The sequence below is a fragment of the Gobius niger genome (assembly GCF_951799975.1).
Source record: "Gobius niger genome assembly, chromosome: 20".
Lineage (NCBI taxonomy): Eukaryota > Metazoa > Chordata > Actinopteri > Gobiiformes > Gobiidae > Gobius > Gobius niger.
The window spans coordinates 9,450,886-9,515,427 of NC_136871.1; the positions used below are offsets into that span (position 1 = coordinate 9,450,886).

Here is a 64,542-nt window from a genome sequence, read left to right on the forward strand (position 1 = left end):
AGACTGAAAAGATGGTTATAGTTATATCCGCGATGCATTGAATGAAGATTATGGATAAAATGAGGCCTGCACACAAGCGGTAGGAAGAGGAAGTGATGCAGCGATGGCACAGTTTGAAACCGTAAGGAAGGAAATTGAGAAAGAGTACAGAGAGTTACGGCTTTAGACATGATGTTTCAGAATTATAGCAGATTGTATTTAACAGTGACAGAGGACACGGCCAGACTGAAAACACACCTCTTCTCCCTGGTCTTCAATACTAGCTGGCTGAGTGTATCTTGGTCTGTCATCTTTTTATTTCATTTCTATGTGACGAATTGTTATTGTGAAGCACTTTGTCCAGCTGAAGTTGTTTTTAAATGTGCTATACAAATAAAATTGAATTAAATTGACGGACAGAGGACAGATGAGTCATCCTGTTTGAATTTACTTATCGATTTACAAATAAATTGGGTTTGAAAATTCAATAGGGAGGCAGTCATCTTGAGTGGTTTGCATTGGGAGTATGTTAAAAACGCAACTATACCGTTGTGAAAGTCAAAACATAACAAAACCTATTGTGTTAAATATTACAAACCAGCTTTGAATGAAATGGGGAGGTATAACCATTCGGAACAACAAAGGAACAAGTTTAAAATGGCACTCAAGGGGAAGCCTCAAAGGTACTCCCGAGAAGTGAGCCGCGCACCATGGAATCTGATGTTATCTGTGGGGATTACGCTCCCTATCAGGACAATGATGGTAAACACAGTTGTGATCCAGTGTCAGAGAGCACAGCTTAGCTCCATGGCAGGTCGGGATTATACACAATGAAGAGTATTAAAGGCTTATGTGTCACTTTCATTTAGATGTAATGAATGAAAGATCCTCTGCTGCAGCTCCTGACTCCACTTACTGGAAAATAACGGACCACCAACTTCACTTCAGTTGTTTTGCATATTCTAACAAATGTAAAGCACATAAAGAAATGCATTCTTCGCAATCTTTGGTGCAAAAAGTATTACTTAACAATGAGTAGAAAGCATTAGCAAATATATACGTACACAAAAGAGGACAACCTGAAGTCAGTTGGACCAGGCTCAGCTCCTCACTTGCATGACTGAAGAGAGAACACGGATCTCTGAGATATGACCCTGTCTTTCCTCTTCTCTAGAAGGGAAATTACACTTTCACAGTCTATGAGAAGAGTTGTTGCCCAGTCTGATTTCCAAACAGTGATGTGGCTTCCAGGAGAAAGATATAATACAGTAGATCAGTTCCCAAAGGTGGTTCAGTTCTCCCCAAGGGAGCTCTGTGCTGTGGGTCTCAAGATGATTTCAACATAAATAAAGAGAAAAAGATTGACCATTTATCTGATTTAATTCTTTGTTGAAAGCAGCATAGATTTGTGACTTGAGATCAAATAACAAATGAAACAACTCAACCAGTTTTTAAATGGGTTTAATAAGGAGTACTTAAATTCAATATTAGTATGATCAATGTCATAATATAAGTTAAATTGTACATACAAAAATAAACAAATTAGACATTAGTAGACAATGACATGTCGTGCCTAAAGTAAGTTTGTTTGTCCCAAATGTTCTTCATTATTTTCTAAAGTAGCTGTGGACAGAGCATTCAAAGGTTTATTTTAATCATCTGTATTTGTTTATCACTAACACAAACGGCTTTGTCTTGACATGCAGAGGAAATAAAAGCTGTTTTGGTGACTCACATTAGCACTATGCTGTAAAACCATTATGGAAACATTGTTTCAAGTCAAGTGTCATAAATGCATGTATTTTTGATTCAGTATGTTAGAACAGAAATCCTACCTTCCTCTAACAATAACTGATAATCATGTGCGATAAAAAGTCTAATGTCAACTGTCAGAAAGAACAATCAGGTGTTAAAACTGGTATTAAAGGCGGTGCGGCACAGCTCCAACCCTCTGCTGCCCCCTGCCTGCAGATCTTGTAATTAATGAGGTGATTAATTGCTCGATCGATCTGTGGATCCATTAAAAGCACCCATGTGCAGATTGGAGTCCTAGACCCAGTGTAATTATATCCACACCTACAGGGATCCATGCAGAAGAGCGTCAAATGTTTTTCACAATGAAGTATAGAAACCTATGCTTTATTTGTGTGTTTGTTTAATTTACATTTGGATTATGGAGAAATCAACAAGTTAAAGATCCCAATTCAGGCAATAATCTATCACTACCACACTATATGTACATCAAAGCAATGGCTACAGAGTTGGGAGTTGTGACTGGAAATAGAGTTGAATAGAGTTTTGGCATTTATAAAAGTATAGTCATAATAATAGGTTACTGCAAAAACAACTTGCATTTTTATCTCTGGACAAAAAAAGTACACTTTCAAGTTTAAAAGCACTGCCTACCTACCTGCTATCACCTAAAGTTTCAGATCAGATTTTTTTTCTTGAAGGATAATAGAGATGCACGTCAACCAGATGCTGTTTAGAATATTTGCCATAAGGCTTAAATCCCAAATGTGCTGGAAGCTCAGCAGAGAAAAACAAGGCTGTGACAGTGACAGTACGTCATATGTTCTGTTTTGTTTGTTCTTGCAGCTCTTTGAATAAAAAGTTTATTTGTCATTTTAAAATGATATGAGACAGACTTCTATTCGGTGGTTTTACAAGCCTTTCTGTGGACAGTGACCTCATGCTGAATCAAGTCTGCCCTGAGAAACTAGCCACAAAAAAAACTTGAGATTGAAAAGGACAAGGTTGGGCAAACTCATCAGGACGGGGTGAGGGCAGGCTAATTTTTGCGCCTGATTCTCATTCTGTGTTCAGAGAGAAAGAGGGGCACTGTAATGGCATCGGGACTATAGAGGGGAGGCTCTGTGATTACCCCTACAGCCACACCACTGTCACTGATCCGATCACAGTGGGACACTGACCGCTACGGTGGGCCCCGAAGCTGGTTACACAATGGAGCAGGTGAATGCATAAGCTAGCTAATCATATAGATACACATTTTTATATGACAACATAATGAGCCAGAGAAGACAACATTATACTATATAATACAAAGGGAAGGGAATCTGACATTTAAAAGAAACTCTTCTTGTTTTTTGCTGCTCTTATTGAGCAATATATTAAAGACATTAAACAATCTCTGCACAAGAGAATGTATCAGCATCACATTTTTCCAGGGTTAGCTGTATTTACTTAATTAAAGTCATTTCATGACATTGAGGTCAAAATTATAGCTACCTGGCGACGGTGGTGCAGTTGGTAGAGCGGGTTGTCTCGTGATCAGAAGGTTGCGGATTCGAATCCCAGCCCCACAAATGCACACTGTCGTTGTGTCCTTGAGCAAGACACTTCACCCACCTTGCCTCCAGAGTCTGCGTACATTGGTGTATGAATGAGAGAGTGAATGGGTGACTGGTTCCTTACTGTAAAGCTCTTTGGCCTGATAGAAAAGTAGAAAAGCACTATAAAAGTTTAGTCCATTTACCATTAGATAGAGAATATGGTTTGAGAAAGGGGTAAGAAGCAGCATGAGCTTTCTTAATGCAATGAAGACGACTCTCTGTTTCACCCCAGCCCATGATGAAACTGTAAACAAGAAGAAGGGGCTGTTATGTCACTCCTGTGGTCATAGCTTGAATGGACCTCTTGTGTGACTGACCAGTCTTACATTTGACTAAAAGTGCGAGAAGAAGCTTCTGAAATGTCCTCAACTCAATCAAGCCGGTCCATTCATCTGTATTTGAAAAGCTCTGCATTGACGGATTGTTCCTGGAAGACTGATTACCACAAACTAGAAGGTTTACAGTTTGGTGACAGGTCGTTGGTGCAGGTTGGCAGCCATGTTTTAGTCAGCTCCATGCACAAGAGTTAATGAATGTACTGCTTCCACTTCGAGAAGCCTGCAAATCACAACGCATTTCCAAGCCATTAGTTGTTATGTCTGTAAAGGGTTAGCAATCCCATCTCTTCACAATAAGAAGGTCACCGGTTCAATGCCCAGACCGTGTGTGGAGCATGTTCTGCGTATTGAGAGACAGGTCAGATATAGAGACCAACTTTTCATACTTTGTACAAATAAAAGTCTAAACACAAAAGGGAAAATAATCTATTTGAGATTAAAATACATTTTTCTTGTGTTGTTGAATACACAAGCTTTGTACTGACCCATATGTGGAGATTTTGGTGTCAATCTGCGCCAAAAATGGTCATTTACTGCTCACTGGGAGGTAAATGATCTTTGACTATATGAGGTACATTACTGAATTGGCAGTAAGCCCAGTGTATCCCCTTATTGTCTGCACCGTGACTGCTCGAGTCGCTCAGATCGTTTTACTTTATTATCGTCATCTTTGTGCCTTCTCTGTGACATAGCCATTTCTCACCACGACACTTGCTTCTGACTAATTCATTTCCCCCAAACAGAATTTATCTTCCATTATTCCACACAAATGGGAACACAATCCTATTTTCTCCCAATAAAAGAGGGGGAAGAGGGGGAAGAGGCTTTAGAGGCGAGGGGCTGTCTAATCTCTGCCTGACAGCGGCCCGATGATCACCTCTGCATGTAAACTGTAATGGGAGTCATTCACACTGTCACCTGGGCGGAAATATTATATCTGCTCCTGCTTTTAATCCACACACAATTCATGGGACTTTAGTGTCATCTTCCACAGTAGAATTGTGTTTATGATGATTACATAGCCCTTGACTACAGTATTAGGAACAGAGGGTTCGCACACTAACCCACAGGTGGATGGGTAGGTTTCTCCACATTCTCCTCCACTGTCTGTATGAGAGTGAACGGTTCTATGGTACTCTGCCCTCGCACTAGGCAGGTAGACAACCATCATTCAACAATAACCACACCAATGTTCCTCTTTGATGGGGCTTTATTGACTGGATAACACAGAGTGTGCATGAGCATTACATGTAACATGGATAACAGCATTAAAGCAGTACTAAGTAACGTGTTTACATTAATACATCCTTTTCGTAGTCCCTGTGGGAGTAATTCAAGAGTTAATGGGATGATGGGGGGTCTTTCATCTCGCCCTGGTGTCTCTGGCCAGAAAACCATGTTTGCAACTTGACTGCCACCGGGCCGGAGCCCCAATACACACTAATAGAATCACGAAGAAGAAGCTAACAGGCTAACGGGCAAAGCTAACTGCGTCACTTTAAACAGTATTTACAGCCAAGTTTGAGTGAAAAAAAATATTTCCATTGTATAATTGGATGTACAATATCACTCTCCCTTCGCCTTTTCTGTCAGCGTAGTATTTATTCTCCAAGACAATTAATGAGTTAAACATCGTAACTTGCTACGACACCTGCAGTTGTGCTTATGGCCTCTAGGGGCAAGAGTTAGGACTGCTTTAAACTACTAAAATAGTGTGACCCAAATCACTTGCTAGGACTAAATACACAAATAAACATCACTGAAAAAGTAAACAAGCTAATGTTAGCCGCAAGCTAGCAACTAATTAGCGTCTATGGTATCGCCCGATGAAACGTCTTTTTTGGAGATTACTTGTCTAAACAACACAGAATACTCTAGTAAATATATACTTGTTAAATAAATCTTTTTTATTACAAACTTACAGGCTGTGCTGGCTTAAGCTAGGCAGGTACAGTCTCTTCTCTCGTGAGACAGGAAGTGGCAAACGGCGGCACTTCCAGTACGTACAAATAAAAACAACATTTAAGACTTGCTGAATCACTTGATAGACTTTTGAGCAAATTGAATACACCAGACTAAACATGAGGTGTAGCTTTGTTATGTTTGTCATCTCTGAACAAAAAATATCCAGTAGTTTCACTTCCTGGTTTTCACACTATAAGCCTACCTTTTTGCTCCCCTTTGCTGCACAGCTGTTTCAAATATTCTATGTGACTTGTGTGGCTGTAGTGAATCTATGGCGAGTGCTTTTACTCACCATAGAGAGCATTTTCTGGATACCTAGGTCCTCAGAAGGAGCTTTTTGGGAACAGGTGAAGCTGTTTGGGAGCTGCAAAAAGCTCCAGGTATGTTTTAGATGAGAAGTGTAACATGATTAAAAGCTCTAAAAAAAATAGATTTTGCATAATACACCCCTTTAATTGCTTTGTTTTTTTGTTGTGAGTAGAGAGGTGCTCGGACAATGACCAAAGACGTCTGATGCTCTGGGCCCAGTTCCTTTACCAGCCCATTTATTTCCAACATACAAACCCACATACACACAGTGACTTCATGGCACATGTGTAGTTGTTGTGTGTGGGTGGAGACACATTTTTCACATGGAGCGCCCCTGGTCGTTTCTCCACTTTCTTTCACTCTCCTCTCAGCCAGCCATCCGTCTTCCAGTGGCCTGTCCTTTTTGTCTCTCATGGTCCAAACCTCCAGAGGGCCAGCTGCTGATGTATGATGTCTTGTCAACACGTGTGTCCCGCGGCTGTCCATTCAAGAGGTCCTTACCAAACTCACCTTAGCACCACGGTAAATACATAAACTCACCTTTGTACCACGGTAAATACATAAACTCACCTTTGTACCACGGGAAATACATGAAAATGTTAAAATTCAGTATTTTCCTCCCCCTACATGTTCCAGCCATGTCCTAATGTGTAGAATGAGCCCACACCTGTTCACCACAACTGCCTCTAAAATCCTGCACTGTCACTCAAAAAGGTGTTTATTTGGGTTTGAAGTGCCGTCATGCACGAGCTTAACATAGAAGGTGCAGTTACACGTGTGACCAGAGGTGGCAGTAGTGAGTATAAAATGGCAAACTAGCCCCCATCTAGCCCATTTAAGCAAAGACTGATATATCGAGACTTTTCTTGACAGTATTTATGCCATGCTATCTTTCCCAGGAGATACTGTACTACCACATGGGCTTGAACCGGCAACCCCAACAGTTAAAGGGGCAAGATGCAAGTTCGCCCTTTTATACTCACTACTGCCACCTCAGGTCATACGTGTAACTGCAGCTTCTATATTAAGCTCGTGCGTGACGGCACTTCAGACCCGAATTAACACCTGTTTGAGTGCAGGATTTTAGAGGCAGTTGTGGTGAACAGGTCTGGGCTCATTCTACACATTAGGACATTGCTGGAACATGTAGAGGGAGGAAAATACTTCATTTTAATATTTTTAAACTCTGTATAGTCCCTTTAAAGATGAATTATACAACTTTTTATGTGGAAAAAAGTTGATATCTGTGCGTATTTGACCTTGTAGTGACCCAGCGGCTGTATGAGTGGTCAGCATGGCGCCTTTACTATCCATCACAGTGGTCTTTTGGACGCTCTAGGATCAATTGTTTAAGGCGAGACACGGCAGGTGAAAGTAGTGATTTTTCACGCAGTGGTCGAAGTGGAGATTTTTATCTATTTTCCTCCCTTTACATCTTAGTTTTCATGTCAGATATAAAAATGACAAAACTCACCCCGCATGATGTTTATTTTATGATGTTTTGTCTGCGAGGTGGGGGCAACCCGGAAGTAGCTGCTGCGCCGCGTAGAAAGGCCGTTTTTCAAGCTGGTATTCATTCATAAATATTGACAGATTTTACATCCACGTGTGCTGCGAAGGGTCCCCGTGATGACGCTTTCACCCAAATATGGTATTTTTCCTCCTACGAGATGCTGGTGCGGAAATGCAGAAGAACGGGCCGCGCACTCGCAACAAAACTTCAGGGCTGGTTTTCTCTGAATGAGAGAAGCCGCACTCGGGCAGCGGGTGAGCCCTTATAGAAGCTCCCACAGACTCCAAACTTTGCAGTGTGAGACCTAACAATATTTTGAAGGTTTTTTATGAGGGATTTTTTAATATCTAATTCCTAGCCTGATTTATTCAGCTTTGAAACCAAAAAAACAGGCGAAATTTGAGTTTTTACAGATTTTTTCACTGATGATTGGTTTATTGAAAAACTAAACAAAATATCCAAAATCCCCTCTGAAAAAATCTTAGTTACTAATATGTCAATAAAATAAAACCATAAAATGTAATCTGGCTCAATTCATTATTTGATTTCGTTGCCCAAAATATAGGCAGTTTTGGCCATTTTAATTCTCAAAATGCCTTATTGCCTATGCCTTATAAATGCAATACATTTTTTTCCTCATATTTATGTCTGTAATGTTCAGCAAAAGTTTCAAATTGATATCTCTACATTTTTTTCCCCCTATTCACCTGCAGTGTCTCACCTTAAAAGGGTTTCACTGCTGACGGACCCGCTCAACAGAAAACCTACAAAACAAGTCATCCTGGAGCATTGTAGAGGCCACCATGAAGGCGCCATACTGACCATATACAGCTGTTGGGTCACTACAAGGTCAAATATGCACACAAAAAAGCTACATAATGCACCTTTAAAGACTAACAGATGTGGAGCTGTAGTGCCCAGGACCCATCCTTTGATCCTTAACCAGGTTCAGGATAGCTGTTCCTATCTTTGAGGGTCGGTGGGATGAGAGCTCGTCATTGTCTCCTACGAAGCCCCAAAACCACAACAACATTATTCACTTTCGCCATCTTGCTTGTTCATTGTTATTTCACTTTAACTTGAGATTGTGGTCCTTGTGAGGGAAAGCCCATACACTCCCAAAGCTAGTATTTTTGCTTAAGGGAGAGAACTTGCCAGTCAGGGATAGATATTTCCATTACAGATTACGTTGACAGTGACCCGATATGATTTAGCGACGCTGCAGATCCTCAGGTGGGCCACAGGGTCACAGAGGGGAAGGCTGCTGCTGTATATCCTCACATGAGGTGATCGGGGTGGATGCTCCAGATGGGATGATCCTGTAGGAGGATGGAGGTTACTGTTGTTTGATGATGCATTCACTGACCTTGGACTGTCAGTTTTAAGGAGCTCTGCAATCATCTCTGAACGTGCAGGTCATCAACTCACCTGACAGTTACTATGGTGATTCATGTGTTTATTTCAGGTTGACATGAGCTAGCATGAAGGAGTCAATCAAGTGTGTGCAAAAAAGATGATGACAAGTTAGGATTTAAGTTCAGGGTTTAACCTCTTAACCCCCACCGCATTTTCTCCAGTTCAGCTTTACCCGAATCTCAAAGCTCACACCTTACAGGCCAGAGTAATGCTTCATATGAAAACGTTTCCCTTGCATTTTTGTCACTTTGTTGCCACTTTTCTGTCACTCTTTAGAGGCTTTTTTGTTGCTTTTTTTGTAATGACATTGTTGACACTTTTTGGTCACTTTTTTCATCACATTTTTGTCACCGTTTCATGCTTTTTTGTCACTTTGCTGTCTCATTTTTGTCGCTATTATGTCAGTAGCTTTTTCAAGAAGCTTTTAGATTTGGGTAAAGCCAAACTGGAGAAAATGGTTCAGGTGGGGGTTAAGAGGTTAACAGAAAGGGCACCATGCACTTTAATATGGAGGTTGATGTCTCGATTGCTGTTTCTGGAGTATATTGTTTATTGCTTTATTAGGATCCCTATTAGCTGCCCGTTTAATGGCAGCTAGTCTTCCTAGGGTCCTTCAATACTGCAGTTGTGTTATTGGGCAAGACACTGCCTGTGTGAATGAATGCAAATGAGTGTGACTTCCATTAGTGCTGTAGATCAGTGCTTCCCAACCAGGGGTACAGGAACCTGGGGGCACTAGAAACTGAGTAGAATTTCAATATTACTTTCAAATAAAAGTCGTTTTTTTCAGTAAATGATTTGACTTTTAGAGTATTCTATATTTTGAAAAAAACACTCTTGCTGAAAAATCTATTAATGGCTCACTTTGTTAAAATGTTAGCAGGATCTTCGAGATAGGGGGTACTCGGAGTATAAATGACTGCATCGAGGGGTACATGGGACAAAAGTTGACTGGTGAGTCACGGAACCAATTTTCAATGGGCCGAGAGCATTTCTCAGAAAACATTTTTAATGTTTGTGTACAGAAAAAGTATAGAATCACTTGGCTCTATTAAAATGACTGTTATTGGGTTTATTTTAATCATGATTTCAGTCGTTTTGGCTCATTTGATGCTTGTTCGTATTTCTTTGGAGTGCGATTGGGATTCCCGGCACATTCCCTTTATTGGTTGTTTTCAGGTTCTATTTTCAGGGTCCATGATCTCCCTGTACGACACCAATAATGTCCTCAAAAACTAAATAATTTTACCTGCCCCCCACCTTTATATAATATTATAGCCCTTTAGCACATTTTAGAATGTAAAATACTGGAGTTATGATTCACATAAAAGGCAAAATGGACTCTTACCAGTAGTGACCCTACAGCTAATGAAGTACTATCGGTCTTTTGACTACTATTCTTTTATTTTTAAGTTGGTCAATGGATACTCGTGGTGAAGAGGGAGCTGAGTCGGGGGCAAAGCTCTTGATTTACCGATCGATCTACGTGCACTCTCACCTATGGTCATGAGATTTGGGTAATGACCGAAAGGACAAGATCGCGAATACAAGCGGCCGAAATGAGTTTCCTTCGCAGGGTGGCTGGGCGCACCCTTCGAGATCGGGTGAGGAGCTCGGTTACCCGGGAGGAGCTCGGAGTAGAGTCGCTGCTCCTTCACGTCGAAAGGAGCCAGCTGAGGTGGCTAGGGCATCTGTTCCGGATGCCTCCTGGTCGCCTCCCACGGGAGGTGTTCCAGGCATGTCCTAGTGGGACAAGGCCTCGAGGAAGACCCAGGACACGGTGGTGGGACTATGTCTCGCCTGGGGGTCCCCCCAGAACAGCTGGAGGAGGTGTGTGTGGATCGGGAGGTCTGGGCATCGCTGCTGAGACTGCTGCCCCCGCGACCCGGCCCCGGATAAAGCGGAAGAAAATGGATGGATGGATGGATGGTCAATGGATAATGTTTGCTAGCACCCTCTAGCGTGGCGGATTTCCGGACTATGCTGTATATCTTGAGATCTGGAGATGGAGAGACGTTCCTTGATGGAAGTGCTTCAACAAAATACATACTGTATCCTCCATAATTCAAAAATTTTAATATTTATGTCATTAATATTACATCTTTCCCTCTAGGTTCCCATTATTTTCAATTACAGCCTTTGTGTGCGCTGTGGTGGTGAAGGTCGCTGTGTATCTGTACACATTACTGATTACTTCAGCTCCGGCCCACAATCCCAACAACACAAACATACATGTAAGGAGCAATCTCAGCATCTGTGCGCCTCACTCTGGAATCAAAGAAATCCTCAGAAAGCGTTTTAATTATGACTCATCTCTGGTTGAGTGTTAGAAAAACAAAACACTTTGGCAACACAAGGCGCCGGTGTCATTACAGGGAGCTGAACAAAAGGCTAAAAGCACAATAGAAGTTGGGACAATGCTGCATGGTCTAAATGAGATGTTTGCGAGATGATAACAAGTGCATCATTTTGATACCTTTTTTTTTCAACTGACGGATTTTGTAATTTTCATTTCGCAATCAATCCTACTTTTTCTAAAGCAATATTTCATTATAACAGCGTACGTGCAACTTTAATTCTTGGATTGAAGAGAAAGTATTCGATATTTTTTGTCCTCTGCATTTGTCCCAACCTACGATGCCGCTGCGTCAAACCGTAAGGAGCAGTGGGCGACAACAGTGCCGCTCCCAGGGACCCATCTCCAGATGTGCAGCCAGGCTGAGGGTCAGCATCACCTGGCTGGGGGATTCAACTATTGTACATGTTTTTAGTTGTAGGGGAAACCGGAGCACTCGGAGGAAGAAAGGCCCCGTCCAGGTGGGAATCGAACCCGGGCAAATGTTATTGTATTGAAATTATTTAATCCAATACTGGTCAAAAGTTTGGACACACTTTTTCATTTGTTGTTTTGTCTGTTTTTCAAGACTATTTACATTGTAGATTCTAACTGAAGGCGTTCATTTATGAATAAACACATAGGGAATCATGTTTTAAACAAAAAAAAAAGGTTAAATAAATTCTTCTAAATAGCCGCCTTTTGCTTTGCTTTTGCGAACTTTAAACATTTTCTCAATGGGCTTCACAATGTGATTACCAGAAATGGCTTCCTGTTGACGACTTTGTGAAGCTCATTGAGAAAAGACCTCTTGGTGATGAATTGGTGAATTTAAAATATAAAACATATTTTGAGTTATTTCACCCTTTTTTGTTTCCTAATTCCGTGTGATCTTGGAATGTGATAGTTTCATGCCTTCGATGACAATTACACAACGTAAATAGTGTTGAAACTTAAAGGAATTGGCCACCGTTTTTACATACTGAGATAATTATGTTCTTACCTGAGCTTAGACGAGTTGATGCGTACCTGTCTGGTCTCTCAGTCACGCAAAATGACCAAAGATGTTCTTAGCATTTGGCCTCTCCCAATGTATTCATATAGCTCTAACCAAGAGTGAAGTTAGAAGAGACCACGGGCACAAAGACCAGACAGGTACGTATCAACTCGTCTAAGCTCAGGTAAGAACATATTTCAGTATGGAAAAACGGTGGCCTGTTCCTTTAAGAAAAGCTAATAACATTTTGACCCGTTCTGTAGATCTTAACCTGTTATCTGCCATCTTAGAGTTAAGGTCTATATGCCTGTGTGACCTCATCTGAAAAGCCAAGACATTCTAGTTTCTAAAAGCATGTGTAAACTTAAATCACCTTTGCCAACAGCACTACACAAAACACAAATTAGAGGTTGTGTGGCATTAGGATGAACACAGTTCTTCTTCACAAAAAGGGGGTTTACGTCACAAACACAATATGAGAGTGAGTAATTTTACAGTCGCTAAAATGCTTGAACAAAGCGTTAATGGTGCTCAGGAAGCCCTGAGTGATCGTGCATTGTGTGGAGACACTGACAGGCAACAGTAAAAATAGTAATTTACAGGCTGGAGTACAGGAAAAAGGCAAAACAGAGAACATGGACATATTACATTTGTGTGCAATGGCAGAGTGGTTAGCTTCTTTGCGTCGACACAAGTTTAATGTGCAGCTCACAACAGGTGAAGCCGAACAAACATGTAAATTTTTAAACATGATAAGAGCAGTCAATCTGTAAACAAACCATCACCTCATCACCTGACTGTATTTACCATAGGTGGTACCAAATTTGTTTACGTCATTACCTTACATCCTCTAATTTGGTAAATTCTCCAAAAGACGTCGCTCTCTGTTGGTAATGTTGATAACTAGGGCCGGGACGATACATCCAGGAGGCGGTGCAGCGTTTCAGAGGATCAAAGGAGCACTGAAGGCAGCCAGCCAGGTTTCCTCCAGGTGCTGCAGCTTCCCCTACCTCCAAAAACATGCAGGTCGGGTTGGCTCATAATGAAGCACAAGGACTTTTACACACTATACAGTAAATAATTATGATAAGTTATATTTTTACCTTGAAATGTGTAAAAAGTCATGTGTCCAAAATTATATTATATTCAATAATTTGATAGAGATGTGCGGTGTTGGAAACTAGACCTTTCAACCTTTCAAAGGGCCCCTCCCTGGTCCTTCTACGCCTCCAGGGAGCCGTGTAACATCATGGTGAAAAATCGCAAAACTACTTCAGAAGTAAAGGTTCCTCCTCCAATATAACTGTTGTGCATACGTTTATTATATAACAATGATAATTCAATGAAAATAAAACAAACGAATGAAAAAGTCTTTTTCACATCAAAAGTATCCATACCCACTAAATAGAAAAATAGAATGCTCTTTGGGTCAAGAAAATTCAGAAAAAGGCTTTGTGCATGTACGCAAGAGAAACACACTGAAATATGAATGAAAATTATTAAATCATTATTATTGATATTTATTTATTTATTTATTTATTTGAGTTCAATCTTGTCTAGGGCGTCAAATTGGCTAGGTCTGGCCCTGCTTATAATTTGTCCCAGCCCTAGTGTTATCATTAGAAACAGCTGGAAGCATAAATGCAGTGATGGTGACTAAAAACTTAAATCGGTCGTGAATGGACCCGGTTAAATTTGGTTGTAAAGGGACATTTCAGGATTTTTGACAAAGCGGGCCTCATTTCCTAATTATCCAGAGTGTTGTTGATTTCTTTTTTCATATTTGAAGAGTTTTGTGTTGCTAGGCTAGTGCTAGGCTAGCGCATGTCTATGGTAACTAGTAGCCTGCATTAAAAACCTCAAAATCATGGGGTCGTCCTCCAAACGTTGCCATATCTGATTTGTAGAAAGTTCCTTTGTGAATTCCAGGTGTAGTAATGCCGGCCACAGGTAAACAAACTACTGTAGATCCGGTAACCGAGCAGATCACTCCGCCGCTGCGTAGCTCACAACCAGGAACTGATGCTACTCAAATATGAGTTCTTATAAATGCAAAATGGTTATAACTAAAAGCAAATATTCAGTCAACACTGACATTTATATAGGTAGTCTGGTGTTATAAGTGATTTGCCTCAGGTGCACTGTGCTCGGGTCAGACTGTTTTTAATGCAGGCTACTAGTTACCATAGACATGCACTAGCCTAGCAACACTAAACTCTTCAGATACAAGGACTGCATGAATAAAATATATATATATATATATATCTACAGAAATCAACAACACTCTAACTAGGAAATGAGGCCCTAAAGGAAATATTGCTCATTGTTTGTGGTTTTGACATGGTGTATGGACTTTATTTAAAAAAATCGCCCCTAATATGCTTCGTGCTGTGTGAGATGTGTCTGTGGAGTGACAGAGCCTGGTTCAAGCAGTAAAACAGATGAATGGTGCAGTATTCCCTGTGAGTGTTAATGAGGGCGTGCAGCTTCTTTAACACTCCGGCACAATGAAAAAAGACAGTCACTGTGAAAATGAACTGTTGTTATTCAAGTCAAAGTGAGCATTATAAACACAACACAAGTTAACTCAAACTGTGGTAATGCTGTCTGCGCTGAGCTGACGGCTGGCACCAATCTGTCATTTAAGAGCAGTGATTTACATGGCGCTCGATGCAATAAATAAACAATAGTGACAATGTCAATCTCATCAAAATGTCTGTCAAGATTGTGATAAAATAAACAAAACTACAAAGCAAATATCTGCAGTAAAAATACATCAGATTTCAGAGTCAGAAGAATTTAAAGACCTCAAACCTGATTGTTTTCATAACGCATTTCAGACAAGTTTATATTTTATGTTTTAATTAAATATATAGCGTCTTTTCACAAATTCATAATTCTCTTATGGGGGTTTCATTCCACTAGCTTTAAAAATATCAGGTACAGGGCCTTATAAAGTTGAGTCTTTTGGATTGGAAAGACATACAGTATTCCCATACTATAAGTCGCTCCGGAGTATAATTATGGCTATATCCACACGAAGACGAAACGCTTATATTTTCAGAAACTTTCTTTGTAAGTCTGAAGCCAGCTTAGTAAATGTGTGCGTCCACATGGGTCGACTCGGGTCTGTGAAAACGGCGCAATTCATCTTCCAGGCCTGTGTGAGGCGCTGTGACGCTAACACAGATAATAGAACAAGATGTTTACGCATGCGCAGTAAACTTATGTGGAATGTAAACAGTGAAAATGAAACTGATTCAAGGATTTACGATCTACAGAAGAGACAAGGAGGAGAGTTTATTCTTCAGACGTAACGGGACTAAAGCAGAAAAACCTGTCAGTGACTTTTACTGTCAGTCCAAAAACACAGACTGACTCGGCCGTGTTTTTCTACTTGTCACCTGTGGCTTGTGGACTGCAGTGGAGCAAAGAGGAGCGGAGTAAAACCAGCATAGATCCAGGGGTAACACTTATTATTAGGTCAGTAGATTATGGATAACAGACACCACTCTGATCTCTGACGCTGTGATGTCATTGTTTTAGTAAAAGTTGCAGAGACGTCGTAAACGGCGTTTTGAGATCTTTCCACTCCGGGACCTAGTTTGGAAAATGCTCGTTTTCAGACCCCCAAAACGCCGGGCTCGTATGGACGATACTGGATTGATAAAATATCTTTGCGTTTGGTCCTCAGCTTGTCATAGACGCACAAGCCAAAAAGTCCCTAATGAAGAAAAAAACAACAGGCTGAATAGGTGTATATACCATACACCTATTCAGCCTGTTGTTTTTTTCTTTTCTTGCTAACGTCACATAAACAGTTCAGATAACTATAGCATAAAGAACATACCAAACTCTCCATCTCACTCCAAATCATTAAATCCAACAACCTTGGCATCTCATTTGCAAAGTCGTACCTCTAGCTGTGGCCATCGAGCTTTTAGCCCGTGATTATCTCTGTTTGTTTTCTTCTTTAAGAGTAACCTCCGCTTCTCACTCACTCCAACCTTTCTTTTTGCTGCTCGGTTAGCCTGCAGTGCCCTCTAGCGGCATCTGATATTATATACGGTATTTGAATTAAAAAATCACATATTAGTCGCTCCGGAGTATAAGATGCACCCCCTGCTAAAATAAGAAAAAAGTGCGACTTATAGTCCGGTACAGTACAGTACTTTACTTTCTATGTTTTCTAAATCTGCTAACATTAGAGATGTGACTATGCAAATAACTGCACACACATCCCCTCCCTAACCACGCCCCAAATCCCTCTGCGTCTGTGTTCACCAACTTTTTTAACTCCCCCACCCCCGCCCTCCAGTCGACAGGCGGGCGCCCCTCCCCTACCCAACAAAAAATTCCAGCGCCTGCCCAGGTGTACTGTGTGTTTCCCATGTCTTGATGTTTTTATTTATGTGCTTTGCCTTAACTTAACCTGATTGTAATTTCGCATATTTTCTTTTGTAAGGCGCATTGAGTTGCCTTGTGTACGAAATGCGCGGTATAAATAAACTTGCCTTGCCTTGCCATGTGCCGATCGTGTCGAGGCTTCGAAGCGTGTGCCGAGTAATCTAGAGGAGTGTCTATTGAAGCGCGTATCGATGCGTGTGTTGATCACGTGTGTGGCGGCGTTCGAAGCCTCGGGAAGCGGCCGTACCACGTGACTGATTCAGGAAATGATTCGCAGGTTTGAAGCGCGATTTAAAACAAAAGCGACAATGACATTTTGTGTATTTGGGTTGGACATAAACAAAGTAACACAAGCACATTCTCCATCACAACTCTATAAATTCGCAAATTTAGTCTTTCAGCCCCACCATTTATTGCAAGCACTCAGCATGTTATACATTCGGACCTGACTCGTCTTTTCAAACTTGCTTTTAATACTTAGAGCACACTGAATTGTGTCCAGGTTGTAAACATTTGGTGTTTTTTTTTTTTTATTGTTTTTATCTTTCTGTGAAGCACTTTGCTCCTCCTAGTGTTGTTGTAAAGTACTATATAAATAAACTTTTACTGATTGATTGATACATTTCTTGTCCACATGACGGCGAAGTGGAGCAAATAAAGCACCTTGATGCTTCGAACCATGTGTGATGCCATTGGCTGTGAGGCTTCAATGCTTCATGGGGCTTCATCTTGCCATCACGAGCTAACATCCTTTAGTTAGTGCTTCTTGTCAGGAGCAGTTGGTGACTCGAAAGATCATTAACAACTGATATCCCAGTATTAAACAGTATCAACAGTATTAAACTTTCATCACCTAATAAAAAGTAATGTTTTTTTTTTTTATTCAGAGTAAATACAACATTATTTTTTCATCCTATTCCTAAGACACGTTGAACCTACACGGTGATGGTTTTGCATTACCACAAAGACCCGCTCACAGGGCGCTCTTTTCCCCCTCGCCAAAACACACGTCTCATTAATTTCTGCATTATGAAAGACCCACGACCAAAGTTCTTGTGAGTGACCCCTGCTCATTCATTACCGTGGTGTAATATTTGCATCCTCTTGTAGAGATGGTGCCATGAAAAATTAATAAAATAAAACAGAAAGATTTTAATATTTAAGCGTTGGGAGAGAAAAGCGTGTTTGAGATGGAAAGATAAATATATGAAATGACGCTCTTCTGTACATTAAAAGAACTAAAGCTTATATTAAGCCATTGAAGTGGACATGTGGATAGTCTAAATATATCTGTTTTTGAGTAATACTGTACAAAATCATTTCACAATAGTCAGAAGAAAGAAGAAAAAAATCGGAGTAAATGTTCTGGTTATTTTGTTGCATTACAAATCTGAAAACCAATAGAGTTTTTTTTTTCATTTCCTTTTCACTTTTCCTTTTCTCGAAAACAAATATTTACCAACCACTGTGTCAGAGAGAGCAATAAATGTGGTGGAAAAGAAGTCATCACTACATGACTACATGACTAGAATCCTCCTACATGATTGGAGGAAATTAAATGTGATGAGTAGTAACAAACAATTGAAGAAAAGTGACCTTTAACTGGGTTGGCCTTTGCCGGTGATCACCAATGGGCAGCCCAGGGCCAACAAATCAAACCCCTCCACAAAACAAGACAACGCAACAAAACCGCCTGCTCATCTGACCACGTGTGCACAGGCGAGTACATTCAAAGATAACATCAGTATTATAGTTGGATTGGTGAGGGAAGCACATGACACAAAGAGTCAGCAGGTCTTCTTCATCTGTCAACACATGTCCGTCACATCCACACAGTGAGAAGAACAGCAGACAGTTTATGTGTGGATGTATTATGTGCAACACACTCCATTGCCACCGAAACAAGTGAAGCAGAGTGTGTCCTATCCAGCTGCTCAGAGAATGTCTTGATACAAGTTCTTCAATCACACCTGTGAACAGTTTTATTACTGTTCAATAAGGAAAATACTACAAAGACACACTTTCTCTACCGGTTTGTCAACATTATAAACCAGGTGTGTCAGAACCTTTCCATGGCGGCCGCATATTGGTTTGTTTTCAGGTTCTACAATGTGATGATGTCACAGCACCAAGTGGGGGGCCGTTTTTCCTATTAACTGCATTACACTTTTACAAGTCGTATCTAAAAGGAAAATTGAAATACAAAAATGATCCTTAATGTCAGTCACTGGGTCCATGATCTCTCTGTTCAAGACAAAACATTTCACAAAATAATGTTACCTCTATATAATATTATGGCCATTAGAATGATGTGATGTCACCTGACCCAGCAACTGAAGCGCACACAGGGTGAAGGGCCACAGTTCGGCGATTAGTGCTGAGAAACCTTTGACCAGCAGAGATTTAAGTTGTGCCCCACACCTTTATCCATCCATCCATTCATCCATTTTCTTCTGCTTTATCCGGGGCCGGGTCGCAGAGGCAGCAGTAGCAGAGATGCCCAGACTTCCCGATCCAAGCACACCTCCTCCAGCTGTTCTGGGGGGGCCCCGACGCGACACCAGGCCAGCTCGGAGACATAGTCCCACCAGCGTGTCCTGGGCCTTCCATGAGGCCTCCTCCCACACACACCTCCCGAGTGAGGCGTCCAGGAGGCATCCTTTCGAAGAGAAGGAGCAGCGACTCTACTCCGAGCTCCTCCCCGGTAACTGAGCTCCTCACCCGATCTGGAAGGGTGCGCCCAGCCACCCTGCGAAGGAAACTCATTTCGGCCGAGATCTCATGACCGTAGGTGAGGGTGGGAACGTAGATCGATCGGTAAATCGAGAGCTTTGCCCCGAGAGCTCAGCTCCCTCTTCACCACAACAGTCCGATACAGTGACCGCATCACTGCTGACGCCGCACCGATCCGTTTATCGATCTCACACTCCACCCGTCCCTCACTCGTGAAGAAGACCACGAGATACTCGAACTCCTCCACACCTTTATTTATGCTTAAGACCTTCATACCAGCTCTGTCTCACAATAACATGCTAGTGGTTAGAATTATTAAACTTCAATCAAAAGGACCATGTCTGGTGATGTGTGTTGATTCAGCAAGAATCCTGAGGGCCTCCAGAAGGCCGCATTTGGTCCCTGGGCCTCCCTTTGGACACCCTTGATATAAACATTAAAAATTGCAATAAAATGTCTCACATTTTTTAGCCGCACATACCAAAGATAAAGAACAGAAGCTTTGCCCTGTTGTAATAGTTGTAAAAGTGAACGATTCCTCTTTTGATCCAAGTTTTGAAGTCTGGTTTGTTCTGACACAGAGCTTGCGAAAGTAATTTAGCAGTTCTTGCTCAAACTGATAAAAACTACTAATGTAGCATGACTCATGCAGCATAGTTGCTACAGATTTTCTGGTACTGGTATGAAATACTTAAGAAACAAAAGTTAACATTGAATAAATACTTGGCTGGAGTAGAGCTGCTATTCCCAAAGTCCGAAAATCTCTTGGTGCGTCCTATTAAAAATACATTTAATAACCTTTATTTTTTAACAGAAAAAATTACATTAAAAACAACATTTAGCAGTGACTGTAGCTTACATACTGGTTTTAAGTAGTATAATGTATCAAATAAATGTACATTTACTTAAAATCTATTTCTTTTTTCAATGTAGATGTTTTGTAGAGAAGTTTTGGGGGGGGGGGGGGCTCTAGTGCCTCTGAGGACCCCACTTTGGGAACCATCGCAGTAGAGTTTAAGCCCTAAAGCTGGATTTACAGCGTGAGGGCCCTCAGCGTGGGGTCCTGACTCCCCGGGGGGCTGTGGAGGTGCAGCAGAGGAGTCCTGAAATCATTTGGTTTATTTGATGGATTTAACATTTCATCTAATTTGCAGTTTTGATTATAGATAAAACACATCACTCTGCAGAAGGAGACGCATAATTCCAGATAATGAATAAAGGTCTCCAGCTCATCTTGCTCTCACCTTCATCTAAAAAAAAAAAAAAACCTGATATAGAGAAAGAGTTTTAATAAAATAAATGATGTTCACACAATGCATTGTTACTAACGAAAACAAAATTGCAATGGACAAGTTCATTAAGTCCCTTCTGAGTTATTTCTTGGCTTTGGTCTTAAACTGTGCATTGATTCCAGTGTCTTCTTGCAATTGCCCGTGCAGTATTTACCATTTTTCTGGCTTGAGCTTAGTGCATTTCGCTTTTGTTTATTGATCGCAACCTATCAAATATTTTTCCATGTGACTACTGTTCGTGCCTTTCCTCAACCCGCTCTGCGACGCCTGGATGGTGTGGCCTTGTGTGGGGAAGATGGTTAGGCACATGATAGACAAAGAAATGAGTGATGGGCAGGTATAGATGGCTAGATGAATTGCCAGATAGGTGAACACAGATGGGTGCTCTGATGGCCAGATTATGTGGAAGACGCACAAATGGGATAGGTGGTGTGGAGAGAGAGAGATTGATAGGTCCTTTCCGGAGTGGGCCACCTGCATCCCCGGCATTTCGCAGCGGACTGGAGTGCGCCTAGTCATCTGTAATAGAGGTAATGGAGGCCAAAATAAACTCGCAAACAGCTCTATTCCTGTCGCCCTCTCGTCACATGGCATGAACAATTCCCATCATGCCTCGCTCTCCATTTTGACATGTTTTTGAGGGATGCGGCTGAGTGGAAACAACGCGACAACAGACAGGATGTCACTGTGAGTGCCCGTGTATTTTTGTTCCATTGCCCACGTCAAAATCCCTGTGTTGCATATGTCTAAAACGAAGCGTTTAGTCACCGACGACAACACTGGGTGATACTTGTGTCTGTGATAAAGTACAATTGCTCTTATGGTGCACAGGCCAGAGATGCTTATGTAAGTTTTTTGTTGTCTGTTATTTTTGGTTGTGAAAGGGGGGAAGAGTGGGGAGAGACATTTAGTAAATTGTCAGGCTGGACTCAAACCTAAGACTTTGTACAACTTGCCTTCGTAGAGGGACTGTTATTATTATTATTCTTTATTTATACAGGTGGTCTTTTGAGACTCAATGTCTCATTTGCAAGAGAGACATGTTTAAACATACAAGGTAAAAAACAGTTAACAATAAGACAACAGTGGAACGATTAGAATATAACACAATACTAAGAAAATGTGTAAAACTTAAAAACAAGAGCAGACACATGGAGGATACTCCTTTACAGGGGATTTAAACTGATCAAAGGTCACGAGATGATCCACATAAAAGGTTTTCTGTGCCTCATTCCAGACTTTCGGTGCGAAGTAGCAAAAGGCCTTCTTTCCCCATTCTGAGACCTCAGCTGGTAAGCATTTGACCTGACATTTATAAGATTAAACAAATAAGCCAAACATGACGATTGAAAGTTTGGGTGGATTCTTTTTGGTCAGACCTGCTTTTTTCCCTCCTCGTATGACTAGATGACTAAATAATGTGTGTGAAAGAATGCTAGTTTTGTGTATGTTTTTACTCTCTGCAAATTAATGTCTTCACAACAACGATAAATTGTCTACCGACCTGCAGCCTTACCTGCAAGGCACATAAAGCATGGGAGTCTTCAGGGGCAGTGTCGGGGAACAACACAGTCTTAAATTCTTATGTTTAAAATGACTGATAAAAACTGTACATACAGTGGTATGCAAAAGCGTTGGAAATCTTTTTTATAATATAACCCAGGTTTTTACTTCTCAATGACTTTATCCCGGACCTGTCTGGTGTGTTCTTGGACTTTTTGATGCTTCTGCTCCACAATAGTCTCTTAACAGACCTCTGAGACCATCACAGAGCAGCTGTATTTGAACTGACATTGACATTAGATTACACACAGATAGAGTCTACTTAGTCACAGGGTCAACATGTGATCAGAAATCATCAGGCAACTCCTGAAGGCAACTGGTTTCACTAAAAGGAAAGGAAAGGAAAGGAAAGGAAAGGAAAGGAAAGGAAAGGAAAGGAAAGGAAAGGAAAGGAAAGGAAAGGAAAGGAAAGGAAAGGAAAGGAAAGGAAAGGAAAGGAAAGGAAAGGAAAGGAAAGGAAAGGGAAAGGAAAGGAAAGGAAAGGAAAGGAAAGGAAAGGAAAGGAAAGGAAAAATCGAAATCATGTATAAATTTTATTTCACTTCATGATTGTGTGTCACTTAGTGTGTGTCTTTCACATAGAATCTCAATTAAATATATTTATGCTTATGGTCCACAGTATGGCAAAATGTGGAAAAGTTAAAGTGGTGCCCATACTTGTACATTCCACTGTAAATATTGCAAAATCATTAATAAAAAAACAAAATAAGCGAAAGCCACTCTTTTTTGCTACATTGTTTCACAAGGAGCAATGAGAATATGCTTTAACTGTGATCAGTAGGGGGCAGCACCTGAGTCAGACGTAACCAACAGTTATTCAAATTCCTGGTCAAATTCACAAAGGTTAGCGCGAGATGGTCTGCTCCGGAGGGTGGTCTGCTGTGAAAACGTGAGATATCATGACACAGATTAAGGTTAAATGAAGTATTTTCCTCCCAATACATGTTCCAGCAAAATACTAATGTGTAGAATGAGCTCAGACCTGCACTGTCACTGCAAAAGGTTTTCCTTTGGGTCCGAAGTGCCGTCATGCACGAGCACAATATAAAACTGCAGTTACGTGCAAGACCTGAGGTGGCAGTAGTGAGTATAAAAATGACCAACTTGCATCTAGTCCCTTTAAGGTTAGGATTTTTATATTTTTAGACAAACCAACTCCTAGATCTACACAAAATCACAGCAGACCGTCCCTCCCGAGCAGACGATCTCGCACTAACCTTTGTGAATTTGACCAGGGCTTGTTTGTTGAATAACTGTTGGCTACATTTCAGTCGATCGAGCACTAACCATTCAGTAATGAAAGCTGCAGTGATTTCAACAGTGGACGAGCATTTCTCACAAGAAATGTTTTAAAATCTGGTTTGCACTCACAATTTAGATGATTATTTTGACATTTTCAAGAAAAAACATAATGCCGCAGGAAGTTAAGAGACGTGACTCCAATATAAATTGATAGAACAGAAATGTATGGTAATTGTGCATTTTAAAAAGTGAGACTGGGTTGAGACAAGAGGAGCCCCTAAACAGATTCTACAGACGATAATAGATTGCACATGTTCACCCTACAAGCTATAGGCCTGCTATAGTCTATTCATCATAAAATTAGCTTTTTGACTTGTCAAAAACAGTGGGATCGAGGAAGCGGATTTGAAAAGAGCAGCCAGTCATTTACACCTGCTGGTGTGACTGAGTCAGGCACAAATCAGCCTGAGCTAAGCTTAGCCTGGCATGTTGCTAACTCGCTAATGACTCACAGCTTAAGGTGAAATGTGGATTCATGTTACGTCCATTAGTCTCTCCACACAGTCTCCACCGTCCGTAACAACTCTTGTTACATGTTACATGAGTGCCTGTTTGCTCAAGCCCGGTGTCACACAGATGTGTATGTAGCCAAAGCGTGTGTCAGAGTAGGGATTATAGTGCAGTAATATCAAAAGAAAATGTTTTATTTGTTTATTGTCATGATGATGGATCCGTAATTGACAGAGAGCTTGTCTGCAGTGCCAGTAAACTTGTTCGGACAAACACCCCTCTGACCTGTGATATCAGACACCTCAGTTTCTGTTCCGTAATCTTTCATAAACTCAAAGTGCGGTTTGCTTGAGGAAAAGCTACATCTATAATTGCGCTCCTACGCTCCATAAATCTTGTAGGTACGATGCTAAATCTCTCTCAGCGGAATACAAGCCAGCTATTCTCAATTGTCTGCTTTCTCAGACAATTAATGCATTATTGACTTCCCATTGATTCATGCGCCTCACAATAGTGCGTGCTGTAGGAGGGAGGGAGGGCTGAGCTGCACATGTCATTCGTGACAGTGCTCGGGGCCGACCATTAGCAGGCGCAAAGCATCGTCATTTCATCAGCGTTCACGGCAAGGCCTCACCCCTCTCTTTTATTCATGTCGGCTGTCTTTGGACTTTTGTTTTCGCTCTGTCTCTCATTTCCATTCAGTTTTCATCACTCTTCTTTGCGTCGACTTTTCCTCCCTTCTTCACAATGCTGTTGAATCCATTAATTTGTCTAAGGAACATGAACCTGGTATCAATATTTTCTACAGCAGTGGTATGTACACGGAGTGCGTTTTGTAATCGTAATTTCAGCAAATCTCTATGTAAACTAAGTTGAACCCTTCTTCCAACTTTATCAATCAGAATCAGAATAGTTTTTTTTTTTGCCATTGTTTGAGAACAGGTTCACAAACTAGAAACTTTTCTCGGTGCAGAAGTGCAACATAAAACATATAACACAGAATTTACATAAAAATAAGATATAACACTTTAAACTATAAGGCTGTAGGGGCATGCATAAAGAATATTAAAATAAATAAGATGAAAAACAAAAAGTAAAATATGGTAAGATGACAACAATCTGACATTGAACAACAGCGGGATTGTATTTACAGATGTGTAGGTGTATAAAGTGATATAAAGTGATAAAGCGATAGCAGCGGATCTAAGAGTGGACACACCACACAGATTACATCCATGAGTCTGTAACTAAGCTATTGTGTTTTTATTCATGAGTCTAATGGCGGTGAGGAATAAACTGTTCAAGTGGCGGGAGGTCTGTGTGGACCGTAGCCTCCTGCCTGAGGGGAGAGGGGTGAACAGTCTGTGTCCAGGGTGAGAAGGATCAGCTGTGAATCGACCCACATGCCTCCGAGTCCTTGAGAGATGGGAGTTCACAGCCACTCACTGTCTGTAGCGCCGGGGAACCACACGGTGATGGAGGAGGAGAGGATGGACTCGATGATGGCCGTGAAGAACTGCACCAGCGTCTTGGTCGGCAGCTTAAGTTTCCTCACCTGCTGCAGGAAGAACATCCTCTGCTGGGCCTTCCTGATGAGGGAGCTGATGGTTCGCTTCCATTTGGGGTCCTGGGTGATGGTGGTGCCCAGGAAACAAAAGGAGTACACAATGGAGATGGGGGTGGGAGAGTCTGTCAGGGCGAGGGGGGACGGTGGTGGGGTCTTTCCTGAAGTCCACGGTCATCTCCACTGTCTTCTGGGCGTTCAGCTCCAGGTTGTTGCACCAGGACACCAGCCGGTCCACCTCCCTCCTGTAGGCGGACTCATCACCGACTGAGATGAGCCGGATGAGGGTGGTGTCATCTGCAAACTTGATCAGTTTTACGGAGTAGTGACGGGAGGTGCAGCAGTTCATTTACAGGAAGAAGAGCCAGGGGGAAAGCACACAGCCCTGAGGAGTTTATCTTTTTTCAAATGTCTTTTGCTCATGTCGTCCATTGTCATTGTGTCGTTTTTTTTGTTTGTGGCGTGTATAAGTTTGTCTTTTTACAATAAAGAACTCTGTATTGGGGCAATCAAAGGTGCAGAAAATATGGATAATACTCAAACAATACCCAGAGCTCAAATGATCATGTTCATCGCCCAAATCATGCATTTTAATGGTACAAAAAGGCACCAGGAAGTACTGCCTCAGTTTGCCAATGCAAGAGGGGAGACGGGTGGAGCAGGTATGTGTTAGCATGGATAATCGAGAGCACTGCAAAAAGTAATTAACTAGATCAGTATAAACATCTCAATTTGAGCACAATCATCCAAATTTTAGCTGTTTTGACAAGTTAAGAAGTTCTTGGGCATTTGTCCCAGATTATTTCACTTGTTCTGAGATGTTTCTGACTCGTTTTTCGATACATTTCGTCCTTATTTCAGGTCATTTTCTTTGCCAATGGGGTAAGAAAATTGGTCTTATCTCATTGGCAAGTTTACTTTCTTATTTCAAGCCTATTTCAAGTGAGATTTACCCTGGTCTGAAATGTCCTCAAACAAGCAAAGTAAACTTGGTCCGATCAGGAAAAGTGTCTAAATGAGTGAAAACCGCTCAAAACAAGATATATTCCCTCAATTCAAGTAATTTAAGCCAATGCTTGATGTTCACTTTTTGCAGAGCTAGAGCGCTTAAGCTACCACCCTTGGGCGAATTAGGACAGTAGGAACAAGGGGAAACAGCGTGTTAAAAAAAAACATGTCTGTTGCTCATAAGCTAATGTATGTATCTCAAAAAAGCCCAACCTTGGGACACCAAATTGTCACGGTCCTGGTTGAAACCGTAATTAAGCATATGGATGTTTTAGCCACCGCTGTCTGACCTCATACCCTCTCTCGTTTGGAGGAGGAGCACAGAGCAGTCTGCACATAACTGTACGCTCCCTTATCGTCCCACAGCAGCTCTGACAGGGGTGGCCCTCCTCTCACACACTTTGTCTCTGGGGCACCGCACATTATGAAACAATTACTCCCCTTAATTGACAGCTAATTAATCTAAAGTCAATCTGGCCTTGGTCGGCTAACCTTGAGATTGGGGGCTGCAGAAGACATGGCCATCAGATTAGGAAGTGATAGAGGGCACGAGTGAGTTAAATTGTGGCTATCATATCTGAAATAATATGTGTGGTTTTTTTTTTATTATTATGCATTATGATTTTAATAGCATAAGATATTGTTGATGATAAGTTTTTCTGTCAAGGCTGAGGTCACCAAAGACCGGCTCAGGGTCTGGTAGAGGGAAGCCTGGCAAGAGACACTTTCTTTTTCATGGAGGAGCACCTGGTACTCTGCTCATAGCAAATCAGTTCCTCGGTCCCATCAAATCAATTGCAGTTGAAGTATTTTTTTATATTTAAAAGGAAAAACAGGTCGTCATCATCATAAGTTCTTGTGTTGTGCAAAATGAATGTGGTTCAATAAATGTCAAATGAAAAGATTGAGTAGTGAGATGTATTCCTGATTTTATGACTGTGTTCTGTAATACTCTCAAATGTGTTCCTCAAAATGAGTTTCTGGATATGTATTCTAAATACACGTTTTCTGTTACTCCCCAACACAGAATATGTCCAAGTATTTAGTAAAAACAGAGTGGCTCAGCTTGTCTATGCTGTTCACAAAGCTGTCTTTCCCTCCAGGTCTGAAATGCACCTGTTTTTTGTACGTTTTTTTCAAAAGATATTGACAGGTGTTTATTGATACTGCATCACATCTTGGCCAATCAAATGTACCACTCCCTGCCTCTATTTTTCTACAAATATTACACATTTAATCTCAGAGCAGAACAAACATGTAAAAGCCTGTGTCCCCGTTCTTCTTTTTCTGAACCCAATAAGCCTTTTAAGAAGACAATAAGCTTTTTTGATTGCTCATTTATTCCTTACTAATATAATTTGCTTTATTAGTTTACTTTCAGATGTAGTGGCGTTTTGTTTGTTTGTTAAATTGATTTATTGGCCAACTTTGTCGTATAATTGCCCAGGGATTACAAAAGCCAAAGGTAGCTCTACATTTGCATTTGCAGCCAATTGGACGGGCTGAACAGTTTTCTGAATTCAGTTTTGACAAACGGCCCAACTGGATCTACACACATCGTGGATCATGTGTTGAGAGTTATCAAAACTCATTAACATAATAGTCTATTTGTATTCAAAACAGCGTGTACTGTCAAGTGCACTGACAAGGCCAATCGCTCACTTAGCTCCGCTGTTATAAGCTCCATTTATAAAAGTTCTCTCCTTGGAAATAACAACTGTATAAAGACCAGTGATGTGACCTTCATGACCGAATCTTTTGGCTTTGTTTTAAGCAATTCTACACAAATGTGCACTCAACAAACACGGCGATCATGACCAGAGGGAAAGGCAGGTTACAAGGAAACCGTGGTGCGTCTGGAACAGGCTCGAACAGGGCAGGACCACTTTCTACAACCATTAAAGGGGGGGTGTTATGCAAAATCTATTTTTTTTTCAAGCTCTACATCATGTTTTTATGTCATTCCCTCATTAAAAACATGCCTGAAGTGTTGCCTTGGCACATTCACGTATTTTTGAGTAATCTGTAAAAACTCTGATGGCAGCCATTTTAGGGATAGGTTTGCCTGAGTCCTCCTAGGAACGCCCCCACCTCCTGGAGACGCCTCCGAGCTTTCGTCACCAGCCGAGTAACCAAGACAGCATGTGGAGGGGGCGTGTCGGAAAGGGTCAGAGGTTCTTAAAGAGACAGAGGCCTATTTCAAGACATTCGCTACAGCCATTTTGAGAGAGCAATTTTATACAAAGCAGTTATTCTAATTTACTGCATTTACAGACCAACAGAAGGTTTGGTTTTCATTGTAGTGTGCTATAGACTGGTGCTGTGTGATTGAAAAAATAATAATACCCCCTCTTTAAAGGGGCTACATGCAGGTTAGCCATTTTATACTCACTACTGCCACCTCAGGTCATACGTGTAACTATTAATAGTTACACGTATGATACGTAATGATACGAGGAGCACAACGTCCGCGCAGTAACTCCTAAAGGTTATTGACGGAAGTGAGCGGGGGAAGTCTTTAGGAGTTTTGCTCCTCGTATCATTACGCCTCACAATATAGTCCCCCTTTTTATCTGCTTATAAAATCGACATGTTACATTTCTGTGTAAATATACTTTGCATGAAAACACTTCACGTAACTTTATTTAAATAGGGAACACGTGGAAGAGCTTGGTAGCTTCTATCGTGAGCTTTTTTGGAGCTATATGACATGTGGGAGAGGCTGCGTATGTGCTCCGTTTGCGTGACAGAGCGTACGGACAAAGACCAGACGGGTATATGTTAACTCGTCAAAGGTTAGGCAAGAACATATCTCAGTATGTAAAAACGGTGGCCTATTCCTTTAACACCTTTTTGAGTGACAGTGCAAAACATTTCACAAAGACAGTTCTGAAAACAACAAACCAGTGCCTTTATTTGGTCGAAACCCGTCGGTTTACTGATGTCCCAGTCATATTAAAATATTTTTATTCAAGTCAGAGTGCCTTGGACCGCTTTCTTCTTTAAACATTGAATTTGTGTACCTGGATCCTGGAAGAGCACCTGCGTAAAAGTGAATGTTCCAAAGACAAGCTCTCCGCTTATTTCTCTCTTAATCAGTGCCTTTATTTGTTTTAAAGGATAATTACTCTGACCACTACATTTGGCGTTGTCGGCAGGATTAATTGAACATCTACAAAACAGGTTATTTACACATAGGAGCAGTGTTTCTAATCCAGTTGCAGTTTCGTTGATTCAAGCATTGATCTTGAGGGCGACCATCAAAGCTCAGAACAAATCAAACCCCAAAGAGAAGCCCATCTCCACTCTTTCTATACCCTGCCCACTTCTTTTACAAATGCCGGCACCGCTTCTGTATCAAAGTGTACGGCAGACGCTGGATAAATCTGTCTCCACTTTGTGTTGCTTTGACAAGACGGAGCAGCAGCGTCACGGCCGACTGGATTTGTGTGATTAAAGAGACGACAAGCAAAACCATCTGCTTGTCACACACATCTGTCATCACCCAGCGCTCGCCACCAGCCCCACATCCTTCACAAACAAACGCCCCAGCCAACGCCGCGGCTCCCAGCTCCGCTAAGTGAGTGAAGAGGAGGGAGTGTAGTGAACAAAAGAAAAAAAGTGTTGGGGACTAATGGTTATTCTGTTTGTTTAAAGCGAAACCAAACTCTAAACTTTGTTTCGGCTGATCAACTGTGTACATGGAGTTGGAAGAGTGTTTTCTGCTGTTCCCAAGACAAAATTGTACAGGAGTTCTGGAGCTGTCACTGGGTTTGTTTTACTGTTGAGGACTTTTCTTCTCTCACCTCAAGACAACTCGACAGCAACTAATGATGTTTTTACTCGCAGGCTGAGTATATACTATCTCGGGATGGGCTTGGTGTCACAAGTTGTTATTTAATCCCATTCTCAATTCGGCCAAATGTTATTATTGTATGGTATCAGAAACAATAAATGTTAAAGGACCAGGCCAATGTTTTTCCATACTGAGAAAGGTTCTTACCTGAGCATCGAAGAGTTGGTGGTCACTTCTAACTTCACCCCGTTTGGAGTTATAGGAATATACTTGGAGAGGCCAAATGCTAACAACATCTTTGGTCTTCATGCGTGACTGAGGGCACACAGTTCTTCCATACTGAGATAAGTTCTTACCTGAGCTTAGACGAGTGGGTGTGTACCTGTCTGGTCTTAGTGCGTGCCCGTGGAAGAGCGTGGTAGCTTCTAACTTCACCCCTGTTCGGAGCTATAGGAATATATTGGGAGAGGCCTTCTTTGGTCGTTTTGCGTGACTGAGGGCACGCACAAAGACCAGACGGGTACGCATCAACTCTTCCAAGCTCAGGCAAGAACATATCTCAGTGTGTAAAACCGGTGCCCTGCTCCTTTAACACTGATATTGATGTTGAGGTCTTAAAGAGGGGGTATTATGCTTTTTTCAATCACATAGCACCAGTCTGTATCACACTACAATGATGACGAAACCTTCTGTTGGTCTGTAAATGCAGTAAATTAGAATAACTGCCTTGTATAAAATTGCTCTCTCAAAATGGCTGTAGCGAATGTCTTGAAATAGGCCTCTGTCTCTTTAAGAACCTCTGACCCTTTCCGACACGCCCCCTCCACACGCTGTCTGTGGCATCAGTGGGGAGGGGGTTCTGCTGAGGAGCAGTGGTTGGTTACTCGGCTGGTGACGAAAGCTCGGAGGCGTCTCCAGGAGGTGGGGGCGTTCCTAGGAGGACTCAGGCAAACCTATCCCTAAAATGGCCGCCATCAGAGTTTTTACAGATTATTCAAAAATACGTGATCATGCCAAGGCAACACTTCAGGCATGTTTTTAATGAGGGAATGACATAATAACATGATGTAAAGCTTGAAAAAGTCAATTTTGCATAATACCCCCCCTTTAACTTGGGGTGGAGAAAAGGCCACTGTAGACAAGCTGAATCTAAGGCCCCTTAACAATTCTGTAAAAGGTTCTCGCTCTTCACAATGGCTTTCACAACTCTCTCAAACCATCTCTTCGGCTTATTCTGACATCACTATCATCCAGGGAGTGGTTGGTGCTAGAAGTGGCTGAAGTGACCTGATTTCAATCTTATTGCCCCAATGCGACCTGCATGTGACCTTTTCAGGACAGTCTGAACAACACAGATCCGATGTTTTAAAATGTGACCAGGCCACTTGGCAGCACAGTATAGGTCGCGTTCACAATTTAGAATGTGATGATAACATCAGGTGGAGGGCTGGGGCCAACGGAATTCAGTTTTTGTAAGAAATCTCCCAAAACGATCATCATCAGTATTTGATTGTGATTGGATTCACAAACCTGACATATTATTTTTTATGTCTGAAAGTCCTTTCTGTTGGCCAGCGTCACACTTATGTTTCCAAGTTCGCCTTCCAGAGAAAAGGAAAGGAAAACAGCACATGCACAAGTGAATAAAGTTCATGTGAGTGAAGCCGCTCACCTCCCTCTCCACTGCAGGACTCCACAGCAGCACGTCTGTCTCTCCTCCCTCTTCAAATGATTCGGTTATTGATGTATTGGCTCCATTAGCTTCCCACAACTTTAACATAGCCAGATCAATCCGCTGTGTTTCAATCCATGTTTACTTCCTCAGACAGCAGTGTGCGCTTTGCCGCCTACTGCGCATGACACATGACACATGACACGTGACACATTCAAGCCGCCCTTGCAAATGCTTTTTTGATTTTTAAGGGGAGACACTACAGGCAGAACTCAATTTTTTCAGTTTTTAGGTTTTGGGCCATATTGGTCTCTGAACATACAAGCTTTCACCCGGAAACAGAAAACATACCTAATCTTCACAACAAAATGTTTAAATATTGCGCTGATTCAGTGTTCCCCCATAGACTTATATGGGAGAAAGCAATTTCAAGGGCCTTTTTCTCAAAACACATTTTTCTGTCATTGTGGCGACACTATGTCCACGTCAGTAGGACCTAAAGACTTCAAATTTTCCAGCCTTGGACTGAACAATATTTGAAAGATTTTTTCAGAGGGATTTTTTATTATCTAATCCCTAAGCCCCATTTACTGAGTTTTGAATGTCAAAAAATAAGGCGAAAATTTATTTTTTTACACATTTTTACACTAAAAAACAGCTTATTTTTAAACTAAACAAGAAATCCAAAATCCCCTCTGAAAACGTCTCGGCAACTCATTCATCAATAAAATGAAACAATAAATTTGAATGTAGCTCTATCCATTATTCAGATTTCGTCGGCGAAAAGATGGGAAATTTGGGGCATTTTTAGGCACAAAACACCTTGTTCTTATATGAAAAGATAAAATGACAGAAAACTTGCAATGTATTTTTTTCTTACATTTATGCCAGTGATCGACAGCAACAGTTTCAAATTGATGTCTGTAAATATACATTTTTTCCCTATTCACCTGCAGTGTCTCGCCTTAATTGAGCATTAATACCCGCAGTCTGAACACAAAAAGTCCATTGATGCAAAGTGTCATTGAAAACAATAAATAAAAAGGCATATGGAAGATACATCTAAACCAACAGCATGCTGATTGTTTTTGACGCTCAGTCTGGAACATTTAGGGTCGCTGGATCTGTTTAGACTTGACAAACCCTCTATATGTCGCTGAAATCCATTTTGACACCCATTTGCTGTGTTACATGCATCAAACACTCAGGTTCACTCCTCTCGCCTTCAATCTGAGTGTGTTATCTCCCCTTCTTTGAACCATTCTTCTTGTGCCCTTATACCTCCTTTCTTCCTCCTCTCGACACTGTCCTGTGACGCTCGGATAAAACACAGTCAGCACAGGGGCCTTTGGGAGTTTGTGGGAAAAGCAGCGCTCATCTTTCATCGTCGCCGCACCCCCTCCCTCCCTCCTCCCTCACCCCCCCCCCCCCCTCCACCCCTCTGGTCTCCTCCTGCTCTCTCCCCCAGCTACTTTCTCTCCATCTCCTCCTGCGTTCCCTCCCACCGACTATCTCCGGGATTATCGATTTAGCGTAGGCCGTGATTGAGTCTCGCTGGGTGTAATGCGGGCCCTAAGGTGTCTTCTGAATGGAGAGCATCATGAGTTATGGACTAACTAAAGTCAGTTCTCCACAACACCTGAATCACAGATGGACACGCCATGCACTTACTCAGGCGCTCACTCGCCCAGAGACAAAGGCCTTCTGCGGCGGCTCCTGTTCAGTTTAGTCTCAAACTGTGGCGCATGTGGCTCTGGTGGGAGCTGAGCTTCTTCAGGTCGGACTCAGGGTCGTCTGCAATTTCAGACATTGTTTATTTTAAGTATATAATTTCATTTATCTTTTAATAATTAAGTTAGGTATTCTTCTTATTTAAAAAATGTTCGAGAGGATAGATGAGAAATGGGCAGCAGACTGGATGTCTTATACAGGAGATGTTTATTTACCATTGGTGCGGGACTCGGAGACAGGAACTCGAGACATTGTGCTAGTCCATTCAAGTCTATCTGTGCTTCCACATAAATGGGATAAATACCCTCTCAGAGCGTCATACTGATACGCAAACATTCAGTGGCGGAGAGTGGGCGCCTGAGCACCACAGTCAAGGCTATGACAGAGATGGTACGACTTTACAGCTTGACCCCGTAAAAGCGATTTAATGTTATATCCTCTAACAATAGGTTTAGATATTATTATTATTGTTATTCTTTATTTATACTTTATTTATACAGGTGGTCTCTTGAGACTCAATGTCTCATTTGCAAGAGAGACCTGTTAAAACATACAAGGTAACAGTTAACAATAAGACAACAGTGGAACGATTAGACTATAACATAATACTAAGAAAATGTGTAAAACTTAAAAACAAGATGGAGGATACTCCTTTACAAGGGATTTAAACTGATTTCTGTGCCTCATTCCAGACATTTGGTGCGAAGTAGCAAAGGCCTTCTTTCCCCATTCTGTCTTCACACGGTGAGACTCGAGAGTCAAAATGTCCTGAGACCTCAGCTGGTAAGCATTTGACCTGACATTTATAAGATTAAACAAATAATCAGGAAGGACACCAAGAAGAGCTTTATAAATAAACAGCAGACAGTGCTGCTCCCTCCTTGCTTCTAAAGATTGCCAACCCACTTTAGCATAAAGATCACAGTGGTGGGTCCTATAACCGTCTCCAGTGATGAATCTAATGGCTGAATGGAAAACTGCATTCAGAGGCTTCAACACAGATGCAGTGGAATGCATATATATGACATCACCGTAATCCAAAATTGAAAGTAACGTGGCCTGGATTAACAGTCTCTTGTTAGGAGGGATAGAGGGGTACAGGGATACATATGATTTCATTGATCTTTTACTTTCTTCAATTCAATTCAATTCTAGACATTTTTAGACCCAATTTAGTCCTGGTTTGATCATGATCTAGGCCAGTATTTGGAGGTTCCATATTTTATGAGGTGGTACATGTGCAGTGTTGGGGTAACGTATTACAAAAGTAATGACTTACAAAAATATATTACTTTTTTCAGTAACTAAGGATTATAACATATTGCTTACACAAAATATTGGAATATATTAGTCATTACAAGTAAAGGAATTCGAGTTACAAGTGCAGGTAAATGTATGAACAAAAAAAGCCAAACTCCCCCAAATAGGGCTGTGCAATTAATCGAAATTCAATTACAATTTCGATTACTACACTACACACGATTACAATCTTTTTAACTTTTTATTTTTTTTTCTTTGCAAAGCAGACTCGCGTTTCACGTGCCATGGCTCATGCTTTTGCCTGACATAAAAACAAACAGCGCTGTGTGATGATGTCATCAGGCCGCACCGCTCAGTTTACTTGCGCAGGTGTGAGGGGTGGCCAGCAGGGGGCAGGTGTGAAACAGAGACCTCTCCTTAATCGAGGATGGAGAATGGGGAAAAGAGAAGGAAAAGGAAGTCTTTGACTGCAGTTTTGCTCAATGGCATTATTACTGTTTTCGGCTGCCAAAGGTAATTCAAAAGTAACTCAGCTACATTTTTGAAACAGTTATGTGTAACACAAATATATTTATTTTTTGTGTGTGGAAATCAGCTGATTTGTTCTTTTATCGTCTAATGCAAACCTTTTTGTCGCTCTTTTGTAACTTTTTTGTTGTATTATTGTTGCTTTTTCATCGCTTTTTTGCGTCGCTATTAAACCGTGTTTTTGTGGGGGTTTTGTCACATTTTTGTTGTGTTTTCATCCTTGTTTTCGTTACTATTTTGCCGCTTTTTTGAAAGAAGCTTATAGATTTGAGTTTAGCCAAACAAGAGAAAATGTGCTTGGTTCAGGTGGAGGTTTGGCACCACCGCTCTATAATAAGTTTTTATAATATTTTTTAATGATCCAAATTTCTATAAAGAGACGTGACTGCCAATGTGGCCTGTCCGTGGCTTTCAGTCACATGACACATTTTACCATAAAAAAACCTGAATATTTCCCTTTCACAGCATTGACAAGCCTGAAGTTTGACTCTTGAACTTGGACCTGTCACATAATCAAACTTAGACACTGAACAAACTTCTACAGCAATGGAAACATTAGTATTTACATCAAACCACACCTTTCACCTGAACAAAACTCCACAGCACTGTTAAGTAAACCACATACATTATTGATCACGGGTGGCAGCTGGTGTAGCGGCACTATTGTTTAGCATTGGTATTTCTGGTTGTTGTTTCCAAATGTATGCATGCTTCCTATCCATGCATTAACCCCACCCATTACACTCAGCATCCGATCTGCCCCAAAAGCTACACACTCATTGTAATTCGTGAATCCTATTAGGTTTGGCCCCAGAGTCGGCCTCTGCTTAGCAAATAAATAATGGTAATGATGATGATCCCTCATCTTGTCACCCGGGCGCTCCCCTGGGGGCCTCAGTGCAGGTGCACACAGCCTCTCCTGGCCTAATTGGTTCCAAGCCTGCAGTCTTCTCTGCAGCCCTGTCTCCTGCCTCCCCTCCCATACACATCTGAGCCCCGGGAACCAGGCACTAAACTTTCTGTGTGCCAACCACATCTTTCACTTCTCTGCCAGCACATGACTCCACACACAGAGCCTTTACACTGTGTTTTACTCCAAACCCGGGTGTTCAGGGGTGGTAATGTAAAACCCAGTAATGCGTAGGGAGTTTGTAGATTCAATTCAACTGCACTTGATTCCCCCAGTTGATTTGAGTTTGCAAAAGTAATCAGGTTCCAGAGTGTAAGGTTAGGATATATTAAACCCCATGGGGAAATTTGCTCTGACCCATCCTTCCATGCAGCTGGGCAACCTGACACAGGGAGCAGTGGGTAGCCTCGATGCAGCGCCCGGGAACCCATCTCCAGACTGACCTATGGGTTCATGATTACCTACAGCAGGGGTAGGTAGTTCTCTTGGCGGAGGGCCGATTTTCTTTATTGTAAATAGACAGAGGGCCGAAGCCGCTGATTATTAGCCCAAAGTAAAGCACAACGCTGGAAAAATGACCATCTTAAATGAGCTAAATGACTTAAATTGCTTGAATAAAAGTTCTTCTGTGTTGAATTTCAGTCGGTTTGTACTAATCCAAGATACAAATGCTATAGCGCCAATGGAACAAGAATAAAACCCACTTGAAATCAGAAATCATTGAAATCAGGCAAATAATTGTTTTTCTCTTGAAATGACGCAAAATTATCTGAATTAAGAGAATAACTGCTACTAGAGGTTTTTATCTCATCTAAGGCCAGACCAAATCTACTTAAACCTTAGATTTAATCTCTTAATTCAAGTAGATTCATGTAATTTCTTCCTTAAAACGACTATTCTTTTTCCAGTGCACTTCCTTCAAATGCCAGTGTTGTACATAATATATGACCTAACTGGGTGTATTGACAGTATTTCTTCCTTTTCTTCTCTCATTGAATGCTAATATTGTTAAAAGTACTCTTTGATTTGTGTGATAATGTTTCTCAAAATCATTTTGAGGGCCAGAGGTGCTGTGCTGAAGGGCCGGATTTGGCCCTCGGGCCTGACGTTGCCTACCCATGACCTACAGGATTAGCCTGTTGTGCATATTTTAGATTGATGGGAGAAATCGTAGAAGAAAACACAATGGGACACGAGGGAAATGATCCAGCTCCGCACCAAAAGGTTCACATGAGTCCTACAATCGAACTCAGAACGTTCTTGTTGTGAGCAAAAAGTGTTAACCCCTCAGCCACCGTGCTACTGTTGTAACCAAGAAGATTTAGTCCATACATTTGCCCCAACGGCAGCTTCATTTGCACTGCTGCCCTTTGGCAAAACATACAGTAGATCTTACAATGCAAAGACGACGATGTTTTGGTGGTGAGTGACACTCCGGTGCGTACTAGCGAAACCTTCAGATCTCAGAGCCTCAATCATCCCGCTCACTCACAGTCTTAAATATGACACTTGTAATGAGAAGAATGGAGTAACAAATGCAAGTAGTTTTCAGTCCTTGAGCTTGCATAACCTTTGCATAACTGCGCTTCCTTGGAGTAGTTTTGTCACTATACGTTTTACTTACGTGGGCAATATCTAATCGATCTGCCATTATCTACAGAGACCTTTACTTAAGGTGAATCATGCACCTTTTATGTGAAAAAAAAGAATTAAGAAAATGAAGCGGGATATTGTACCGTAACAGACCGCTTCCAGAAAACACACTGTGGCTTTGTTTACGGTTGTATTCGGAAGGTGCTGTTATGAGGCCGAGGTGAGAACACTCGTGCTCCGGCAGCGCATCCCAACACTGTTCACACACTCTTTGAAACACATGATGATGAGCTAATGATAAGCATTTTTCCCCATTGAGCCCATCCTACTTTGTATCTAGATAAAGTGTTCTATGTCAATTGTTGTCATCCTACAATATTTGACTTTTTATTTTTCATCTTATTTATTTTAATATTCTTTATGAATGCCCCTATAGCCTTGTAGTTTAAAGTTTTATAGCTTATTTTATCTAAAAAATAAAAAAAAATCATCCCATCAACACTTGTATTGCCCCCAGAGGAACTACTACGAAAAGGATTAATTAAGGTAAACAAGTTACTTAGTTCTTCTTTAAGGTGACCAGCCTCTGCCACACACCAGGATCTATCGTTTGGAAGGTTTTCACTGCTGACACTCTCACCAGAAAAGCTATAAAACAATTGATCCTGGAGCGTAATCGAAAGTAAAGGCGCTCCGCTGGTCACGACAAGGTCAAATGCACACAAATATCAATGTTATTATTTTTTGCATAAAAGGTTACATAATGCACCTTTAAATATTAGGTTCTAGTACTGTATATTTTTTTTTCCATTTACTTGAGCCATTGTTCGGGTCACACATTTTTACTTCTGCGAGAGTTTAATATTTAAAGTATTGTTACTCTTACTTAAAGGGACTAGATGCAAGTTGCTTATTTTATACTCACTACTGCCACCTCAGGTCTTATGCGTAACTACAGGTTCTATTTTAAACTCGTGCATGACGGCACTACAGACCCGATTTAACACCTTTTTGAGCGAGGATTTTAGAGGCAGTTGTGGTGAACAGGTCTGGGCTCATTCTACACATTAGGACATGGCTGGAACATGTAGGCCAGTGGTTCTCAACCTGGGGGTCGGGACTCCCAAGGGGGTCGCGAGACAAATTTGGGGGGTCGCCAGATCATGTAGATAAAAACCATACATTTTTATTATTATAATTTTATTGTAGCATGTATGTGCTATTTTACTAGAGTGCCATTATTTGTTCTAAATTTGAATTATATAGGCTAATGTTCCTGTTTGTCCCACAGTGCAATTCGGACGGGGGTCACGATCCCGATCAACTTTTATAATGGGGGTCGCGGCTCCAAAAGGTTCAGAACCACTGATGTAGTGGGATGAAAATACTTAGTTTTAACATTTTTAAACTTCGTATACTCCCTTTAAGGGGAGACACTACAGGCAAAACTCAAATTTTCAGTTTTCAGGTTTTGGGTCTAATTGGTCTCTGAACATATAAGCTTTCACCCGGAAACAGAAAACATACCTAATCTTCACAATAACATATTTAAATATTGCGCTGATTCAATGTTCCCCCATAGACTTATATGGGACAATGCAATTTCAAGGGCCTTTTTCTCAAAACACATTTTTCTGTCATTGTGGCGACACTATGTCCACGTCAGTCGGACCTAAAGACTTCACATTTTCCAGCCTTGGACTGAACAATATTTGGAAGATTTTTTCAGAGGGATTTTTCATTATCTTATCCCAGCCCCATTTATTGAATTTATTGTTTTGAATGTCAAAAAATAAGGCGAAAATTAAATTTTTACAAATGTTTCCACTAAAAAACTGCTTATTTTAAAACTAAACAAGATATCCAAAATCCCCTGTGAAAAAGTCTCGGTAACTCATTCATCAATAAAATGAAACCATAAATTTGAATGTAGCTCTATCCATTATTCAGATTTCGTCGCCGAAAAGATGAGAAATTTGGGGCATTTTTAGGCATAAAACACCTTGTTCTTATATGAAAAGATAAAATAACAGAAAACTTGCAATGTATTTTTTTCTCACATTTATGCCAGTGATCTACAGCAACAGTTTCAAATTGATATCTGTAAACGTATTTTTTTTTCCCTATTCACCTGCAGTGTCTCGCCTTAACTTCTCTACTCACCTTTGTAATGAGTCGCAGCGGCTCAGGACTAACCCAACATCTGATCTAAAGCACTTACTTACAATATAAATAAAAGACAAACCAACAAAAGATTTAGAGAACCAGACCATCAAAAACAATTTATTACAAACAGAATCAGTGTATTGTTCCTTAATGACTGAAGAATTAAAAAGTATCCTTTAATAACGTAGCAGGAAGCGGCCTGTCATCTCCATTAAATCTGAGGCTCCACCTCTGGCCTGCGCTCGGCCTATCTCCATCCATCAGCGCAGCTCATTACAGTTCCACTTTAAAACGCACACTGTTTTGTAACTCGCAAGATTGCCAAGTCATTTCGAATGTACCAGTAATGGAGATTAATATTCTCTCAAATCAGCCGGGATAATTGAATTTTGGTGCCTGAATGAAAAATGGAGGGAATAAAAGGGGCGTTTTATTAAAAGAAAGATGTAGACGCTTTAATCTATTGCCTCGCAGCCTCTGTCAGAAAACCTGTGATTTGATACTATTATTCATGAGGGAGAAAAAAAACAACAATGACAACGCTGGATCAAAAGAGTAAAATGCTTTCCAAAAATATCTCGTTTTTGGGGCGAGAATGTTATTTTGCTCCAAGCGATGGCTGGAAAAGCTGCATTAACTCTTGTACTTCTTTTTTTTCCCCTTTTTTTTTTTTCAATATAAAACATTTGCACAAAAATCGATAGTGGCTTTCTGCAAGGCAAAGAGGATCTCTAATACCATTTTATGTTATCATTTTCTCCTCGCACGTGCAACATCTCTGCACGTCTGGAGAGCATGGATTTTCTCTTCGACAGGATGCTAAATGCGATTGTGAAAGAGGCAGGTCAATGATGTGTGTTTTTGTTTTTTGTTTTTTAAGGTGGGGGAGAGGGGGACGCAAATTGTATTTATACTTTGTAAGCCAATACTGAATTTGATTAGCACTTGTAGCAAACAGAATCTCATTTTACCTTATGCGTGGAGTCAAATATTTCTAAACAAAAAAAATAACACAATGACTGCGTTTAATACTGATCATCTTTTTGGACATGACTGAAAAATGTGAGTTGGTGAGAGTCTAGTGAGAATAAGAGTGCCATCTTTAATCTCTGGTTGAATGGGGCCCTCTGTTGGTTAAAAAGTGCCATTACACAAGGCATCCAATATGAGCACCATGGCCTTCTTTATACTGTTAGAATTAGTGAAGTATAGATCCTTTAATTGTTTGTTGACATTCGGGGCTTAGCTGGAGGCAGGAAGTTAGATTCCTATCTATTTCCATTGGAGCTGTTGTCATGGTAACGATAAACAAATGTTTAACTGTTTTTGGAAATATCAAATAAACCTTATTATATTGTCTCAAATGTCGTTCTGTTGGTCTTGTACCTTAAGCCACAACAGGACCACATTATTTAGTTGTAGTTTTACACATACAATCGCTAGTTTTAGTTTAATCTTATTTCTCTTGATCACTTCCTGCCTCCAGATGATGTCACTGATGATGTCAGCAGTTAAAGGGTCTATACAGTAGACCAGTGGTTCTCAACCACTGAAGACTAAATTAACACATCAAAAAGGAAACTGACAAGCTTTCTCTGGGATTTTTACAGTTTGTCATGTCAACAGAGTCTCAGTCTTAGTCACTGTTTGAAGCTGCTCAAGACGATAGCATGCTACCAGCTAGCATTTAGTTTCAACCATTGACCAACTACCAATGGCTTGAACACAATAAACAAATGTGTGGCTCACATCTATGAACCCTGAGGAAATACTACAGTAACAGCATGTTGTATCCAAGGCTAGATGTTTGGAGTGTGGTTCAGGGGCTTTCTCTTGGAGAGAGCTGAGCTGTAGAAGCTAAATGCTAACCAGTAGCATGCTAACATCTTGAGCAGCTTAAACACTGACTCACTGGTTTCTTCACTGTGCGTCTCTGGGGCCGTGTTTTTACTGTTATCTTCTTGAGTAAAGATTACAATTACATAAACATATCACTGTCAATTTGTCTTTCATTTTCATCCTGAGAAGAGATATTGTTACATGTTGTAGTACTGCATAATTGTACTTCGGTATTCAAAATGGCCACCATAACAAACAAAATGTGGTCACACCGCCTTTGCGATGCCCAATCCCGTCAGACCTTGGAAGCTAAGCAGGGAAGGGCCTGGTCGGTACTTGGATGGGAGACCGTTTGGGAACACCATGGAAGCCTAGCAAATGTAGTGAGTGAGTGAGTGGTTGGTGGTGGTCGGAGGGGCCGATGGCGCAGACTGGTTGCCTCGCTTCCGTCAGTCTACCCCAGGGCAGCTGTGGCTACAATAGTAGCTTACCACCACCAGGTATGGAGTGAATGAATAATGCAATGTAAAGCGTCTTTGAGTGTCCAGAAAAGCGCTATATAAAACCGATGCATTATTATATTATTATAAAAGTCACATGACTTAAAAGCATGTATAGGAAGATTACATTTAAAAAGAAAAATAATCTATTGTATTGTAAGGCCTAAGTATGTATTTGTTATTGATCTCTACTGCCAAGATTTGTAACTAAACTATTTACAACTAAATGCTCTCCTATGTTGAAAATGGTTGATACCCAACTCAACTAGAAGTAGAATGTAGTAATAACAATAATAATCCTTTTCATAATCCTGTTCGTAACAGTCGCCCCGATACCCCGGCCCTCTCACAGACTCCCACGTATTTCAGCAAACACATTTTAAAGCGACACTTTAGCGACCCTCTCTCCGTGCCGCCCGTCTGAAGTGGCAGGGTCAAAGATCGGAGATGACAACATGGCAGCTGTGATGTCTCCCGCGTCAGTCTCCGGGTCAGGAGGGGGGACATGAGGCAGAGCGCGTTACCCAGGAGGAGGTGACCCGTGTCTGAAGGGGGTGCACAGTGACCCGATCAGAGCAATGGCTGGAGCCTCGCCGCACTATACCTGCCCGGGCTGACAGACAACAAAGGCGTGACGGCGCAAGTTATCTGAATAAAGCTGCTGAGTGAGAGATGAGGCGGTGGGAAAGGAGAATAAAAAAGCATTCTGGTCTTGAGCTGACGGTGATTCATGGTGGCTGTTTTGGTGTCACTGAAAGAAGATCCTGAGTCTAATTCCCTGAAGTGTTGGCCTTAATGTGTGCATGTTCTCTATGGGTAGGGCTGGGTATCGTTACTTTTTTTTTTACACCGATACTTGGTTTTCGATACCGATACCTGAACGATACTTTTTCCGATACCTATGCTAAAATATTAGTCATCTAGAACAAAAAAAAAACAGAACAATAATGCTTGGAAGATCTGCACATTTACAATATCAAGTTTATCTCCAAAGTCAGAAAATGACTGAAAAATGGGCCAAAAATAGGGGGGGGAATGAGGAATAGGGAAAATAAAATTTGCTAAATATAGGGGGGATGGGAAAATGAGAAAAAAAATGGGGCAAAAATAAGAAAAAAATGGAGGGAAAAAAAAGACAAAAATGGGATAAAAAAGATTTAAAAAATATATATATTTGAGCTCACTTCCTTTAACCTCTTAATCCCCACCTGAACCACGCGCATTTACTCCAGTTTGGCTTTACACAAATAATTGTCTTGAACAAAACGCAAAAATAGCGAAAATGCAAAAAAACTCATCATAAGAGCGACAATAGAGTGACAAAAAGAAGCCACAAAAACAATAAAAAAGTGTCAGTAAAGTAAATTAAATAAAGTCAATTAAGTGTGGGAAAAAAGTGTGAGAAAAGTGACAACGCAGAAACAACGAGAGGAAAAAAATCTTAGCTCAGTTTTGTAGGCCTTAGCTTTCAAATGAGGCGTTACATGGCCTATGGACTGCAGTCAAGAAGCTTTTAGATTTGGGTAAAGTCAAACTGTGGAAAACGTGAGGTTAAGGCTAAGAGATTAATGCTGTCCCTGGACCAACAGCATCAAACCTTGGATCTAAAGATAAAGTTGTTTTTTTTCCGATACCTGCTTTCTATACTATAATTATTTTCTTTACCGGTGGTACCTAAACTTTTTTCCCCTATATTGTGGTATTGTTTAAAGGTATTCAGCCCTATCCATTAATGAACTTTCTCGCAGTGATCTTACTTCACCCATAAACCCATAACATGTAAAAACGTAAATCAGGGAAATGCTTTAGCTATACATAATTCCACCCAGACCTATACCAAAATCTGGAGACAAATCCTGGCATTAAAGGATGAGTCAGATGTCGTTGGAGGAGAAATTTCCAAAATGGAAGTTAACCATATACGATACTGATTTTATAATGAACTCATTTTATTATGTACATTGCTGGGCTAATGTATTAGAATGTATGAGCAAGCCAAAGGCAAATTTCTGCTATCATTGTGCATGGTAGACAATAAAGTTTTTTTTCTATTATATTCTTCAAAAACGAATAATCTGCAATTCAGGAAACATTGATCAAGATTCTGGCCTCTGTATTACACTGAAACATTACAACACTGACTTTCAGAACTCATCTATATCTATATCTATCTATACTCATAATATATTGTTGTTCTTACACAGGACACGACTAAAACCAATCTTTGACCAGGCGAAGTGGTGATTAGAGAGAATGCAGACTGCAGTGCACAGTGAGGGAACACGTTAGCTACAAAGCCACGTGTCCACCGTAATATTCATGTTATTCCGGTCTGCTGTCGCCAGTCACATTTTTCTACGGGACCTCTGCATGCCATTCCCTGCATTCCCACATCTCCGAGCTCTGCCTGCTTACGGTAAATCCTTCTGCACTGATAATTACCCCGCACACTGGGAGGCACAATGAAATACCAACTCTACCTTTAGACGATCCGCAAAATGCCTCACATGTATTTGAACTTCCCAGAAATATAAAAATCAACAAAATAACCAAGTGGTAATTCTGTAACTACAATCAGCCTTCACAGCTCTCTGACTCACAGGAACAGGGAAAAAGCTGTGTAAAATATGTGAGCTAGGTGATGGACGGACAAGCTCAAAAGTACAGCTCCTTCATATAAAAGCCTACGCCACGTTAGGAGAGGACAGTGTCAGGCTGAGTACATTCTAAGCCTCACAGGAAGATTTTGAGGATTGCACATTAAAAAAAATCTAATGGCTAATTACTTAGAAATTACCAAACTCAGATACAGTTTGTATACAGATACAGACAAGCATTGCGTCATAGAAGGGGGCGTGGCTTCGTCAAGGGGGAAAATAGAATCTTTACGGAACACAATTTTCCACTCTTTTTAGCGATTTTCTAGTGGAATGTGAACTTATTTATCACATAAATAAAGTCAAGTCTAGCTTCATATGGATATTTTTTCCAACAGCAGATTGTTCAGTCGAAGTGAAAAAACGGCAGTCATAGCTTGCACTAGCTAGCAATAGCATTAGCATTAGCACGATGATGACATGTAGCATCATGTTAGCATTCTCCATTGTTTATGTATTTATGGACTGGTGAACCACTTTACTCCTGTCCATGTCATTGTATCTTTATTGAGTAGAAAACTATATTCATATTACAGCATTTGTTAAAGTAGTTTTTTGGATAATTAGAGAAAGTTGAGATTTTTCTTCAATTTTATTTCCTCTGTTTCTGGGCGATTCCAGAGATGCCGTCTGTATCTATAGCAACAACTCCCTCTCTCTTGGTACAGCAGCATTTTTTTGCCTATTTTGCAAACTGTATTTGTGGTTCCACACTGTTTTGCTGGATGCTTTTTTTATTGAGTCCATTGAGTCCATAATGGTCCTGAAGAAAGCAGCTTTTCAAAAGAAAACAAACACCTAATTTCTTCTTTTGAAACACACATAAAGAGCCCCCACACCTGCAGCACAGTGGAGGCGTCCTAAGAGGAGCTGCAGGAAACAAGGAAGGGACAAAGGAGAAGATGGTGACAGACTGTTGTGGAGCGGAGGGAGCTGCGCAGGGGGAAGCAGAAAGAGGAGGTGGGGCTGACCAGTGCAGGACGCCACGCTCTGAAACAGGGACAAACCCAGGAGGCGCTGCACCATTTCAGAGGATCAGAGGAGACTAAAGGCAGCTGGGTGCTACGGCCTCCAAAAATATGCAGGACTAACACCTGAACACTATTTTTTTGTACAATGACAAATAAAGCACTTACTTACTTATTCATAACATTATTAATGAGTGAGCTAGTTGTGTATTGTGTAAAAAATAAAGCAAAAACACTTTGAAATTCAAACCCTTTACTACAAATTATAATTAAAAAGAAGTGTCCTTTAAAAAACAACAACATTGAAATACTGTTCAGTCTCACCTTTATATCTTTTAGATGGTTCAGCTTTCGGCTTTAAACGTTCTTTACAGATATGATCATTGCTAAAAAAGCTAAACATGAGACGTAAAATGCACTTTGAGATATTTCATGGTTTGATGGTGCCTGCTGTAATGCTGACACTGAAGCCGCTGTTGTTTGGATGGAACAGTTGCTTCACCGACAGCAGCTGTTTCGCTCATTTTAGCTCAAAGAAACAGCGACATATTTAGCTCAACTGCCCGGTAGCGAAAACCAACACAACAGCAGCATAGTTACTCAACAGCATGGTATAGTACAAAGGATTTTGGTAATGGGCCTGTCTATTTGTATCTATATGTGGATTCGGGATTTGTTTTTGTTTTGTCCAAGGCATTTCAAAGCATCACCGGCTTTAAAAATAGTGTTTGTAATTGACATTTGTGAAGCGTGCTGGATGGGAACATTTGTTGCGAGCCAAGTGGTTCTGATAAAATGTTAAGCACTGACCCCCTCGTGTTTCCGTTGCTTTTATAGAGTGTTAAATTCATTCTTAAATATCATCAGGACTGGAGAATTACACAGTCTAATGTTGTCGCAAACACAAGCTTAAGTATGACACATGTACTGTACATGTGCGTAGTATGTGTATATTTTAAACATTTTTAAACGTGAACTCAAGAGGTGTAGACTTTCAAAAGCACATACAAAAAAAAAAGACACAAGTGTAGAAGTCTTTGGGATTATAAACGCTTATGCTCTTGGCCTCAGAGAAAAAATGAGAAGCCTAAATAAAGTGTAAAGTACAGGACACGTTGAAGTACAAAGTGTTATTGCAGCACTGGGAATAGTGTTTGGAACAGGATACTGTAATGTCCATAGTGCTCAAATTTCCTGCAGCAGATTGGCTGGAAAGAAGCCAAGCTTTCGTCCCGTACTGACCTTCAGGTAACCGTTCACCTCATCACCTTTCTTCACCACAATCTGGACAAAAGACAAACACGCAAGAGTTTAAATGCAAAGTAAGGTTTGACTAAATTATTCTCGGTCACTTCTGCAAAGGCAGTTCACATTTTACAAAGGTATGATGCTAATTGTTTTCTACAATGTTCCACAATCATGCTTATAGGAGGTGTGTGTTGACCTGGTCCTTCTTCAGAGTGATTTGGCCCATCTCTCGGTTTCCCACAAAGGATCGCGTCACTTTGTAGACCCTCTCCCCCGATCGCACCCGGATGATGTAGTTTGCTGGAAGGAAGCCCGTCCTTTCCCCACTCTTGCCCTGAAGGAGCAGAGGAGATAGTAGTCAGATGGTCGGTCTACACTGATGCATATATAGCTGGACTATTGTAACATGTAGACGAGCAGGACAGGAGCTGAACGAAAAAAGCATAAAAACTTAAGGAGCATGGAGTTTATTACACATGTTTTGTATTAGGGCTAGACACATTTCGCATCCAGGTGGGTTTTCTGGTATCGGCAGCTGTTTAGGGTTAGGATTAGGTTTGGCTTTGGGGAAGAGTTAGGGTTGTGCTTGGGATTAGGGGGGTTAGATCCTTGGGGTTAGATCAGGGTTAGGGTTAGGGTTGTTTGAGGGTAGGGTTGGGATTGGTGTTGAAAATGGGGGTTAACGTTACCCTGCCTCTGACTTGAGGTTTAGTGTTAGAGTAATGGTTAGGGTTGAGGGTTGGGGTTAGGGTTATTCTTATGGTTGGGGTTAGGGTTATTCTTAGGGTTGGGGTCAGGGTTATTCTTAGGGTTGGGGTCAGGGTTATTCTTATGGTTGGGTTAGGGTTATTCTTATGGTTGGGGTTAGGGTCATTCTTATGGTTGGGTTAGGGTTATTCTTAGGGCTGGGGTTAGGGTTATTCTTAGGGTTGGGGCCAGGGCTATTCTTAGGGTTGGAGCCAGGGCTATTCTTATGGTTGGGTCAGGGTTATTCTTAGGGTTGGGGTCAGGGTTACTCTTAGGGTTGGGGCCAGGGCTATTCTTATGGTTGGGGTCAGGGTTATTCTTATGGTTGGGGTTAGGATTATTCTTATGGTTGGGGTTAGGGTCATTCTTATGGTTGGGTTAGGGTTATTCTTAGGGCTGGGGTTAGGGTTATTCTTAGGGTTGGGGCCAGGGCTATTCTTAGGGTTGGAGCCAGGGCTATTCTTATGGTTGGGTTAGGGTTGTTCTTAGGGTTGGGGTTAGGGTTATTCTTAGGGTTGGGGTCAGGGTTATTCTTATGGTCGGGGTCAGGGTTGTTCTTAGGGTTGGGGTCAGGGTTATTCTTATGGTTGGGTCAGGGTTACTCTTAGGGTTGGGGTCAGGGTTGTTCTTATGGTTGGGTTAGGGTTATTCTTAGGGTTGGGGTCAGGGTTTTTCTTAGGGTTGGGTCAGGGTTACTCGTAGGGTTGGGGTCAGGGTTTTTCTTAGGGTTGGGTCAGGGTTACTCTTAGGGTTGGGGTCAAGGTTATTCTTAGGGTTGGGGTCAGGGTTATTCTTATGGTCGGGGTCAGGGTTGTTCTTAGGGTTGGGGTCAGGGTTATTCTTATGGTTGGGTCAGGGTTACTCTTAGGGTTGGGGTCAGGGTTGTTCTTATGGTTGGGTTAGGGTTATTCTTAGGGTTGGGGTCAGGGTTTTTCTTAGGGTTGGGTCAGGGTTACTCTTAGGGTTGGGGTCAGGGTTGTTCTTAGGGTTGGGGTCAGGGTTATTCTTATGGTCGGGGTCAGGGTTGTTCTTAGGGTTGGGGTCAGGGTTATTCTTATGGTTGGGTCAGGGTTATTCTTAGGGTTGGGGTCAAGGTTATTCTTAGGGTTGGGTTAGGGTTATTCTTAGGGTTGGGGTCAAGGTTATTCTTAGGGTTGGGGTCAGGGCTATTCTTAGGGTTGGGTTAGGGTTATTCTTAGGGTTGGGGTCAGGGTTATTCTTATGGTCGGGGCTAGGGTTATTCTTATGGTCGGGGTTAGGGTTATTCTTAGGGTCAGGGTTAGGGTTATTCTTATGGTCGGGGTTAGGGTTATTCTTAGGGTCAGGGTTAGGGTTACCCTGCCTATGATTTGATTTTAGTGACCCCAACCCTTATTCTTAGGGTTGGGGTCAGGGTTTTTCTTAGGGTTGGGTCAGGGTTACTCTTAGGGTTGGGGTCAGGGTTGTTCTTATGGTTGGGTTAGGGTTATTCTTAGGGTTGGGGTCAGGGTTTTTCTTAGGGTTGGGTCAGGGTTACTCTTAGGGTTGGGGTCAGGGTTGTTCTTAGGGTTGGGGTCAGGGTTATTCTTATGGTCGGGGTCAGGGTTGTTCTTAGGGTTGGGGTCAGGGTTATTCTTATGGTTGGGTCAGGGTTACTCTTAGGGTTGGGGTCAGGGTTGTTCTTATGGTTGGGTTAGGGTTATTCTTAGGGTTGGGGTCAGGGTTTTTCTTAGGGCTGGGTCAGGGTTACTCTTAGGGTTGGGGTCAGGGTTGTTCTTAGGGTTGGGGTCAGGGTTATTCTTATGGTCGGGGTCAGGGTTGTTCTTAGGGTTGGGGTCAGGGTTATTCTTATGGTTGGGTCAGGGTTATTCTTAGGGTTGGGGTCAAGGTTATTCTTAGGGTTGGGTTAGGGTTATTCTTAGGGTTGGGGTCAAGGTTATTCTTAGGGTTGGGGTCAGGGCTATTCTTAGGGTTGGGTTAGGGTTATTCCTAGGGTTGGGGTCAGGGTTATTCTTATGGTCGGGGCTAGGGTTATTCTTATGGTCGGGGTTAGGGTTATTCTTAGGGTCAGGGTTAGGGTTATTCTTATGGTCGGGGTTAGGGTTATTCTTAGGGTCAGGGTTAGGGTTACCCTGCCTATGATTTGATTTTAGTGAATGGCTCTCATTATTCCTAAAATAAATTTTAAAAATGTTGGTTTACAATTCATCAAGCAGTGTATTAAAAATGTTTTTGCTTTCTTTATAGATACAGGTCTGTATTGATTCTGTGTATGCACCCTTGATTAAAGAACCTACCAAATGGAAATTGGAAAATTGGTAATTGAAGGTAATGCAATGCAGATTTTGAGATGTTTTTTTTCCTGTTAAAACTTGTCAATATAGTATACTGAAATTCTTTGTAAATGTCAAACATTTGAATGACAAAAGCTCCAATCCAAGGCCATCAGTGCTGCTCTTTCTGGGAGTGACAGACAGAGAAGTGTAGTTCTGGATCATTACAGGAATGCAGTGGCACTTAAAGCTCGTAAATACATGAAATCGAGATTTTTTGTTTGTTTGTTTGTTGGTTTTCAGGTACTTTTTAGTATATTGGACTAATACCTGGGTGGCAATCCTATATGCTACCTCTTGTGGCTGGATCATTCAATTAAAATGTTGCATTGTTTATAATTGCTGGATTGCAAGTTCTAGACTGTAATGGTGGGGCAGGAGCCAGTTTTTCCTCTTAACTGCATTACACTTTCACAAGTCATAGCTAAAAAGAAAATGTATGAATTACAAAAACTGATCATTAATATCAGTCCATGATATTTTACCTCTACATATTATGATAGGCCTTTAGAACGCTGTGATGTCACCTGCAACCCAGCAATACAGCTGAAAACTGAATAAAACCCTCAGGTTGAGAACTTACCCTCCACCATTCTTCATTGGAATCGTCGATTACTGTGATGCGGTCCCCAGGACTGAAACAATTGTGTCCAGAATAAGACAATTAGAAAACATCTGAGAAAGTTTCAAAGATCAAAAGATTTGAAATGGACTCACAAAACATCGAGGTCGTCCTTCTCTATGGCTTTAAAACGGTACAGAGCCAGGTAGTAATGAGACTGACTGAACACGCCAATCTTCCCTGGCTGCACTTTCTTGTTCTAAAAGAAAATCAAACAACTTATAAATGTCCTAAAGGGTAAATAATTACATAAAAAAGCAGTAAACTTCTTCTACAATCGACACAGCCTGAAGCTTAAGTGTTATTGTTAAAAATCTGATCTGCAGCATCACCTTCTCATCAGTAAGAGCTTTGTCTCCTCTCTTGTCTCCATCTGTATTTGCTACATAAGAGAAACAGTAAAATGAGGACGTTAAAACCTTTGACATTATTGTAATGTAGAGGAAGCAGAGTAGTAATGAGGGAGTACTTAACACAGAATACAGCAGCTCGAACTGACCTCCATCACCTCCCTCCTCCTCTGCTTTTGGTTGGTTATCTTCATCCTCCATCATCATCATCATCATCTGAGCCAAACAGACATAATGCTAATCATAACCTGGGTCCAGTGATGTCATCTGAAGAGCATGCACGTGTACTGTATCTTAACAAAATTATTATAGTAAATCACGAATCGTTGAATTCAGTGGATTGTGTCTGGAGATTCTTGTTAATTGGCTGAGCTGTCTGCATATTTTTGGGCACCCTGCAGAATAAATACCTCACAACGTAACCCCACCTGTGAAAAAGCTGATGGTAAAAAGCAAACGGTTTCAACAAATGAGTAATGAATCGAACCAAAGCTCAACATCCACGATGGACGACCTCAGGAGGTGGTTTTCTGCTGGTCTCCACAGTCTCCTGAGCTGAACATCATTGAAGATCAGTGGATAAAACTCCAAAGAGCAGTGTGTGACAGACAGCCCAGAAATCTCTTTGTTCTGCAAGACTTTTGTAAGGAAGAAAGGGCTAAAATCTCTCTAAATAGAACCGAAAGACTCTTGACTGCCTAGAAAAGCGTTTAAAGCTGCCATATTCACGGCCACGAGGCATTCATTCTGCAGGTGCCCAAACTTTTTCTCTGGCCTTTTTTACATTAATATTGTTTTAAAAATGTAAATGATGAAAATAATGAAATAATAATGCCTTCTCTTTTTGTTTTCTTTTTTATATGTTATAGGAATGGTTGTTGTTGTTGTTGAGTAATTTTATGCACACTTCTCCTTAGAGTTTTGGGGGGATTGGTATATATAGGTGTTTTTTTTTTGCCTTTGCCTTTGCTGACTTGGATATTGAGACTTGGCCATGACATCCACCACGTCAAAAGGGTTTGTAACCTACAGAGACAGATTGTTGAAATATTCAAGTGGGCGGCACGGTGGCACAGCGGTTAGCGCTCGTGCTTCACAACTAGAAGGTCCCGGGTTAAATCCCTGGCCAGACGGGGCCTTTCTGTGTGGAGTTTGCATGTTCTCCCTGTGTCTGCGTAGGTTTCCTCCAGGTACTCCGGTTTCCCCTACAACCAAAAACATGTACAATAGGCCATAATGAATGTAGTTAGTGGTGGTCAGAGGGGCCGATGGCACAGACAGGTAGCCTCGGTTTCATCAGTCTACCCCAAGGGCAGCTGTGGCTATAATTTGCAGCTTATCACCACTGAGGTGGGACTGGATAATGACCACAGCGCTTTGAGAAACTTGGTAATACAGGAACAAATGTCCACTTACATTCTTCTTGTCTTCTGAGCCTTTCTTTCTTTCCTTGTTGGCCATTATCACCCCAATACGCAGCGTCTCAAACACTGGATCTGTGCGGTTGGACTGTGCTGATAAGATGCACAAAGAGAAGTAAGATAACTGAACTGTATACAGTATCTCAAAGTAGGCTTGTAATCCCACTGTGGAGGTTTAATGTTGCGACATCCAGAACATGTGAACTGTAGTGCTGTATTTAATGGATAGCTACAGTCACCCGTGATGACATTGAGGCTTGTTCTCTTTATTGTGTGAAAAGCAACGCTGTGCGGGTTTAAAGCTCTATTCGCTGTAGATGGATGTTTGATTTGGACTTACAAAACGGCAGCAGCTGTGAGACAGTGGCGTTCTGCTGGCTGCTGTACAGAGGAGAGCTGTAGGCCCGTCTGAACCCGGGGGGCTGTAGGACACAAAGCGCACACGCACAGATAAATGGACTTTCCGCTGAGACGTCATTCTGCTTTTCTATCTCTGAAAAACAGCCTCGCAAGACGACACTCACAATTTTGCCAAAACATCTCTGGAACTCCACGTAGGACTGACACTGGTGATGGATGCTGGTTTTGCAGTTCTTACATCGCAAAGCAAACTTGTTGTTCACTGAAAAGGAAAAAGACACATACAGACAGGGGAACAGAGTAAATCACATACTCAATGAGCCGAATGTCCATCTCGGGTCGCCCGTTGCATTATGGGTAATGGAATTTCTTTTGGCTACCAAACAATATTGATAGTTAGTGTAAAGCAATGAAGAAAGCTCTAATTTGGACCGTTTTAACCGCTGGACAGTTCATAATTTAAAGTCTTTTTGACGTCGCCGTGGAGCTTGTTAAGCTTAAGCTTGTTAGCATAAAGTCTATTTTTTACAACCAGGGCTGCGAACGGAGATGGACAGAAACTGTAAGAAGTGAACGGCCGTTCATATGTAGAGATGCTTCAAAAGTGACGATCAGTCCTTGTTCACATAGTTGGAATAAGAATATGTGAGAAAAACATTTCTGACCCTTGAAGGCGACTGTTGGACAAAGTCCAGGGTCTGAAACTGTGGCGTCATGTCGCTGATATTCAGTACATTTAAACTGGAATGAGAAATAAAAATATAGAATTTTTGTCAATAAGGAGGTGGACAGTAAACAAAATCTTTTTTTTAACTATTGTGACCAGAGAGATCCACGTACACATACAGGCCATCTACATTTACTTTATTAGTATTTTTTTTACGAGTGATCTGATGCTGTACAACATAGCTAATCGACAGACGGAAATTTACCCACTGTATCTAACATCAACACTGTTCTGAAACTTTGATTCCAAGACAAATTTAAGTGATTTAATCCCAGGTCTTGTCATCCCCCTGTCCGCTATGGTCCGCTCCTTCCTACGGAGCCGCCGTCCTGACTTTTCCCTCATTTTCAAGATATTGACAACATCAATATTGGCAAGAAATGTCACTTGAGATTTATAGTCTTTAAACCAATGCCCGTAAATTTTATAATTCACGGTTATGGCTCAATATACGTCAGTGTTCACAATCCGCTACCTGAACTCGCTCACACATTTCAATGGCGGAGTGGTTTTGTTTGGTAGCCGAAATTAGGAGCCTGATTGACCCACGCATGCGCAGTTGAGATGGGCATTCGGCTTATTACAGGCTTACAATTCTAAAAATGTCCATGAGATTAAATATTAACACAACATATTGGTGTAGAAAGAGTAGCATGCTCTTACAGACGATCATTCGCGCGCAGACGTCGCAGAACTTGGGCTTTTTGCAGTAGTGGTCCTTGAACTTGTGCGGTTTGTCGTTGACTGGTTTGACGGGCTCCGTGGGCGGCGGCTCTTCCTTCTCCTCCTCCTCCACCTCTTCATCGTAGATAAAGTACACCTGCAGATGGGACAGGACAGAGGTGAGCAAAGACAGCAGGGAAGTCATGGGCCTCGACTGATGCATCGACAGTCACAAAGAAGCTCAAATGAATGGAATTATTGTGAGTCCTCTACTTATTCAAATCAAGTGATCGTAAGACTTTTGCGTCAAGCACATGGTTGGCACATCGAGCTTGAAAGGTTCTATAAATACCGAAAGCCTGTTGAGTCATTCTGTTCTTAAGAGTTGTTCGCACCAGCCACAACACTCTGGACATGACTAAGAATACAGTGTGAGGTTTAATATAGGGACCGTTTCTGCCTGTGTCTGGAATACGAGTTTCACACCATTGAAAATGCTTATGTGGCTAAGTATGGATAAGGAATAGACACAAACTAACGCTTTAGATTAACCTGTTACCTGCCATTTTAGGGTTAGGATTAGAGTTGTTTTCTCCAATCATGTAAATCTAAGTCTCAAAGAATATTGACTGGAGAGTTTACAGCCTATATGCCAGTGTGATACCTAATTTCAAAGCCAAGATGTTAAGGTGTGCTTTATTGTCTCCGTATGGAAATTTGTCCTCTGCACTTGACCCGTCCTTCGATGCCGTCGGGGCAACCATTGATGCACCCGTGGAGGACCCATCTCCAGATGTGGAGCCAGGCTGATGGTTAGAACCACCTGGCTGAGGGTGGGGGAGGGGTGGGGGTGAGGAAGCGGACAGACAAGGACGGTCATGCTTTTGGGTACCTCGGAGTGTCAACGTAATGACAACATATGATCATACCCCCTTCATTTAGTTCTGTTTTACTTATTCATCCAATCACGCAACCCTCCATCCCCATATGTACCACATTTGTCTCTTCTATTGTGTCCTGTGTCTTCCTATGTACATGCACCTTATATCTTATATACCCATCAATGTGTACCTGTGTATAACCTATCACTTAAAAAAAAAATTTTAAATGAACCACAGGGATGGAGGGTTCTAGCCTGGTGAGACCAGCAGTGTTAATTTTGACAACATATTTTAATTTAGTTTTAGTCTTAGTCTTTTGACGAAAATGTAATTCGATTTTAGTCTAGTTTTAGTCGAGTAAATTTAGTCGACTAAATTTAAGACGAATTTAGTCGACTTTGCATTGATAATATTCATTATAATCATATTTAATCTTGTTCCTCTGTTTCATGGAGCTGCTCCACATGAACAAAGCTTAGCTGATCCTTTGGCAGAGAACTTACATGATCTGAGGCTCTTTCAGACTGTCAATAGAAGTTTGGATGATTTTAGTCTCTCCCTTTCATTTTTATTTAGTCTTATTTTAGTCGACTAAAATATCTGTACATTTCAGTCATAGTTTTAGTCTTATAAAAAACTTTTAATTTAGTTTTAGTCCAATTTTTGTCGTCAAAAATATCACTTTGACTAAAATTAAGACTAAATATTTTAGTCGACGAAATTAACACTGGAGACCAGAATGACACCCCTCTGTATTTTTTTGTTTTTTATTTCGTTGGCGGCATCAGAAAACTCAAACGAGTCTGTGCAATCAGATTTGTTTATTTGCAGTCACTTGTTGTTCGTGAGCAGTGTCATTCACGGGATGCAGAAGTCCCTCAATAACAATCTACGAACACTGCACAAGAAAGAGACCTTTTTTTGTAATCTGCAGTAAATGATCAAAAACACATCGACAGAAGGTGAGTTTTGTGATTCGTAGTCCTGTGCAAATAGTAACGCAAAACCGCTTATAACTCGCTGATCGTTTACTCCACTTCCTGTTTGCGTAGGTATACCGCTGTGGAAATCGAGCTGATGCCACGGTCACCAGATTCAAACTCTGGTAAAGCGGTGAGTGGTTTCCAGGCAGGATTCACCTATTGTACATGTTTTTAGGGGTAGGGGAAACCGGAGTACCCAGAGGAAACCTACGCAGACACGGTGAGAACATGCAAACTCCACACAGAAAGGCCCCGTCCAGTGCTTAATCTGATCCCCTGTTTGAGGGAACGCATTCCCCCAATTTTCAGTTCTTCAGAGTAAAGGATCCGGGAAGTATTTAGGAGGATCCGGCAAAGAATTGATCTGATATAATGGTGTTTAATGAGAGTGTTTTGGCCTGTTCCCCAAATCCATCACATCAGACCAAAAGGGTTCCTGAAAATACATACTTACAAATAGAGGTGGGAATTGGGAAAACTCCAGGTGGGAATCGAACTCGGGACCTTCTTGCTGTGAAGCACAAGTGCTAACCGCTGCGCAACCGTGCAACTACTGTGCAACACCAGACATTATTCTCCATTGTGTGTAACATATGACGCTTACATTGAAATATTTAATTTATCTCATACACACTTATAACCCATAGCAATTGACAGTTTACAATGTTATAAAATTGCTATTGCTAAGTTGCTTTAACATTATTTACCCTTCATACATAAACTAAATAAACATGCATATACTGGAGACCTTTGTTTACTTCAGATAAATCTAGTGTAGAAACTGTTAAAATAAATCAGTAAACAAATGAGCACACATTACTGACATGACCCCTGAATTGTAATGTACAGCTGCTGATAGAAAAGTGTCCTGACTGAAATAGCAGTCACGCAGCTGAACAGTAAAGGTGGACATAAATATACTGTGGGACAGAGGTATAGACAGCGGCTGACAGACTGCAGCCAGGATTATCTATGGCCCCGGGATTTACGCTACAATAACTGCTAACACCAGAGACACTTCACACATTACAGCACCACTGTGTAACTCTATTCAGCTGACGGGAGGTGTCGGGAAATTTCCACTTGATTCTAGACTTTATCAGAGCTGTTACTGGGTGTGATTAATATCTACCTTTGATACAGACTGCAAAATCTTCAGATCTGTCAAAAATGTCAATATAGCGTTACATGCGTTACAGTCACACTGCAGAACATTCCCAGCTACATATTGCTATGTCACAACAACTAAACTGATGCAAAATGTCTGACACACAAACAAACACACCATCGAGACCAATGAGCAGCTATACCAACAATATGATTTTTGTAGTGGGGGGAGGACCTTATGTTTTGGCTCTCGTCAAAGCAACGCATTGACATCTCCATGACGATGAGCTGTCCCGCCCCCAATACAGTTTGGAGTTAAGTCTTTGCAGGAGTATATTTCACCAAAGTAAGACTCGTAATGAAACAAATGCTTGTATTTTTGCTAAACATCAAGTTAAATTATACGCAGTATAGATACAGACGGCATCTCTAGAGTCGGCCATATATGGTCATGTTTGAAAACAGTTAAGGGGGGGAAACAATTTGGAGAAAAATCTAAAATTTCTCTAATTGTTCAAAAAGTACTTTAACAAATGCCAAATTACGTATATAGTTTTCTACTAAATAAAGATAAAAAGACATGGAGAGAAGCAAAGTGGTTCAACAGCCCATAAATACATAAATAACAAAGAAATCTAACTTGATGCTACATGTTAGCATCGGGCTAATGCTAACGCTAGCTACAACTGCCGTTTTTTTACTTATACTGAACAATTTGCTGTGAGAAAATATCCATATGGGCCCGATTTACACTTGACTTTATTTCTGTGTGATAAATAAGTTCATATTCCATTAGAAAATGGCTAAAAAGAGTGGAAAATTGTAGCCTGGCTAACACCAGACAAAAATCACAAGTGATTTTTAGTCTGGGGACCACCAATTCATTTTCTCGTAGGAGAGCTGTGGTTTACGATCGCCCATAGCCGTTTATTGGGCGCTGCGAATGTCTATCAGGCGTCTGTACGTAGCCACAGCCAATCGCATCATCGTATCCGATGACGTATGACGTACCGGCTGTAAACTTTTGAGCTAAACTATTTAGAACACGGCCTAAAGCTTGATCGATAAATAGCGTAGCGTCTGCTGATGTCATGTTTGATCCGTAAATAAACTTTTTTTTTTTAATCCGTAAATAAACTACAAGCTTCCGTATATCGAATAGCGCGTCATTGTCTTGCCGTCCCTCCTCGTTCTGTGATTGGTTCCCAAATCCATGCAAAAATTTCAGCCATGGTCCCCAGGCTGTTGTGCAGTTCCAAATGATTCGATCCCACACAGCAGTCTGGTGTTAGCCAGGTTAGGAAGATTGTGTTTCACTAAAGATTGTATTTTCCCCTCGGCGAAGCCACGCCCCCTTCTATGACGAGATGCCGTCTGTATCTATTGCATTTAAGTAGTACAGTTTCTTCCAAATACTACTGTTTTGCACTAAGTAACATTTAGCTTCCCCTGGAGTCTGTCTGGCCATCCCGGAGGCAATGTGGAGGTCAAATGAGTTCAAAAACTTATGCATGCAAACTTACCAGAATGATTGTCATTTCTCATTTCAAGTTAGGCTTAAACATGATTGAATAAACCAGAACTAACCCCGCGGTAAATAAAGATGTCTGAAAATGTACAAAAAACTGCATAGATGTTGGAAACACTGTACAATGAATCCAAACTCAAATAACTCTATATCCACAAAAGGGAGGTGGTAGTTTTTGAGGTGTTGATAGCAAACAACAATACATTGTGGCTCACCGTGTTGTCTTCTTCTTTCACCACATTGTCAGGGAGGGGCGGGTTGTCGTGAAAATCGACGGAGTCCTTGTCATCCAACCTGTTGCCATAAAAATCAATCACGATTTTGGTTGTATTTGTTTTCCACTCTCGTTTTTTTGCTTGCAAAAGATTTTTTAAAAAAAACTTACGAGTCATAATTTGCCATGATGCTCCTCGCAATTCTGATCTTTCTATTAACGCATAAAGCATCATGTGAGAAACATCACCACAAACACAGAGGTTTTTTACGAATGGGCAAAAAATAAGTGAATAAGTTACAAGTTGTGCTACCTCAAAATCACCAAAAAACATAAACAAATATAAATTCATTGGCTAACTACTACTTTAGCAGTGTCATTTGTTGTGTATAGGCCTACTGCACATTTAACTGGACTTTTTCTTTTTTTCAGGCAAAGAAAAAGCTAAGTGAAAAGTGTGTTCACCCTCTTGCACTGACCGTGATCCCGGAGAGCCTCTTCTTCTCTCTCTCCACTCGACTCCAATCTTTTTTCCGGGGCAGTTAGTGTTTTCGCAGCCAGTGTCGCAAGGCGGTCCTTTAAACCATGGTTTTCCCAAATGGGACCCCAACAGGTGGGTGCCGGGGATGAGTAATGCAGAGAAGGCCAGTCAAGCCCAGGCCTGACGCGTGTGCATGTGTGGTGGGTGGAGGCCGGCCCATGTGACTGCCCCGGGACAGCTGAAGACCCCAAATGCATTAAAGCTTCCCAAACAGCGGTGAGGAGGTGGTTCGAAGATTCTGTTTGTGTAGCGTCATTATGTAGAAAAGCGCAAATGGACATGTCATGCTTTTGGGTAGCTCAGCATTGACTGTAAAGAGTGTGAATTTGCCTGGAGTGCCCTCTGCAGGCAGTTTTGGTAATGGCACATTAGTGAAAACAAGCTTTCACTTTCAACCAGTGTCATGCTGGCAAATAAGATTGGTTTATATGTACAGTGGGAGGAAAAAGTGAGTACACTGTGTGGAATTTCTCACATTTCTGCCTAAATTGGTTAGGGATGCACCAATACCAGGATCAGGTATCGGGCCAACACCAAATACTCGTACTCATTAATGAGATCCCGATACCGGCCAGCGCACCTACGGGACCTCTCAGCTGAGGAGAGAAAATAGCAACAAACTGGATATTTCTTTAGTGGAAATACAATATTCCACATAGAGCTGACTTTATTACAGAATTACAATCCCTAAATCAGAGTCTGTGCTGGATTTAACCAGAGATAAATGTTGTTAGTGCTGCAGCGTGGAGTCTGCAGTGTTTACAAGATACAGGCTAATGTGGCTAACTAGCCGCTAACTCACGGCTTACAGTTTTGGTGATTCTTTATGCCCAGGGGCTTATTCATCTGAAAAACTAACTTTTCAAAAACTTTTTCAAAAACTACTTTAACAAATGCTGAATTATGAATATATGTTTCTACTAAATAAAGATACAAAGACATGGGGAGGAGCAAAGTGGTTCAACAGCCCATAAATACATAAATAACGGAGAATGCTAACATAATGCTACATGTTAGCATCGGACTAATGCTAACGGTTAGCTAGCGCTAGCTACAACTGCCGTTTTTTCACTTCTACTGAACGATCTGCTGTGAGAAAATATCTATATAGGCCCGATTTACACTTGACTTTATTTGTATATGATAAATGTGTTCATATTCCACCAGAAAATGGCTAAAAAGAGTGGACAATTATGTGTCTCTAAAGACTCTATTTTCCCCCTCGGCGAAGCCATGCCCTCTTCTGTGACGAGATGCCGTCTGTATCTATCTCGTCATAGCAGGGGGCGTGGCTTCGCCGAGGGGGAAAATAGAATCTATAAGGAAACACAATTTTTCACTCTTTTTAGACATTTTCTGGTGGAATATGAACCTATTTATCAAACAAATAAAGTCAAGTGTAAATCGGGCCCATATGGATATTTTCTCACAGCAGATTGTTCTGTAGAAGTGAAAAAACAGCAGTTGTAGCTATCGCTAGCAAGCCGTTAGCATTAGCCCGATGCTAACATGTAGCATCATGTTAGCATTCTCTGTTATTCATGCATTTGTGGGCTGTTGAACCACTTTGCTCCTCTCCATGTCTTTGTATCTTTATTTAGTAGAAACTATATTCATATTTCAGCATTTGTTACAGCAGTTTTTGAATAATTAGAGAAAGTTTGGATTTTTCTCCACATTGTTTTCCCCCTTAACTGTTTTCAAAAATGACCATATATGGGCGATTCCAGAGATGCCGTCTGTATCTATCTGTAAATTAGAATGTTGTGATGTCATGATTCAGTTCCCTAGCAACCATGGACTTTGCTTTGACAACACGATAGAACATCTTTCACTTCCTGTCAAGCACGCAGAGAAGTCAGCTTGAACTCATTTTCATCACATCCATCTACATTGAGCTGCACATCTTTGCTTTTGACGCTATGGCTCACCAATGCGAGATGGCTTTTCATCTGCTATTCATGAAGTTTTCCACCAAAAGCAACATGAGGGATTGGCAGTATGAGAGTCACATTACAAGTATTTATTTTAGCCATCAGTGGTCCTCATCACCACTGATAACAGGAACAGGAGGACCATATTCACCGGTGGAGAGTAGACCGGGTCCTCAATTTCCAAGGCCACGGAGCAAAAACCCTCTCCCGAAGCGACCCATGGCTGAACAGGTCCAGAAAATTGTCCCATTAAGGTCAATATATGGGAAATCACTTCTCTCCACGGCTAAAACAAAGGGGAAAATAAGGCGCACTCAGCCACAAAAGGAGTTATCATCAGCTTCAAAGAGTAGCGTCAGTAAGAGTGCCATAAGAGGCCTCAAAACTAGTGCCAGTGATCATCTGAACGACCAAAAAGAGATTCATTCTGCAGCACCATTTCCAATGGCGAAGACAAGAGAACAGGAAAAACCCTCCACTTCTCAGAAACGCATTCAAATCTCAGCTAAAACTTTAAGAGAAAAGCCACCAGTATGTCCATACTCTAGGAAAGTAAAAAACACATGCCCAAAGAATGAAATATTAAAGGATTTTGAAGGGGAAAATGTTCAAGTTTCAACTTCAACTCCTATCATCAACCCACGTAACCTGAAGGACAGTCAAAACATGGCTCAGACTAAAAAGCTCAAATCCCAACTTTCAATGGATACTACATCCCAAGGTACAGCCAAGACTAAAGGGAGCAGTCCCATAAAGGACTTCAATGTTACCAAGAAGGGACATCTTTCACTATCTCGGTCGAATCCTCAGAAACAAAGCAACGATTCATTTTCAGTGGAGGAAAAAAAGACACGTTCAAAAGAGAAGCCTGTCGCTGAGAAAGAAATAACTGAACATGTCAAGTCCTCGTCGGCTTCAACACTCAAAAAGAAAGTTGTGTGTCCATCTCAAAAGAAAATTGACATTCCCACAAGAGCCATGAAGAGCACAGAGGACATAGACAAGGAAGCACATGTGATTCAAACTGATAGTGCAAATCAAGATCTTTCCATCTCCTCTCTAGGAAAGTCAAAGACGAAAGTGAAACATGTAGTGGAAGAAAAGACCAATCTCAATTTCCCAGATCTTCAAAAGAAGGCCAAAGCCAAATGTGTCAAGTCTGAAATAGTGGAAAAAGTTCCTCTTGCGACTCCTACAACAAACAGGGGTTATAGACTCAGGTCTCCACCTCCAAGAACAGCATCCCAACTTTCAGAGACTTCTACTCCAGCCTCACAAGTAACGGAAAAAAGGCTCAGCTCTCGACCTCCAAGAGCAACATCTCCACTTTCAGGGCCTTCTCCTCCAACCTCACAATTGACGGATACAAGACTTAGATCTCCACGTCAAGAAACTGCATCCCCACTTTCAGTGACTATCCCTTCAACCTCATTGAAGGATAAAAGAGTCAGATCTCTACCTCCAAGAATGGCATCCCCACTTCCAGAGACTACTCCTTCAACCTCACAAATGACGGATGAAAGGCTCAGATCATCACCTCCAGGAACGGCATCCCCAGTTCCAGAGACTACTCCTTCAACCTCAGATTTGACGGTGAAAAGACTCAGCTCTCCACCCACAAGAAAGGCATCGACACTTCCAGAGACTACTCCTTCAACCTCACATATGACGGATGAAAGGCTAAGATCTCCACCTCATGAAACTGCTTCCCCACTTCCAGAGACTACTCCTTCAACTTCGCATATGACGGATGAAAGGCTCAGATCTTCACCTCCAGGAACGGCATCTCCAGTTCCAGAGACTACTCCTTCAACCTCAGATTTGACGGTGAAAAGACTCAGCTCTCGACCTCCAAGAGCAACATCTCCACTTTCAGGGCCTTCTCCTCCAACCTCACTAATGACGGATAAAGGGCTCAGATCTCCACCTCCAAAAAAAGTATCCCAACTTCCAGAGAGTACTTATCCAAATACACAAATGATGGATACAAGACTCAGATCTCAACCTCAAGAAACCGCAGCCATACTTTCAGTGACTACTTCTCCAACCTCACATGTGACGGACAAAAGACTCAGATCTCCACCTCCAAGAACGGCATCCCCAACTTCAGGGCCTACTCCTTCAACTTCACAAATGACGGAATCAAGACTCAGATCTCCACCTCAAGAAACCGCATCCACACTTTCAGTGACTACTTCACCAACCTCACAAATGGCAGATAAAAGACTCAGCTCTCTACCTCCAAGAACTGCATCCCCACTTTCAGAGACAATTCCTTCACCCTCACATATGACGGATAAAAGACTCAGGTCTCCACTACTCATAACGGCATCCCCACTTCCTGAGACTACACCTTCAACGTCCCCTGTGACGGATAAAAGACTCAGATCTCCACCTCCAAGAAAGGCATCTCCACTTCCAGAGGCTATTCTTTCACCCTCACATATGACGGATAAAAGACTTGGGTCTCCACTTCCCGGAACGGCAACCCCACTTCCCGAGACTACGCCTTCAACATCCCCTATGACGGATACAAAACTCAGATCTCCATCTCCAAGAAAGCCATCGACACTTTCAGAGACTATTCCTTCAACCTCACGTATGACGGATAAAAGACTCAGATCTCCACCTCAAGAAACTGCATCCACACTTTCAGTGACTACTTCACCAACCTCACAAATGACGGATAAAAGACTCAGATCTCCAACTCCAAGAAAGGCATCTCCACTTCCAGAGGCTATTCTTTCACCCTCACATATG

The 64,542-nt window shown here is 41.4% G+C and overlaps 1 protein-coding gene across 1 annotated transcript; it reads right to left on the bottom strand.

The window, feature by feature from the left end:
* Positions 1-47,318: 47,318 nt before the first annotated feature.
* On the bottom strand, positions 47,319-59,791 carry LOC306980093 (SH3 and cysteine-rich domain-containing protein 3-like). The gene is made up of 13 exons (XM_079579333.1): positions 59,787-59,791; positions 59,479-59,520; positions 59,309-59,387; positions 54,595-54,751; positions 53,369-53,466; positions 53,185-53,266; positions 52,840-52,937; positions 51,573-51,639; positions 51,406-51,455; positions 51,169-51,272; positions 51,035-51,086; positions 47,589-47,726; positions 47,319-47,428 (listed from the first exon to the last, which is right to left on the bottom strand). The coding sequence occupies exons 2-13, from the start codon at positions 59,493-59,495 to the stop codon at positions 47,330-47,332; spliced, it is 1,041 nt and encodes a 346-aa protein (XP_079435459.1). The 5' UTR covers positions 59,496-59,520; positions 59,787-59,791; the 3' UTR covers positions 47,319-47,329.
* Between the last annotated feature and the right edge of the window lie 4,751 nt (positions 59,792-64,542).

What these genes read in the sequence shown, in the direction of transcription:
- LOC306980093 (XM_079579333.1), bottom strand. An exon ending in CTGCGCGCGAATGATCGTCT is followed by an intron (nt 53,467 to 54,594) that starts GTAAGAGCATGC and finishes TTTCCTTTTCAG; the next exon opens with TGAACAACAAGTTTGCTTTG. An exon ending in GCTCAGAAGACAAGAAGAAT is followed by an intron (nt 51,640 to 52,839) that starts GTAAGTGGACAT and finishes TGTTTGGCTCAG; the next exon opens with ATGATGATGATGATGATGGA.